The following is a 58326-nucleotide window of genomic DNA, read 5'->3' on the forward strand; positions in this document are numbered from 1 at the left end:
TTGTTTTTTATATAAATATTAAAGCAATTGACTTTTTCTTGTTTTTTAGCGTTTTATTATTTCTATCAAGCCATTTTATAATCTAATTAGAAAAAATTAGGTTTTAAATTACAGTAATAATATAAAATCAAAATATAATGAACCAAAATATAAAACACATAGAAAATATATAATTAACCCCACATTAATAATAATTTTCATTTTGATTCAATAATTTATCTTCTATATTTTTAAGTACTTAAGTTGAAAATAAAAAAGAAACTCATATTAAAACGATTATAAAAGAGAAAGTAATTGATTAACTCTGATTTCAACCATAAAAAAAATATTGATTAATGTCATAGTTTTCTATATAGCGACAGATGTTCTATTACGTTGTTCTATGGCATTAACCTTGCTTGAAATTGATAGATTTAGGCTTGAAAAATTTTGTTAATTTGGGTTGATTTTTGTTTATCAACCCATTTTTTGGATTATTTAATGTCATAAATAGATTTATTTAGATCTCTATGGTGTTTTGGGTCAAAATAGATCTTTTGATCCAAAAACCATCTTTCTTAATTTTTCAAGCATCTTTGTGTGGTGGTTGGATTCTAAAAAAGAAACAAAAGAGTTCTTGTCACAAAAAACAACCTATCATCTGCTATTTTTTTAAAAAATAAGTGGTGAACAAAGTGTCATCCGCTCATTATAAAAAGAAAAAAAATATAAGGCTTACATGAGAGGGCTCAAGCTAGGAGGCCCACAATCCTAGGTCTTTTTTACAAGTTCACATGATTAGCCTTTTTATTTTTATATATTCTCTTTTTAAATTTTTTTAATGAATTTATATTTAAATACACTATAAAAAATTATTATTCAATTTTGTCATCTTTCAAAAATAATATGATAGGTTTTTATGGAAATTTTAACTTCATTTTTTTCAAATAATATGTATCTAATATGAGAAAAAAATCATGAATATTTAATTAACATAAAATTTATGTTTTCTAAGATTTTGAATATATTTTTTATATAACTTTATCACATTTATCAATATATTTTTATTCAACCATATACAAAATATTGTGACTTTGTTTGAGTGTGTTTATTTTAAATTTTCTTTTAAGACCATAATAGATTTTATTTTAGGAAACAATATTTGTAATTTACAAAACATCTCAATATTAGGTTGATTCTCGGTTTCATGAATGTTTATTTTTTTGTATGATTAAATAAAAGATAGATTCAACAAATACAAGACCAGGTTAAGAATCTTCAAGTTTGACATATTAGATTGGATTTAATATCAATGTCAAAGAGTTCCTTTTACTTGAACATTCTTATTTTACTATCCAAAAATTTTAATCCGACCCACAACAAAACACAGGAACTAACCTAGTTTCTATTCTAAATCCAACAGCAAGATAGTGCATCTTTCCCTCCTCTAGTAACCTTTAAACCACTAATCTATTATATCAACCATTTTAACTTACCATAATTGTAACACTCTCAAATTATAATATCATGAAATCTCAAACATTTCTTTACTAATGTCAAGTATTGAATAGTATGTCTAAGATTATGAGATTTGTTTTTTGAAATTTCGGCAGAGTTTCCTTTGTTTTCTGATGTTAGCAAGTTATCGACTAGACTTTATTCAATCACAATACTCAAAACTTCCACTTTGATCCAACCATCCTGAATCATATCCCATCTCATCAAATAATATTTCACATAACTATACTTCATTGTATTTTTTCAATCTTACATCATCAACAAATAACACATTAACTACAAACAATTATAAATTCAAAAGATTCATATTGAACTAATTATTATATTAATATGCATCCATCTATTAAACATGCATCATTATAATTACTAAATATTCTTTTTGAATAGTTTAATAATATTAGTTCTTTACTCATACATTTTAAATGTATAAGTACCAAAAGCAAACATCTTCATGATACATATATTACAATCTACATATAATACAAATTACATATAAAGCAAATATATTACTTCCCATAAAATAAACAGATTAAAACACAAAGCTCATATTTAACGTTCCGTATCACCTCATGACAAATCTGTATACATAACATTGATAAGAAATAAAGAAGATAACACATTAAAGATGATAAAGCTATTATGTTCACAAGTCTTCAAAATATATCAAATTATCTTTCATCACCATCTTACTTTATATCAACATTAATAACCCATTCATAATTTATTAATCCTATACTTATAGGACCTCTGTAACCAACACTCATTACTTAATTTTTAATTTGGTAATTCATAATTTTACCTCAAACTCGGCTAACCCTCTTAAATAGCCAACAATCAAACCGGTAATTCCATACGAATTACCCAACATCCGACTATTTTCTATCAATAGCGAATATAACCGGTAATTCCATACGAATTACCCAACATCCGGCTATTCTCTATAAATAGTCAATATAACCGGTAATTTCATACTAACCGGTAATTCATACTAACCAATCGGTAATTCCATACCAATCGGTAATTCTATAATAATCGGTAATTCTTGCTAACCAGTAATTCCATACTAACTACCCGACATCCCAATTATAATACTAATAGTTTCTTCTTCTACTTATTCCATATCAACATGTTATAAACAACTCATAACTAATAATGAAACTTTGAATTTTAAAAGAAAGTGATGAATCACCTATCATCTGCTGGTGATGGCCTAGCTTCTCCTGCCTGATACCCTGCTCCCGGTACAACTCCTGAATCAATCAGATTGCACTACATTATTAATCCATTATTATTTCTCCTACGTGCCTACATTTGAAGCACGTAATATCTTTTATTTAATTGGGGTTTATACCAAAATTTTTATTCATTTGTCACCTCATTTTCAACATATAGTTTCAATCTATTTTCTTCTTTTAACTCACTTATTCTCCCATGAACTTTTCCTACCATTTATTTATTCCTTCTTTTCACATTCTTATGATGTTTCTTCACTTGTTCATATTTTGAATTCTTCAAATAAAATAAAGAACATAATTTCTCAAACATAAAACAATCAAAATCTCATTCCTATATTTCCTCATCCTTAATTACAAGTTCTTTTCTTCAAAATTATTCAATTTCTTTCTTAATTACTACTTACATTCACTATGTCTATACTATTCTATCTCAATTCCATCATGTTTACTATTTTTCTCAAAATCCTCAAATTCTCATAAGAATCCTAATTAAAAAAAATCAAGATTATGAGAAATTAAATCAAATTTAATTGTCATTGTATGATAACTTACTCAAATAAACCCAATAACACTTCATTCAAGTAAGAATCTAAACTTTTCATGCTTACCGATCTAAATTCTCCCAACTTTTCTTCTCCTCCTAGTGTGGTAAGCCCTCCTTACCTTTTTTATATCTTCCTTCACTTGATTCTTTCTTAATTTAATGTTCCAAGTCTTTCAATCTTACAAGTTTCAAAGCTTTTTCTCACTTTTTCTTGTTTTTCTCTTAATTTCTCACGTTCTTCTCTTATTTTCTTTTTTTTTCTTTTCACATTTGTTACTGCCCAATCGGCAGTTCATAACAAAAAAGGGGCTGCCTTGTTTTATTTTGAATGGCAAGTTACTATTTTACCCTTAATGAGTTTTTTTTGCTTCCATTTGACGGTTCTTATTCTTTGCTAGCACTACCGAGCTCCATTCATCCTAAAATTTTAACCAGATTTTATTCAATATATTTTAAGATTCCTCATAAAATTTCAGCTCAATCTGATAGTCGAATTTAAAATTATATCCAATAATATAAAACTAGTCAAATTGTGATTTTTCGTCAAATTTCTGAATTTCTCTAAAAATTCTGAAATTTTAACCCAAGCTAAGGAATCATATTAAAAGGCTCCACGCAAATTTTTAGAATTTTCTGATAACCCAATCGAGAGTTACAAATTGTTTTCCTTTTGTTTTACTTGAAACTAGTCAATTCAAAATTTTTCACCTAGAGGTTTTACAATAATATTGTCACTCCAACCACTAAGATCACCATTTAAACTTACCAGCACCTAAACCAAAGCACCTAAGAGAATTGTCAATAAATAAAATAAAAAATAAAGATAGATAGTTTTTTCTAGAATAGTGTAGATATGAAAAAAAAATGAGAAGACTAAACTAAAGAGAGAAAAGAAAAGAAACAAAGAAGAAAGATAAAGCAAAGGGTATTAGAAGAGAGTGAAATCTGGGTAGGGGTGTTTAAAATAACCGATTAACCGAGAAAATCGAAGAAAAATTAACCGAAAAAATCGTACCGAAATAAAAAATGATTAAACCGATTGTCAAAACCATACATTTTAACAGGTCCAGTTCAGTTTTGGTTTTGAACCAGAAACAGGCACAAACCGAACCGGACCCACTAAAAGCCAAAAGTGACACAAATCTTTGAGATATAAATAGTTAAACTGTAACCAAGGTTGTCAAAAACTTTTTTTTGACATGACACAGAACATACAATATTAACTCGAATCGTAAAATCGTAAAATCGCAAGTAAAATTTTTTAACTAAATATCGTAAAATCACAGTTGAATAAATGAAGAGCATGCATGTTAAATATACACGTTATATCCTGCAGTTCAATACACTTGAACACAAATTAATCATATATGCTAATTGTGCAAGGAAAAGAAATTTAATAAATGTTGAGGCTGCCAACAACACCACAATGCCACAATGCAAGCAACAACTAAATTTCTCAATTTTAATAAAAACTTTTTGGTTATAAATCTAGGTAATAGTTGACTTGCCTAAATGGGCATGTGAAATTTCCATGGAAACTAGGTTACAGTACAACTCTTTTCACTATAAAAATATAAAAAAACTGAACTAGTGTATAGATTGACAGAAAAGGAAAACACAAACATCATACCACAAGAAGTTGAACCTTAGTTTTAAGTTTTCCAATTATGCAAAACTATGACAAGAAATATAAAAGGTGAACGCAATGGATCAAGTTCTGTATTGGAGGACGAAACAAAGCACGAAGATCCACCAAAAAGGGATTGTAAACTTCCTTCTCGCAGCTCTTTTCTCAGTATAGAAAATGCTGAGTTAGCTCCCCCCTTTCGCAGTCTCCTCTTACGCTGCACGTAATCTCCAGTCAAGGAACTTCAACAGAGAAGTCGATACAAACTAATAGTTCGGACACCGTTTACCGGTAACTAACAAGATAGGAGATTCCCAAGCACCCTTTTGATGTTGAAAGTTTCCCATGAGCCTAGAGATTCACTAGACAAATTTTCAGTTACCAACATTACCTAGGTCACTTTTCCATATAATTAACATTTGAACTACATAAACATGCATGTTTGGTTGTGTGTAAACCAATCCAGATTATGCAAAAAAACTAGAACCAAAATGTTAAATGTTAAGAGTCAAATTTTGAGATAAAATGATGTATTAAAGAAGTTCCCATACTGCCCAATAATGTGAGTAACAATGTTCATCCCCACCTTTTTAGCACAAACTGGACATACCTGAAAACAAACAATTCCAGTATCATTTCAGTAACAGTCTCTAGACAAAAAAAAAACTAGGATAGTGTAATCAATAGTGTTACAAAAAGAAAATGACCAATTTATATGTTTTGTGATAAAATAAAAAATCCTCAAAAACAAGGCGACAAACTCACACAGTTAACCAAATTATCTCATTTAAAATCAAACCCCATAAAACCCTTTACCAAAAGCAATTTAACACTAAAGAACTAAATTTTTTTAATTTACATCCATCAATAGAACTTGATAAGAATATGATACCCCATTGTTGGCTTCAACAGGATGCTCTTTATCGATGTGGCAAAAGAGACCAACAACATCAAAATCCTCGCCGTAAAACGGACATAAATACTTTGCTTTCAAATGCTCTTCTGTTTCAGTCTCATCATACAGATCTAACACCACAAACCAACAAAAAATAAAAATAAAAAGCAGCTTTCAAACACCATCTCTTACTAAACTAAGGACATTGCAAAAGAAATGAAAGATTTTAAACAAACCAGATCCTAGTTCTTTCGTTCTAGTTGTGATGGTTCTTGCTTCTGCGCATTTAGAAAGGGGGGAGAGAGATAGAGATGGTGAATCCTTTATCCTTTCATAAAAACCAGAGTCATTAGGTGGACAACAAAGATCCCCTTAACATGGTGGTGTTGGGTTCAATTCATGCTCCCTCAGTTCTCTCTCCACTCCAAATGATGATCATTTCTTCTTCAGATAATAAGAGCCTAGTTCTTGGAAGATGAAGAACCATAGCCTTTGGTTCCAGCGTTGTAGTACTGGCTTCCTTACTCAACTTGCACAATCCGAATTCGTGTTGGTCACGGGTGTGGTGGGGATTAGGAAAAGGAGGTGCTGAGTCAGCACAGGGCATAGGTTTAAAATTTCACGTTAAATCGTGAAATCGGACCGGTTTTTACATTTTTTACGGGTTGACCCGATTTTATACGAGTTTGACCGGGTTTGACCGCTTTTACCGGTTTTCGAGTTTTAAACCTGATTTTACACATTTTATGCATTTTAACTCGTAAAATCACCGATTTTACGAGTCAAAACTCGTTTTTAACAACCATGACTGTAACCTAACCCTAACAGTTAATATAACCTTCCTGCCTCTCATAAAAGCCGCCGCTTGCCTAAGAAAAATTCCCAATCTTCCTCTCAATTAATTTTCAATCTTCCTTTCCCAGTTTCCCAATCTTCCTTTCCAGTGGATTGTTGAATGAGCTTTCAATGTGAAGGTCACATTTTTCAATGTCACATACACATCCAAAGAAAATTGATGTATAGTGATCTTCCGCGAAAACATAGTAAAGAAAATAGGAGTTAACAATTGTTTCTCTCCCTTGCTTCTATATATTTATAAGCCTCTATAACTTGAAAATTTATAGTAGCCTGTACTTGTTATATGTACTCCATAGGAGAAGAACAAAGCTACCACAAAAACAATATCTTTGCGCATCTTTGTCACTTCTTGTATCTTTTTCTTGTTCTTATCTTTCCTCCCTTTTCATTCTTAACTGTCTTTCTTGTGGTAAGTATTCATGGCTAGTAATGGCTGAGATCGATGGGACTAATGGCAATGGAAACCATGGAGGAGTTGTTTTTGATATTAAAGATAATTATCCTTCATCTAGCTCCATCAAGGAAGTTTTTGTCTTGAACTTCTCTGTGCCTTTCATGCAAAAGGTGCTGTAAAATCTATTTTCTTTCTGTGCCTTTGTTTTCTCTTTGCCATATGAAAAATCTGGATGATGGGATTAGCTTTTCTTGTTGTTTTGCCAAAAAACCGGATTTAACCGATCCGAACCGGTTCGGTTAATATTTTACAAAATTAATTTAATTCAATTCAGTTGGTTTTTGAGTCTAAACCGAACCGAACCGAAACGTGAATATCCCTAACTATGGGTGTGTAAACAACAAAGTTATAGTCTGGTGTTTTGATTTTGACTGTTAATGTAATTCTTATATTTGTTATTATTGATTTTTTATTTTTCCAACAATGTTATTTTTTAAATTAAAGATACCATAATATTATGCTTAATTATTTTGATTTGCTTTATGCAAATAAAAGAGTTAGGAGTGATAGAGAAAGAGAAGTGGATAGATTGAAAACAATATTAAAAAGTAATTTACTATTGAAATTTAGGTTTGTAATGGAAAGGAAAAAATAAATGATAATATAGTCACTTAACTATCATGTATTAGTAACTTGAGTGTTCCAATAAAGAAAAATGAACGAAAACCTTTGCAGAGTTTACAAAAAAAAATCGATTTTAATCCCAAATCTTTTTAAGAACTAATTGTACTGAATAGTTTACTTAAAAACTTATCCCACTTTAAATAATAGTATAAGGGGGTGAATTTTATTATTGACACATTACTAGATAAAGCTATTGGAAAGTTATTCAATTTAGTTATTATTTTGTTTGAGTTTTTCATCTTCCATAGTTATGCTTTTCTAACACTGTAGTTCTCTTTTTTTTTTAAAAGAGCAATGACCAATGTATCCACGTTAAATTGTAGATAAAATTCTAAGTTAATTTTAAAAATAAGTAAATAAGATATCGACATTATAGATGTATTTTCTTATATCATGAAATTTGTTAAATGAGAAATGAAAAGATGATTTCTACATATCATACGATGAATGAAAAAATATATTAACTGATAAACTGGAAAAAATAAAACTATGAACATTAATTAAAGACTAGAGTGGGAAGTTAATTTTTTGATAAGAAGTAGCAAATATATATAAATACAATATTTTACCCCAATTGTCCTCTTTATTATATGCATTTATTTATCATAGAGATTTGCTATGGTTATTAAATACATATGATTTATATTTTGATAAATGTATAATGCATATATAGTTGATCTATTTTAAATTTAAAAGGAAAAAATTAGATAAATGACAATAATTCATTGGTGGTATTATGGAATCATAGAAAGAACCAAAATATTTATTATCATTTAAAAATAGTTAAATTAAACCGTTTGGAAAATAAAAGAGGTGATATTAATTAAAAAAAGGATTATTGGCCTTAGAAGCTAGCCCGTGTGCCTATCCTAAAAAGGTAAAAGCTCAGGCACACCTAGGCCTGAAAGGCTAAGCATGTGCATCTGGCATCCTTTTTTAAAAAATGAGCAAATGATCTCTAGTAATCTTTGGTGACTGAAAAATTAAGATTTAGATTTTTAGACTTCAGAAACTCAATATATGATTTCTTTTCACCTTAAAAACATCATAAAAACCTTAATATACTCATTTTTAACCCCAAAACACCCTATAATAACTCTAAAGATTAAAAATCAAAATTGAATTTAAAATAAATTTACAAGACTCAATCTACTTTTTTCAACATGTTGAAAAAGAAACACCACCTCCTTCATATGAATTCATTAATATACTAAAATGATTAGGTAAAACATTATCTACATTAAGCTTTTTTTCATCCTCAAACCTTTTTTTTTAATTGGCAACCTTATATGCCTATTTTGATGACAAATTTATTAAATGTTGTTGAGGATAGAAAAAAAAATCAACAATAAATGATCAAAATGTAAAATAAGAAGAACATCTATGGTTAATATAAAATCCAGGAGAAAAGTTCATTTTCACCTTTATTCTTTTTTTTTCTTCCTTCACGGCCCTTACAATTTTTTTAATTTCAATTTTGGTCCACTAGTTCATTTTCATAAAATTTCAGTTTCTAGGTAAAGAGAGGAAAGAGAAAGTTGCCTAAAAATAAAAAGAATATAGAAAGTCATTAGTTGTCAGGTAAGATAACTAGGAAGTTTCCAAGGTAGCTATAATTAGCCATTTAGAAAAACATGATAGAATAGTAACAACCAACATAAAAAATATCATTGGTTGCTCAGTGTCATCCTTTCTAGGTGGAAAATAACCATTCCACGACTTAGGATCATGAGTCTGAATATTAGAAGAAAGCTTAATTTTATAGGCATTGTTATTATTAATCTTCTCAAGTATTTGGCATTAAGCAATTTTCTTTTCCTTGAGCTTGTTATAACCAATAAGAAATCTCTCATTTCTTAAATAAACCAAAACAAGATCACATTTATTAAAAAACTTGATGCATCGATGGACATTTTCAGTTCTTGGTACTTATGATTACTCTCTTCCATCTTTCTCCCGACTTCTTCTTGGTTTTATACCAAAGTAAAGATGAAATCTTCAACTTTATTGGACATACGAGAATTTAGAATAGTTGCCAAATTTAAATAATGTTTAGGCATCATCTCATAAATGATTTCAAATAGAATCTTTCCAATAAAATGATTCACCACTGAGTTATAAACAAACTTAGCTTGAGTGAGCACCAAATCCCACTATTTAGGCATTTTAGAAGCAAAACTCCGAAGTAAGTTACCTAGAGTTTGGTTCACCACTTCAATTTGTCCATCCATTTGAAGATTGTTGACACTACTATAAAGCAAACTAGCCATAATTCATTCCTACAAATGCCTCTAAAAATGGGTTAAAACTTGCAATAAGAATCACAAAGTGATCTATTAGAGGCACCAATTAGACCAATTACAAAGTCAAAGACCAATAAGATTAAATAGGCTTTCAATGGGATAATTTAAGATATTTAGGGCAAAACAGGTTTCAATATATCAACTACGGATGAACTTGTTTCAATTAATGTGATCCATATAAAGAAAAAAAGATCATTATTAGGCTTGAACATTCAGTAAAATTAGGTAGCAGTGTAAGGAGAGACAATATCATTGTTTTCTTATGATTTGTTGATTCTCTACAAAATAAAGACATGGGTGGTAGTTTTAGTTCCTATTTTGCAAGGAGATAAAAGAAATAACTTTTTTCTTATTTTTCAAGGTTAATAAAGTGAGTAACTTTGAAGTTTAATTTTAAAGGTTATTCTTAATTACTAAGGATACAAATTTGATAGTATACCCTACATTAAATTCGCATGACAACTACCTTTGGTATTAAAGAGTAAAAAATCTGTAATCAACATACTTTTGCAAGGTTCTTAGTTAGCATCATAATTACTTCCAAAGTTGGCAGCCTAATTAATTCTTCAAGGGTTTGACAACTTATTTATTTTTACAGTAAACTTGTAATAGTCTTGATAATTAATTTAGTTTTGGATTTTGTTACTTAATTTACAAACTTTAAGTTATTTTTAATCAGGTCTTAATGTCATTTTATTAGTTCATTAGGTTTTTGTTATTTTGTGAACTATAAATACCCTTTTAAGGGGGAAGAAAAAGGGGAGACTTAGTTTATTTGAGAATAATATTATGTGCGTGCAAGATTTTTTATACTCTTGGTTTTTTATCGAACTCTTTAAGACTTATCAAAGATTAATTATCTTTGTAGTGTTCATCCTTATAGTTCTAGTTCTTGATTCGTTATAATCAAAAGGTTAGAGCTTTTCATCCAGTAACTTTGGTTTCTTGGTTCAAATAATCATTGGATCAAGTTCTTTTCAATTTGATTTTAGCTTTTTTTAGGTTGTTTCTATCTTGTTTATGGGTTCAAGGGTTCTTACCCTCCGAGTTTGCACCAGTTGATATCAGAGTAAGGCTCTAAAACTAGGTTTTATCTATCTATCTTCAATTTTTCATGTTATTTGTTTGATGTTTTAATTCTTGAATTTGTGGTAGCTTTATATATAAAAAGTTTTCAATCAAATTTCCCTACAACCAAATCAGCACATTAAAAATAAGAAAGAAGAAGAAAAAATCTCAGAATGAAAAACTAAATGGCCTAAAATGCCTTTTTTATATAGAAAAACTAAACGGCCTAGCCACACGGGCTGTGCTAGAATGAAGGCCCAACATTTTTCCTTTTTCACAACTGGATCATCCTAATGGCCATCTTTTTTGGCAAAACAATTGCCAATATATGGGTTAACTAAGTTCTCACTATGTTTTCATGGATAGTACCCATAAGGAAAGGAAAGGGAAATAAAGTTATTTAAAGTTAAATAACTTTAAATGTTTAATTTATTCAATTTCATCCTTTTTTTCAACCGAATTGAGTCCCCTAGTTGATGTGTCTTTTGCAAAAAGATCATTAGTCTTGAATTTCTTCAATTTGGCATTTAATTGACCCTTCAACTTTGATTTTCTTGTGATTTTGTCATTGATTCCACCTAATTGAGTTTGAAAAAGTTTAATTTGGTCATGTAAAATTCCAATCTTTTCAATTAAGCTTCTAAACTTACTTTTTCACTAATTATGTCTTTGATAAAATTATTTTGACCCATTAAAAGTCTAATTACGTTCTTTCACTTAACTAATTCTTTTATGTTGATACAAATTAATTCTTAAATTTAATTAAGCATTTAATTTGGCCCATAATTAAATCAAATTGGCCTATTAAAAGTCTAATTAAGTCATTAGACTTAATTTTTATGCAAATTCATCTGATAATCATTTAATTTAACTTTAAATCTGAATTGTCTTTTAATTGTGGATAAAATAGAGGTGCAATTGGGCTCTTAAAATTGCCCAAAATTGCAGTTCGGTTCCTTTAAGTATTTGAAACCCTTCACAATCTGTTTTTACGAAGTTGCCAGTCATTTTTCATTTTTTTATTGCATTTTTTTATTTTTAAAAGAAAAGGGCAATTTTTGGGGAAAACCCAAAATTGAGTTATGATAGTTCACATATTTTTTGCACATCTTCTTTCTTCTTTGGCAAATAAAATGTTTATACAATGCATTCAAAGTTTTAGCAACCTTAAAGTGACCAATTAAACCATCCCATATTTTTCACGAACAAGTAATTCATGCAAATAAATAACAGGAACACACAATTTATTCTTTTTAAACAAGTAACCATCTATCATTTAAAATTTGAATGTATTACAAACTTCTTTGACCACAAGTAATGCTGTTATGTTTCAAGTGTTCTTACCAAAACATACAGTTTTTTGTCATAAATGGGATAAGTCAAGGTAGCTCCACTTAACTTCTCATCGAAATAAGCTATAGGTCTTCAATCCTACATTAATACAGCTCCTATTCCTATTTCGGATGCATCATATTCAATTTCAAAAGCTTTCATAAAGTCAAGTAAAGATAAAACATGTGCAGAACATAATTTATCTTTAAATAAATTAAATGTTGATTTTTGTTCATTACCCCATTTAAAACTAACTGAATTTTAACAATTTCATTCAATAGAGCAGCTAATGTACTGAAATCCTTCATAAAACTTCTATAAAAGCTAACTAACACATGATAACTCTTTACCTCACTTATCGATTTAGGAGCAGGCCGATCCCGGATGGCTTTAACATTCTCCTCATCCATCCCGATACCCTATGCAGTTACAACATCGCCATGAAACATAATTTTTTCTATGTAAAAGACACACTTCTTAAGATTAACATACAATTTCTCACTACGCAATACATTAAGTACATCACGCAAATGATCAAGATGCTTATTCAAGTTGTTTTTATAGATTAGGATGTCATCAAAATACATAACCATAAATTTACCTATGAATGCACACACTACATGATTCATTAATCACATAAATGTACTATATGTATTTGTATGTCCAAACAACATAACTAACCATTCATACAGACCATGTTTAGTCTTAAATGCAGTTTTCTATTTATCCCTTTCTTTCATCTTAATATGATGGTACCTATTTTTTAAATTAATTTTAGAAAAAATACATTTTCCATGCAACTCATCTAACTTGTTATCAAGCTTAGGAATAAGATGTTAATAACTTACTATTATGTTGTAGATGACGCAACAAGCAACACACTTCCTTCAAGTTCCATTCTTTTTAGACACAAGTAAGACTAGCACAACACAAAGGCTCATACTCACATGAATGTACCCCTTTTACATCAATTCATCAACTTACCTTTGAAGCTCTCTTATCTTTTCGAGATTGCTTCTGTAGGTGATGCGAACCCTAGCGGAATTTAATGGTATTCGCGATCCCAAGATCAATCTAACCCAAGTTTGTTGAGATTTGAATGAGCTTATCACAATGGAAGATTTGCTCCAAGGCAACAAGACTATAAACCAACTTGATCACAATGCCTACACCTAGAGACGAGCAAAGAAAGTATAAATTCAAAACAAAGATTGGTCAGTTCTTTGAAGAGTTGAAAGTTCAATCAAGAACCAAGATTGAGCAATAAAAAATCAGCTACAATGCTGAAAATATCATCAAAAGTCTGACCTAAAATTATTCCTAAAGAGTATTTAAACTCCAAGCCAAAACCCTAGTTTCCCTAATGGGTCTCACATAAACCCAATTTAAATAATAATCAACCCAAGCCAAAACTAGCCAAAACTAAATAAAATAAACAAAATAAACAAGTCTAAAACCCAAAAAAATTGTCTCCTTTCAAAATAAATAAAGTTTGATAGCCCAATTAATTAAATAAGACAAGTTCATTGTTTTTCGCATTATGTCTGGTAGTAGCAAAACCCAACTTAAAACGGATGGTTCTCTCTCTTGTTAATGAATTTGAAGGCATGCCATATACCGTTGGAAAGGTATGGAAGTTTAGTTTCCAGCCCAATTAGAATCACTTCAAAATTCGATTTGTAGCTCTAATTATGACCAAAAGAGCAACAAAAGGTCAAACTATCCGAATCTCGTCTTCTTCTCCCAATCCTTGTGTAATGGTCTTGGTTCTACCAACAAGGGCCTCATGAATATGAATCAGATTAATCAAGGCTTGCTCTTTATTATTACACATCATCTTGAAGTCCACTTTAGCCCATGTATTTTGAAGAAGTCCATTGAAAGCTTCTTTGAACTTCTTAGCCCTAAGCCTAGTAACTAGACCAACTGGAACCTCCAATGGATCCTTTAATGGTTGGATCACATCAGTAGGCTAGTTGATTAGGAATAGCAGCTCCGAGTACAAGGTCTATATGATGTTTTATTCCCCTCTAAGGTGGTAACCTGTTAGGAATGTCTTCGAGAAATATGTCATCAAATTCCTGTAATAGAAAAACAATCATACTAGGAATAATATGATCGAAATTGTTAGAGTTAAAGTAAGCCTCATTATACACAAGCAAAATCATTGGCTTGTTGGTATAAAATATAGATTTGATCTCACCCTCTCTTGTATAAAAATTGGGTTGTGTGTTTCGTTTTTCCATATAATTATCATTAAGTATACTTACTTTCTTCACTCCTCGTGTCTTACCTCCATTCTTGGCTAGATTTGGGTTACTTTGTGAAATGGCTGAATGGTTTGATTAGTTTTAAGAGGTGGCTAAATGTATGTTTGTAAGAGTTGTCGAATGGATTGTAGTGGGATTTTGAGTGATGACTAAATTTGATGGTCTTCTCTCCCCTTATTCCTCACTTTGATTTTATTTATCCATACCCTCTACTCTCTTCTTAACTTTAACTAATCATCATACATCTGTTTAGTTGTAAGAGGTACGAGAGTAATGGTTCTACCTTCTCTTATAAAAGTATGCCTATTTCTAACTTTGTCATATGTTGCCTTTTTGTCAAACTATCATAGTCTTCCCAATAAGATATGACTCGCTTGTAATGGTACTACATCACACAGAACCTTATAAGGTCTAGCAAGACTTAAGTTCAATTTACTAACAAGGGTAATACTAGCTATATTAGTACAACTTCCACTTTCTGTAAATTAAACTACACGCTTTGTTTTGTACATAACAACAAGTATAGAAAATGTTCTCCGTTTGTTGATCACGGTCATCTTATTTGACTTGAACCTAAAGTGTACACCTTATAACCAAAGACTCCTTAATAGATAATGCCAATTCATCCCTAGTACAATCCTCTAACGATGGCATGTCCTTATAATTTGATTTGTCACTCTTGGATTCCACATCACCAATATCTCTTGTCATTATTATTCTCTTATTTGGACGCTCTGAAGCGTAATGTCCAAGTTCCTGACACCTGAAACATTTAACGTCACAAGTATGTTTAGGTTCAGTGTTAGATTTTCCTTTACCCGTAGAGGCTTTAACCTTAACTTTAGGTGGTTCGACTTTATAGGGACAAAAGGTTTTGGTTGAGGTAGCTGACTTTCTCCTTAAATTCAATTTCCATAATGATGAAGAATCAAAATTAAATGCTAGCTAAACATGTCCTTTTCTTCTGAGTTGTCTCTCCACTTTCATTGCCATATGAATCATATCTTTTAACTCTATATAGTGTTGTAACTCCATAACATTAGCTATCTCTCTATTTAGCCCATTAAAAAACCTAGCTCTAGTAGCTTCCCTATCTTCAACCATATTAGCCTTAATCATTGCAATCTCTATCTCTTTGTGGTAATCTTCCACACTTTTTAAACCCTGATGTAAACTCTGTAATTTTTTAAAGAGCTCTATGTAATTGTAACATCCCCTATGTAATTGTAACATCCCTTTATCCGGGATAAAACACCTGTCATATATGAAATGAAAAACAAGGTCATTTTTTATACAGTTTTCATATAACAGTTCATTAAAATTTATATCAAAATTTTAGCAAAGCCTCCTCTATACCAGAAGGTTTTAAGTTATCGACATTTAACCTATTTACACTTCTAAACTCCCATATCTTATAACTCAATTACGACCAATCATTCTAGGTCTCAATCCCACAAACATCATCATAACCATATAAAGGAATAAAAGAGATAAACACGTATACATAGAGCAAGATTACATGAATTTAAGAGTTAAGTTCATCTATTCAAGTTTAAACATTAATTATACAAAATAAGCTATATAAATATTTTAATATTACAAAATACAAGAATATACTGCCTAGAACTAGATACAAAAAGTGAACAAATGCTAGGATCTACTCTAGGTGTTCATGCGATGGTGTTGAAACAAAACACATATTATTGGACAGGAATATCACGGCAAGTATAGTAACATAAAAAACCAACAATTTAAAAAGACAAACATGTATTCATATTCTATTCACTTTTTTTTTCCAATGGAACTCTTTCATATTCGGCTACTAAAAACTGTTTCATCTTCCATTTTCAACTTCCATAAAATCGACCAGAACCATTTTCGCTTGACACACTATCGATACCAATTCCATCGGTATTATCATTGTATTAAAGGTACCGATGCATGACGATCCCCTTACCCGGGATCCTAACATACACTAAATGTATGCTAGCTGATATATGGTGATCCCTTTACCTGGGATCCTAACATACACTAAATGTATGCTAGCCGATACATGGTGATTCCCTTACTTGAGATCCTAACATACACTAAATGTATGCTAGTCTATGCCCCATAGGCATAGTGATACCCTTACCTGGGATTCTAACATATACTAAATGTATGCTAGTCTATGCCCCTTAGGCATCGATGCATAGTGATCCCCTTACCCGAGATCCTAACATGCACTCTATGTATGCTAGTCCATGCCCTATATCACACTTCTCATATTTTCTATGTTAGTGAAACTTCTATCACTTGGTAAATCACATGCAAGACTATTCACTTTGAACATATATACATTCAGGATACTATCTGAAATAACAACATCATTACGCAAACTTTCATTCTTTTATACAATATCCAACATTCATCAATTCACACCAATAACATATTAAATCATGGAATTTAACTAGAAAGCATAGGTGTGGATCACCTGTCTACAGTAGAAGCTCTACTCGTGCTCCCTTGCTGCTGTTGCATCACGTCTATGATCTCTCTTGTAATCACAGGTATATCTCATAAATTATCCTCATTCAAGGATACATTTTATAATAACCACATTAACAGCCAATATAAGTCTTTCTTTCAATTATTTATTTTTTTATATTTTATGTTTTTCTTATTTTATCCATTAATATTGTCATTCTTTGTCCAACCATAGTTATCATTACAGTTTCCATTTTAAACATGGCTTGTTTCTTTTGAAAGTTAAGATGTAATATCACATGTTTCCCTAAAGGAAAAGGACCCAATTTTTACCTTTAACACGTCTAGATAGTCACTTTAGTGACTTTCAGAATCTGCCAACAGAGGTCACATTCCGACCTCTCTTTAGAGTTTTTGCTATATTTGAAGTTGTAGGACTCCGTTTCAAGCAAGGTTGGTCTCGTTGATAAGAAACGGGGCTAAAAGTTCTTTTAAGGGAGTAGAACCCAGTTCTATCCCCAAGACACTCAATATTACTCATCAACGAATCAGACCTATTGCTCTATAGGGTCTGTCATGACTCAATCTCGGTTGATGACTCACAACTGGAGTTCTGTAGCTTCAAATTGAGTAAGACCAATTTCCTTAGTCAACATCCAAATATACAATTTCTATGAAGTAACTTGATCCTAATTCCTTTATCCTTCAATCTGAATTCTTTCTAAAAGTCTGGAGACAAATCTGTCCACATTTGTCAACCTTTTCATTTACCCACAACATTCACAATTCAACTTTCCCTCTTTTATCTCAACCCCTAGCCATATCACATACCATATAAGATTGCTAAAAATACCTTTTAAGAGCCAATTTACTCTATTTATTTCAATCTCCCCTCTTAACGTTAAAACAAAATATTTTTTTATCGATTCTACTAACTTTCTGAATAATATTCTTTCAAACACAATCCTTTTTACTTCAACATGTATTTTTCCTTATTTTGATACAATTAACACACATCATCAAGCTAAATATGTCAAATTAAACATCCTTCCCCTTTAATGCATAATTGGCTGAAAGCATGTCCTTAAAGGGACCAAGAGTTCCCTCATTCCTTTCATACCAATTTCATTCAATTCACACACATATTCACATAAAAAACAACCTATTATAATAAAGTTTAATAGGAAAAACCATAATTTCCCCCTTTCCCTCTTTGCTCTTCATATGGCCGGGCACCCCCAACTCAATCACCCATACATTTTCTTTGATGAATTATCATAATTTTATCCAATCATATATAACACATGAATTAACTTAATTTTAATAATTAATACATTTTCCTTAATTCAAGTCGAAGAACCGTAATTAAAATTCAACCTAAGGCATCAATTCGTAATTGAATTCGAAATGACTTCAAGAACGATATTTAAAACTCCTTACTTGGTAAGAATCAAGGTTTTGATCTTCAACTAGTCAAAAATTTTCGACTTCCCCTTTTATTTCAATGACAACCAGACCTCCCATCTCTCTACCTTTAAAATTTCTTGTTAATCCCTTGGCTATAAGTGTTTATTCTACTTATAAACCCGTAATCTTGGATGGGTTCTTGAAATTTTTTGTTTTTCTCTCTTGATTTGGCAAGAACAATTAAAAAACTCCCTCCATCTCTCTTAATAGTTGTTGCAGATTTTTTATAAACAAGGAAGAGGGGTATTTATACTCTATAATTTCTCTTATTTGCTCTTAGGTCCCATTTCCTTTAAGTGTATTATTCCCCCACATATCTTTTCTTCTTATAATTAAACTATACCTCTTTTAATTTCTTATAATTCTACCCCTCAACTTTTTAGTTTAGTTCATTTTTTTTAATTTAATCCAACCTTTAATATTTCCAGTTACATTTATAATACCTCAAAATTTTTCGTTCGGAAATTCATATCTTAAAGTTTCTGAATTCTCGTTTTATTTAAATTTATATATGAATTTCTTCACTTTTATTTTTCATTTATTTAGTTTGCAATTTATGCAAACATTTATTTTCCCAGGGTTTACAGTAATAAAAGTTAAGAACAAATTCTTTTCTCATTATGAGTTTAATGTCATTCCATGACTCAATATGCCTTTCACCATTCATCCTCGTACTCAAAACAAGTTGATCCTATCATATTAGTACATAATCTATAAACTCAATGACAACGAGTCTTACCTTTTTATGTTTAGTGTAGTAATGGCAATAAAAAATCCAATCAACCTTCTTTTCCCATTATAGATATGTCTCTAGATCATTCTTTCCTTAGAAAGCAGGTATTTTCAACTTAATGGTGCTCAACTCTTCACCTGAATCATTACGATGTCCAAAATCTTGGAAGCTCTCCATTTGGTTGAAAACTCATCCTTAGCTAAAACTCACATTCCTTATTTCTATATTCGACCTAAATCTATTTCATTGGTCTATATATGCAAAGTCATATTCATCATCACCCACATCATAGAAGATTAGACGAATGTGCCCATATATGCTACTTAAAGTAAAGGCAAAGATACAAAAACAATGGGATGCAAGATTTCTGGATGTGGTCCACTACCCTTGATGGGTAGCTAATGTGGTTGTAGTTCCCAACAAGGATGGCAAGATTTTGGTGTGTGTGGATTATAAAGACTTGAACAAAGCAAGACCAAATGATGACTTTTCTCTACCTCACATAAACATCTCGGTTGAAAATGCTATGAAAAGTACCATATATTCATTCATGGATGAGATCTCAGGTTATAATCAAATTAGAATGATAGAAGAAGACAAAGAGAAAACCATCTTTGTCATGTCGTAGGGAACCTTTTGTTATAAAGTGAAGTCATTCAGATTAAAGAATGTTGGTGCCACGTATCAAAGAGCAATGGTCACTTTGTTCCACAATATGATACATTGAGAAGTGGAGGTCTACGTAGATGATTTACTTGCCAATTCAAAAAGAAGAAGAAGATCACATGCAAGTATTGAGGAAATTGTTTGAGAGGTTATAAAAATACCAATTTAAGATTAAATACTGCAAAATGCTCATTTAGGGTAAGAACTAGAAGCTATTGGGTTTTGTAGTAAGCAGTCGAGGAATAAAAGTTGACTCGGATAAAGCAAAGGTTATTTAGGATATGCTGGTGTCTAAAATAGAGAAAGAAGTAAGAAGTTTCCTTGGGCATTTAAACTACATAGCTCGGTTCATATCTCAATTAACGGTAACATGCTAGTGAATTTTTTATTTGTTTAGAAGAAAAAATCTTGGTGTATGGAACAATGATTGTCAAGAAACCTTTAATAAAATAAAAAGGTATTTATAAAACCTGACATTGATAATGCCTTATACACCATGAAGACCCTTGATCCTATATTTAACAGTAACAAAAACAACCATGAGATGCATGTCGAGTCAGCATGATAAGTTAGGGAAGAAGGAACAAGTTATCTACTACTTAAGTAAAAAGTTCAAAGATTGTGAATCCTAATATACAATAATCAAAAGGCTATGTTGTGCTTAGTGTGGAACGTGAAAAGGTTTAGGCAGTATATGCTGTACTACTCAACTTAGTTGATCTTAAAATTGAATTCTTTCAAGTACATTTGTGAAAAACCTTGTAGAGTAAGATAACGAGGTGGAAAGAGTTGTTGGCAGAATATGAAATTGTTTTTATCATAATAAAGGCTATAAAAAGAGTGTGATTGTCAACCATCTTGCAGATCATGTTGTGGAAGATTACAAGCCATTGAATTTTGACCTTCCTGATGAGGATATGCTAATAAATGAAGATAACAATGAGATGAATAACTAGTGGACCTTGTACTTTGATGGGACAGTGAATGTATTAGGCAATAGGGTTGGAGTAGTGATAATTTCCCCAAAAAATAAATAATGTCTTGTTTCAATAAGGTTGCAGTTTAAATGGACAAATAACACAACTTAGTATGAAGCCTACATCATTAGTCTGAAAATTGCTTTAAAACTTAAATTTGAGAAGCTTGAGGTCTATGGGGATTCCCTACTAATCATCTATCAGGTAAAAGGGGAGTGACAAACCAAGAATGAGAAATTGAAGCCATATCAGAATTATCTCTTGAAATTAGCTAGCAAATTCAAAGAAATAAAATTCACTCATATGAGCAGAGATAAGAATTAGTTTACTGATGTCTTAGCAACCCTAACTTCGATGACACAAATAGTTACTAGAGATAGGATCTAACTAATAAACATCGAAGTTAGAAATCTCCAAGCTCGTTGCTGCACAATTAAGGAATCACTAGATGAGAAATCATGGTATAGTGACATCAAGAGGTTTATCCAACACTGGAAATACCCTCAGGAGCTTCCAAGATAGATGAAAAGACTTTGAAGAGAATGGTTATAAAGTTTTACTTGGATGGTGAAATCCTATATAAGAGGTCATTTGACAAGACTCTACTCAGGTGTCTGAATGAGAATAAGGTTGAGCAAACATTAAAAGAAATCCATGAGGAAATTTATGCCACTCATGCCAACAAACATACAACGACAAGGCAAATGCAAAGATTTGGATACTTCTGGTTGATCATGGAAATGGATTGTGTAAACTATTTTAGAAAATGCCACAAGTGTCAAATATATGGTGATAAGATAAATTCACTTCTAGCGTCGCTATTCAATATGACCTCGCCTTAACATTTTGATATATGGGGGTTGGATGTCATAGGACCAATCAATTTGAAGGCTAGCAACGAGTAGAGGTTTATTTTGGTTGTCATCGACTTCTTCATTAAATGGGTAGAGGCCAACTCCTATGGATATATAACATAGAAAATAATTAAGAGGTTCATTGAGAAAGATTTGATCTGTTGTTATGGCTTACTAGTAAGATTGATAACCGAGAACCCTTATAATTTTAATGGAGAGCTGATTGTTGAACTCTTCTCTAAATGGAGGATTAAACACCTCAATTCTTTTTTTTACAAACCAAAAATGAATGGAGCTATCATGACAGGTAACAAGAGTCTTAAAAACATCATCCAGAAGATGGGGTTCACTTACAAGGATTGGAATGAAATGCTTTTGTGCGTATTTTATGCATGCCGCAACATAGTTAGAACTTTTGTGCAACCCTTTATTCTTTGGCATACGGGATGGAAGAAGTTATGCCTTTAAAAGTAGAGATTTTATCATTAAGGGTTTTAAAAGATGCAGAACTAGATGAATCAAAATGGATAAAATTAAGATTTGAGCAGTTAAATTTTATTGATGAAAAAAGATTATTGGCCATTTGTCACCAACAGTTATACCAAAGCAGAATGACTAAGGCATACAAGAAGGTCAGACCAAGAGTATTTAAAGAAGGGGACTTGGTTTTGAAAAAGATCTCGCTAGTATCGAGAGAATATTAGAGTAAATGAGCACCAAACTACAAAGAACCATATATGGTGAAAAAAGGCTTTTACTAGAAGAGCTTTAATTTTAAATAATATGGAACAAAATGATTTGCCTAGACCTGTAAACTCTAATATTGTAAAGAAATACTAAGCTTGATGTACTTTTTCTATCAATCAGTAAAAATTGAAGTTTAGCCAAGAATTCTTTGGCATGTTTTTCTTTTCTTAAAAAACCATGCATGATTTCATCTTTTTACAAAGCTTTTCAGAAAATCAAAGTTTTAGTACAAAAGTAGAAGTCAAATTAGTGTTTGTTTTAATAAATAAATTCTATGAATTCAAGTGATACCATAGAAAGATGACCATACATTTAAGACCCTAAAAAACAAACCAAACACCATGAGAAACTTTAACGTTGAGTTTTAGTTAAATGAATAATGAAAAACCATTTCACATGTTCAAATGAAGGAAAGAAAAGCTTGTTGATCCTAAACGTACGTGTTTGAAAAGGTCATATTTAATAATCCTTTCACAACACTAAAAAAAATATCATTTATGGTCCCTATTGAGCCTAGTAAGTTTTTCTTGAGAATTAACCTTGACTATGATCATACTCCACATTGGGAGCAAGTGCAAGAATTAGAAAAATAATCCAAATATACAAAATGATCCTTAGTGACTGCAGGTGCCCAAAAAGCTGGGGATATGAAAGAATTCAAAGAGTTCAAAAGGTTTGAGCATACTATATAAAATAATGAATATGATGATGGTGCTCAAAACCAAATGAAAAAAACAGACAAGAAGAACAAGCCTGCCACTAGAGGGCACGGCATACCATTTTGCAAGTCAATTCTAAGGTTTAAAAATCCATGGACCAAAAAGAGGTCTGGAAACAAGCATAGTTATCTTTAGTCTTGAAATGCCTTAAACACTTTTTGAGCCCTTTTAAAGGTAGACAATATGGAATGGTAGGCAATGTTTTTTCATGCAAAACAAGCTTTATTATTTATACAAGTAAAATGAACGCTTTAAAAACTTGTTCTTTTCTCTGAAACCCTCAAATTAAAACTTGAACCCTTTTAACCAACAAAACATGAAAAAAAGGTCACTTCACATTTTCATCAAAAAACAAAAGAATTTTTTTTTCAATTTTAACAAAAATAGGTCCATAGGAATTGCTTGCATTCTTTTCAGAACAAATTTGCTTTAAATCGACTCAAAATGGTTTTTATGTTTGGAAATGACTTTGAAATTCTAAAAAATTTCCCATGAAAGCAACCCCTTATAAATAACCAAACCCTCTTCTACATGGCATCAACCTTAAAGAAAACTCAAAATAAACAAAATACTTGGGGGCATGATCAGGCTGGGGGTAATCCTGTAAACCCCAAGTATAAATTTGGCATAAAATTGGAGAATGTTTTAAATTGAGTAAAGACAATAAAATGAATAATGTGTGAATTTTGATAAATGGGACACAAATATATGTGTATATAAAAGATAAAGATATGAAAATTGATTTGAAATCATTTCTTGTGAATGTTAGATTAAGAAATGTAAATCCAGTACAACTCTAGGAGTTCTATAAAATTTCTAAAGGAAATGTATAAGGAAATTAAGCAAATAAAATTAAAAAAATTAAGGATTTGATACTTGTAGTAAGGGATGGATATGGACCTTTGAGATATATAAAAATGATTAGTGAACTAATTTTTAAATATAGATGTGTGAAAATGCTTGAAAAATGAAAAAAAAAGGCTCAAAATGTGAATTAAATTTTAATGGAAGTGATTTATGAGGAAAGAAAGGTATCGGGGTATAAATTAATGACTTTCAATATCGCTTGTTGAAAATCGGTAATAAAAATATACTGGGACGAGGGAAATAATACCCAATAACTATAATAATTACTATTTGAAGGGACATAATGAGAATTTCCTATAAAAGGCTTGGGGGCAACCGATTATAAGGGGATTAAAAGAGAAGATACAAGGAAACTCTAATTTTCCTTGAAAAATCCTTGAGAAACCTAGAGAAAAACAAAGAAAAGAAGAGAGTTAGTGATACTAATGGATTTAGGCAACAAAATCACTTTGATTTAGAGTGTTCTTGAAAGAAACATTTGGGGATAGAGTGAGAGGGAAGGGGCGGCAACAATCAACAAGGAATAAAAGGTGGAAATCCTTGATTTGTTAGCACTTGAACCTAGATTACTCATTGGTAAGGTGTCCCAACATCCATTTAATAAGTTCTTATAATATTTGTTAAGTTTCCATTGATTTTTCATCAAATTGAGGATAAGGTTAATGATGAATTTTAGGGGGAATGAGAAATTGAATTAAATTGATGTTTATGACATGTAATAAGATTGAAATGCGTTGAAATATCAAGTAATTTTGAAAGTGAATTAGTAGTCCTTTGCTAGTGTGTGGGTGACCAATGATGTAATAAGAGGAAAGGTGTTTTATATGAATCCTTAGCTCGATGATATGTGTTTATATGAATTAAAATGATAGGAATGCATGAAGGAATAACAATAAAGGTGTTAAAGAGGGTTGAGAAGAGTGTTGATTGATAAGTTAATGAAACCGGGAGAATTATCTACAATTGTGATAAGTTACAAAATGATGATAAATTGAGGAAACTAGTTCTTAGAATCTGTCTTTGGAAACATTATAATGTATATAACAAGGCAAGGAATTGATTTTGATTGAGGATAAGTTAAATTGGTAATGTGTGAATGTTACAAAATTTATCAACAAAACTAGACAGTTTAATCTCTTGGTCTTTTAGAGGAAATTAGAGCATTAAAATGGGGGAATTTGGACTAGGTCTCTTCATAGAAATTATACCATGGCTGTTAGATATCCAAGAAAGTTAACCTTGATTGAAATCAAAGATAAAATTGCTAGAAAATCAAAGTTTAGGATGAATCAAGGGTTAAATTGAAGAAATTCACAACCAAGAACCCTTTTAATAAAGGCGCTAAAGTTTGACGACTTAATATGGTTGAAAACACGGATGGAATTGAAGAACATGTTTGGGAACGCGGTCCAAACCGTGTTCCCAAAAAAATTAATTTTTTTTGCTAAAATTTAATATGGTTTGTACGTTTTGGATCGTTTTGATGTGCTGATGTCAAAAATAATTTTTTAAAAATAAAAAAATCATTGGCATGCATTTCAACACAAAAAATTATTTAAAAAGCAGCCGCTACCACATTGCCAAGCACTCTCGAAGCAAATTGGAAGTTAAATGATCAATCGGAGATCAATTTGCATGAATCCAAAACCAATTATTAAAATGAGAAGGCACTGACTTCAGGGTTGATATTTGAGTTTGGCAAGGGTAAAATCGTATAAAATTAAAAGTTCAAAGTCAATTACGAATGCAACTAAAAAAATCAAAAGACAGAGGACTAAATTGAATTTTAATCAAATTCCTAATTAAAACCGTAAAGGTGTCAAAATGATGTCATTTTATTTAAACAAAATGGTTCATTTTGCCAAAACAACACTGTTTTGACCAACACAAAAAAAAGATGCCAGACGACTTTTATCTAATCACTATTCATCATCTTCAACCTTTTGTACTCGAAAGGCTACCCAAGTGGCTAGTTTTCAAGGGCATTTAATGTCTCATCTGTACCTCAAACAAGACACCACACTCATCGCTGGCACCGTACTACACCCTGGCATAATTATTGCCAGCTAGTCGCTTTTGTAATTGCCGCAGCGCCGCCTCAAAGAGGCTAACCCGATCAGCCTTTGTAGCTAAATTTCATAGCTTCTGGTGATGACTTTTGCCTAATGGTTGGGATCCTTTCCATTTAAATCAGGGGCCCAAATTTATTCCCAATAAAGACCAGATACCCCTATTTCATCTTGTATAAATAGGAGTGAATTTCGTGCATTAGGCAAAGAGATATGAGGGTGGAAAGTAAGCCAAAAAATTAGCCTATACACCATTTTTTTCAGCCACCTAACCAGCCATATTTCCCCTCCTCTAAAAACCACAGTAAGCCACCATTAGAACCAGCAGTGCCACCAAAAGCAAGATAACATTTCCCCCAAAGACCATAAGAAAAATAAAGAGGGAATATAAGAGAAAACAAAAGAAAAAGAGTAGAGAAAAAAACATAAAAATGAAAGAAGAACATGATTTGTAACCCTTAACTTCAACAACCTTCGCCATATACCACCATTTCTTACAGCAATCCACACAACCCCCTTTCCATCGTGAACTCCAGCAACTTCCTTCCTTCCCAACAGCGACAACACCATGAACCATCTCTTTTAGCAGCAGTGTAAAACTTAAGTAGTGACGATGGTTTGAAGAAGAAGCTCCATTATACACTTCCTCTAGACCTGCATCATCAACGCCACAAGCCTCCACCATTAACCACCACCTTTAGGCTAGGCAAGTCCTTCTCTCATTCCTTCATGTATTCTCCCCTTTTGTTGTATGTAGGATGTGAATTAATTCACGTCCTGCAGTTGATGGCTTTTGCCAGAAAAGGTTAAGATGGGTTTAACCTTAGCCTAGCCCACACAGCCGGGCTGGGTCCAGCCCATATTTTTTAAAAAAAAGAAAAAAAATTTTCCAGCCTTCAGTCGGCTTAACCTAACTGGATTAGGCTTAGGCCTTAGGCTAGGCAAGATAGAAATTTTCCTTCAACTATGGGTGTGTTTGCCTAACACACCCTAATGCATTTTCCTTAGTTTTTAATCTATATTTGTTTTAATGTATATCCAAACAAGCCTAATAAAAATCCAAAAAAAAAATCTAAAAAATTTCAAGGACCATTTTGAAATTATTTGTGGATATATCGCGTGTTTTTCTAATAATTTTGCCTAATAAAGAACCGTAAACTTACACTGTAAGATATGAACCCAGTATTAAAAATATATGATTTTTCTTCGAAGTTTTGAAAAAATCCAAAAAAATTAAAAAATATCCCTCATTAAAAAAATCTTTTGTTTTTATGCATATGGCCAAATCTTAAAGGTTTTTCATGCATATTTTCTAAAAAAAATAAAATCATATTTTTATCATGTTTTAAAAATGCAAAATGGATATCATAACTGGTTTATGATTATCCATTAGGGTTTGATCAAAATACCAAAAATCTCACAACAATTAGTTTGTTATTCGGAGTGTTAGGATTTAGCTCTAGACGTTAATATTTTAGGGTACAAAATTACATTGTAAAGTATATCCTTAGGTATTGAAGATACAAAATAAAAAATAAATACAAGGATAAATCTAGACCTTAGAACGATTAGGATTTAACCCAATAAGGTAGAGACTTACTTATAAAGGAAGATCTGCTTTGAACCTTAGATGAGACCAATGGATAGAAATATGACTTAGAAAAACAATCAATCTACAATGCAACTTACCTTAGGTAGGGTGTACTAAGGATGATACATTTTTCCCTTGCACAACTTGTAACATCCCCCATTTCAAGATAAAAACAGCAATCTCATGTCAACTAAAAAATAGAGTGATTATATATATATATATATGGTTTTTGTATTAAAATCTACCAAAATTTCGATGGAGTCCCCCCTATACCGGAAGGTCCCAAGTTATCGACATGTAACATGTTTACACTTCTAATAACTCGCATCTCATAACTTAATCCCGACTCAATCATCCTGGGTTTCAATTCCACAAATATTCTCACACCTATCAACCATAGTATTTATGATATACATTATATAACAAAACATCATTATGGATGGGTAAAAAAAATATAAATACATAGACATGAAATATGGTTATATGAACTATAGAGTTAAGTTCATTCCATCAAGTTTAAAAATTAATGATACAAATTAAGTTATACAAACATTTTCATGTCTACAAAATATAAGGGTATACTTCCTAGAACCTAAATTACAAGAAGGGAACATAAGTTAGGATCTACTCCTGTCGTGCATGTGATGATCCTGAAACAAAACATATTATTGAAAGATGAATATCACATAAATATAACAACACGAATATCTAATAATTTCAACAAGGTAACATGCATTCATATTTTGTTCACTTCTCCCTTCTGGTTTTCATGAGAATCTCTTCCTTATTCAACTATTAATAATTGTTCCCTCTTCCACTATTAACCTCCATTCTAGATTTTATAAGATTAAACATGATTATTTTTGTTTAACACATTATTGATACCAATTTCACTAGTATCATTATCATCATCCCGTAGGAGTCGATGCAAGGTGATCCCCTTACCCGGGATGGGATCCTAACATACACTAAATATATGCTAGCCAATACATGGTGATCCCCTTACCCGGGATCCTAACATACACTAAATGTATGCTAGCTTATACATGCTTGATCCCTTTATTCGGGATCTTAACATACACTAAATGTATGTTAGTCCAAACATGGCGATCCCCTTACCCAGGATCCTAACATACACTAAATGTATGCTAGTTTACGACTCAAATCACACTTCTCATATTTCCTTTATTAGTGATAATTTCATCACTTGGCAATTCACACAACAACCTTTCCCCTTGAATACACATACATTTAGTAATTCACATTTCACATCAGTAATTTATATTAAATCATGAAATTTAACTAGACGGTATAGGTGCGATTCACCTACCTGCAATAGAAGCTCGACTTGTGCTCCCCTACTGCTTCTGTTGCACGACGCATGTGGTCCCTTCTGTAAATCACAGGTTCATCTCATAAATTTTCCTCACTCAAGGATATGTTTTATAATAACCATATCAACAACCAATAAGTCTTTCTTTCAGTCATTTCTTAATATTTTTTTTTCTCATTTCATCCATTAACATTGTCATTCTTTGTCCAACCACAGTTATCATTCCTTTCTTTATATTTGAACTGTTTCTGTTTAAATCCTGAATTTCCCTGTCTAGACATTGAACTGTTACTGTCTGACCTCTCCTCAGATTTTTAACTATATCTAGAGTTATAGAACTCTGTTTCAAGTGAGATTGGTTTCGTTGAAAAGCTAAGACATGAGCCTACAAGTTCTATGGGGAAGGAGAACCCAGTTTTGCCTCTAAGACAATCAAAATTGCTCATCAACAAACATTTGGACTGTTACTATCCAACTGTTATTGTCTCGTTTTTAAACTGTTACTGTCTGACCTCCCTTTAGATTTTTAGCTATATCTAGAGTTATTGAACTACAATTCAAGCGAGATTAGTCTCATTGGAAAGCTAAGACATGATGAGGCTACAAGTTCTCTGAAGGAAGGAGAACCTAGTTCTGCCTATAAGATAGTTAAAATTGCTCATCAACAAACATTTGGACTATTATTGTCTCGTTTTTGAACTGTTACTGTCTGACCTCTCCTCAGATTTTTAACTATATATGGAGTTATAGAACTCCGATTCAAGCAAGATTAGTCTCGTTGGAAAGCTAAGACATGAGCCTACAAGTTCTCTGAAGGAAGGAGAACCTAAGTCTGCCTCTAAGACAGTTAAAATTGCTCATTAACAAACATTTGGACAGTTACTGTCCAACTGTTACTGTCTCGTTTTTGAATTGTTACTGTCTGACCACTCCTCAGATTTTTACTATATCTGGAGTTATAAAACTCCGATTCAAGTGAGATTAATCTCATTGGAAAGCTAAGACATAAGGCTACAAGTTCTCTTAAGGAAAGAGAACCCAATTCTGCCTCTAAGACAATCAAAATTGCTCATCAACAAACATTTGGACTATTATTGTCCAACTGTTACTGTCTCGTTTTTGAACTATTACTGTTTGACCTCTTCTCAGATTTTTAACTATATCTAGAGTTATAGAACTCAAATATATAATTTAACATCTAGACATCAATTCATAATCGACTTTAAAAGGACTCATTAGACCATGTTTAGAATACCTTACCCGATACGAATCAAGGTTTCGATCCCTCCTTTTCTTTCTAATGACAGCCGGTCCTCCTCTCTTCTCTTCTTGTTCAATTTTTCTTGTTAATCCCTTACCCACCAGTGTTTATTCTACCTGTAACCCTTAATCTTGGATGGGTTCTTGAAATTTTGGTGTTTCTCTCTTGATTTGTAAAAATAGATACAAAACTCCCTCTTTTCTTTCTTCACGATAGCTACAGATTTGTTTTTGGTAAGAAGAGGAGTATTTATGCTCTATAATTATTCTTATTTGCATTTAGGCCCTATTTTTTTAAGTGTATTCATTTTGCCCCCACTTCTTTTTAATTTAGTTTATTTTCTATAATTTATCCAGCCTTGATTTTCTTGGGATTTACACAACTATTCCCTTTACCTAGACTCTCATAGACCATTAGGTCTTTTAGTGACCATAATATTAGAAGGCAACTCTTGAACCTTATGACCATAACCTTATGATTAAACTTGAAACTCCCCCTTTAATTCTAGGAGGCAGCTTTGATACACGATGTAAACACCAAAAAAGAGAGAGAAGTAAAGTCGAAATTACTCCACCATCGTTGCTGATTTTCGAATTGGCAGCGACATAGTTTCTGGTTGCCAATTTCCGAATCGGCAGCGACACAGTTTCTGGCTGCTGATTTCCAAATCGGTAGAGATGAAGTTTTGGCTGCTGATTGGTGAATCGATAGCGACGTAGTTTTTTGCTGTTGATTTCTAAATCAGCAGCGACACGGTTTTGGCTGCCAATTTCTGAATCGGCAGCTAAGCAGTTTTCGCTGCCGATTTCTGAATTGGCAGTCACTCAGTTTAATTAAAAGTTTAGGAAGTTAATCAGGCTCTCTCAAGGAGTTAAGAGGGAGGGGTAAAACCATTTTTGGACAGACCAAAACAGGGACAAGTGCATATCTAAACCAACGCCAAACACCCCATCTCATTTAATGTGAAGTATAAATGCAAGGAGAGAGAAAGAATACGACCCTTCCTCTTCCCAAAGTCTGCTAATAACAGTTGCATGTCCAGTTGCATGCTTCTTTTCTCTCCCTCCTTCCCAATGGACACTAAACCAAAACTAGCAGAGAGTACCTCTGTGAACGTGTGATAGAAAAAGAGAGTTGAGGTCTTGAGGGGAGGTCGAACAACTGCCTAAAGGGAAGGGAAAGGGGCTGGAACGAGTGGGAAGAAATTGATAGAAGAAAGAGAATTGAGAGAGAAAGAAGGAGAAGGAAAACCGGGAGAATGAGAGAAGGAACTCTACCAAACTGTCCATATAACTTAGATCCAAAAGGTATGGGTCATGTAGTCTACTCCTCCTTGTTCTTGAAACTTAGAACCGAAAATGATGAAGGAGTTCCTAAGGAAAAATTGACTTAAGACTTCTAAGCTAGTTGTAAAGGAAACTAAAACCAACTAAGAGGACAAAGAAACAGAGATGAAATAAGGCAAATTTACATAACATCTAATAAAGAAAAGGTATAAAATGGAATGAACAAAACATGGTAGAGGGTTAGCCTTAGCAAAGGGGTTGGCAAAAATACATGTGTGTGTTCTGCTGGGATTTGATGAAAGATTTTATGCTGGAATTGATGGTTTGCAATGTGTGTGTTCTGCTAGCATTTGATTAAAGATTATGTGATGGAATTGATTATTACATGTGTATATTCTGCTGGACTTTTGTGACAAATTATATGATGGGATTGATTGTTGCATGTGTGTGTATGTTCATGCTAAAATCATATGACTTTACTAGAACCTAATGTCAAATTGTGTGTCTGTAGCAAAATTGTAATTTGCTATCGAAATTAAATTGGGTGCAGCGAATTAACATTCGCTGCCGAATTGTGTGTTCTGCAGCGAATTTGGGATTCGCTGCCAAAGTCGAATTGTTTGTAGAGAATTTGTAATTCGCTGCTGAAATTGAGTTGTTTACAGCGAATTAACATTCGCTGCTGAATTGTGTGTCCCGCAGCGAATTTAGGATTCGCTGCCAAAGTTGAATTGTCTGTAGCGAATTTGTAATTCGTTGTCGAAATTGAGTTGTTTACAGCGAATTAACATTCGCTGCCGAATTGTGTGTCCTGTAGCGAATATAGGATTTACTATAGAAGTTGAATTGTCTGCATCGAATTTATAATTCATTGCCAAAAATGAGTTGTTGTAGTGAATTAACATTCACTGCCGAATTGTGTGTTCTACAGGGAATTTGAGGTTTGCTACCGAAGTTGTATTGCCTGTAGTGAATTTGTAATTCCCTGCTGAAATTGAGTTGTTTGCAACGAATTAACATTCATTGCTGAATTATGTGTCCTACAGCGAATTTGGGGTTCACTACCGAAGTTATGTTGCTTGCAGTGAATTTGTAATTCACTCCTGAAATTGAGTTGTTTGCAACGAATTAACATTCATTGTTGAATTGTGTGTCCTACAGCGAATTTGGGGTTCACTACCGAAGTTATGTTGCTTGCAGTGAATTTGTAATTCGCTCCTGAAATTGAGTTGTTTGCAGCAAATTAACATTCGCTGTCGAATTGTGTGTCCTGCAGCGAATTTGGGGTTCACTGTTGAAGTTGAATTGCCTGCAGCGAATTTGTAATTCGCTGTTGAAAGTGAGTTGTTTGCAGCGAATTAACATTCGATGCCGAATTATGTGTTTTGCAACAAATTTGGGGTTCGCTGTCGAAGTTGTATTGCTTGTAGTGAATTTGTAATTCAGTGCCAAAATTGAGTTAGGTGTCGTGAATTAACATTCGTTGTCGAATTGTGTGTTCTACAGCGAATTTGGGATTCGCTGCCGAAGTTGAATTGTCTATAACGAATTTGCAATTAGCTATCAAAATTGAGTTGTTTGCAGCGAATTAACATTCATTGCCGCATTGTGCATCCTGCAGCGAATTTGGGATTCGCTGCTGAAGTTGAATGGTTTGCAACAAATTTGTAATTCTCTATCAAAACTCAGTTATTTGCAGCGAATTAACATTCACTGCAGAATTGTGTGTGCTGCAGCAAATTTGGGGTTCGTTGTCGAAGTTGTATTGCCTGCAACGAATTTGTAATTTGATAATTCGTTGCTGAAATTGAGTTGGGTGCAGCGAATTAACATTCGCTGCCAAATTGTGTTCTACAGTGAATTTGAGATTCATTACCGAAGTTGAATTATGTGTAGAGAATTACAAATTCGTTGCCAAAATTGAGTTATTTGCAACGAATTAACATTCACTACCAAATTGTGTGTCCTGCAGCGAATTTGAGATTCACTGCCAAAGTTGTATTGTGTGCAGCAAATTTGTGACTCATTGCTAGAATTTAGCTGTTTGCAGCGAATTAGCATTCTCTGCCGAAAACGTGTTGGCTGCAGCGAAGTAGGATTCGCTGCCGAAATTGTAACTCCAACAGCGAACTAGTTTTCGCTGCCAAATGGTGCAGCCTGCAGCGAACCAGTTTTCGCTGCCAAATTGTTCGGCCTGCAGCGAGCCAGTTTTCACTACCGATTTCTATAATAGGCCTCTTGGGCAGAAATGAGTCAAATGCTTGTAACAATTTCATTGTATGATGGTGTAAAATGTGAACATATGAACTCTTGAATTAAGTATGGTGATGAATGTGATTCAAAGATACAAATGTATTGATTTATGACCATTGATGTCTTAGGTGGTGCGGTTGGGATCGGACCATCGTCAGGACAAGGAAAACCCGCAGGTGGAGTAGGTAGGTGGTTTCCACCTTTTTCTTGTTTGATGTTTATGTTTTCAAATGATTTACTTATGATGATATTTTATTAAATCCTTGTTGAATGATGAAACGATGATGAAGTGTTTGATTGAATTCTTGATGATTGTCGAAACGACTAAGAATTGTCGATCGAGTTCTTGATGAATGTTGATACAATGAAAAAATTGTTACTGTCTAAAATGACCCATTTGAGGTGGATATATTATTATGTTGTGATGAATATTAAACTGAATATGAGATATTGATTGGGCTATTATGAATTTGATCTGTGAAGAATTGTTGTATGAGTATTACGAAGGATCTATCGTTGTATTTTTATTGAATGTAATTGTGATGAATGTATTACAAAGGATCTACCATTGTATTATATTAAATGAAATTGTCACAAATGGTTGTATGAGTATTACGAAAGATTTACCGTTGTATTGTATTGAATGTTAATAATCACGAATGATTGTATGAGTATTACAAAGGATTTACTGTTGTATTTTTATTTAATATAATTGTGACGAATCGTTTAATGAGAATTATGAAGGATCTACCATTTTATTATATTGAATGTAATTTGTGACGAATGTATTACGAAGGATCTACCGTTGTATTATATTGAATGAAATTGTCATGAATGGATGTACAAGTATTACAAAAGATCTATTGTTGTATTATACTGAATGTTAATTATCACGAATGGTTGTATAAGTATTACAAGGGATTTATTGTTGTATTGTATTGAACATTAACTATCATGAATGATTGGATGAGTAATACGAAGGGTACTATTGTGTTATACTAAATGCTAAACTATTATGGAATGTTTGTTTGTGTATTACAAATGATCTATTATCGTGTTACTGAATGTTAGACTATTACAAAACGCTTGTACGAGCACCACAAAGGCTCTGCTATTACGTTGTAGTGAATGTCAAATTGTTATGAATCATTTGAATGAGCAAATCAAGGGATATTACCATGTTATAGTGATTTCACGAACCATCTCTAGAATGTGTGATTGGTTGACGATTAACTTCGACTAATGGCATCCAAAGCGAATGATCGAGATGAGCAAATGATTAACTATGACTAATGGCATCCAAAGCGAATGACCGAGAAGAGCAAATGATTAACTTTGACTAATGGCATCCAAAGCGGATGACTGGGATGAACAAATGATTAGCTTTGACTAATGGCATACAAATGGATGACCAGGATAAGTGATTGATTAGCTTCGACTAATGTCATCCGAATGGATGACTGGGATAAATGATAACAAATGATTAGCTTCGGCTAATGGCATCCGAATGGATGACTGAGATAAATGATCGATTAGCCCTACTAATGGCATCTAAAGTGGATGACCAGGATGAATAAATGATTAGCTTCGGCTAATGGCATCCAAATGGATGACCGGAAGAAATGATTGATTAGCTCCGGCTAATAGCATCTAAAGTGGATGACTGGGATGAAAAAATGATTAACTTCGGCTAATGGCATCCGAATGGATGACCGGGACAAGTGATTGAATAGTTTCGGCTAATAACATCCTAAGTGGATGACCAGGATGAACAAATGATTAGCTATGACTGATGACACTCTAAGTGGAAGACGAGGATAAGTAAATGACTTGCTTCGGCCAATAGCATCCTAAGTGGATGACTATGATGAAAAAAAGATTGGCTTCGGCAAACGGCATCCTAAGAGGATAGTCAGATTTGAGTGTTATGAGTTAGTTTTAAGAACTGATACGTTCATGTATACTACATTTTGTATACACTAAGTATATGAAAGAACTACGATTGTTATGCTTTAAATGGAGAATAACATTAGTTCAGCTAACGGTATTTGAGATGAATGATAAGGTTTGAGTATTGTAATTAGCCTCGGTAATTGATGAATTATTAACGGTGGTATTTACATAAATAAGGAGAAATGAAGGAATTATGCTCTTTTAGCCCATGAATGAAATGTAACGTTAATATTGCTTTATTATGCTTTCTTAAATTGCCTATAATGCTTGAAATTACCTTGTGTTGTAACAGGGACATCATACCAACATGGTGCGTAAGGAAATTCATTTTGCGGCTCACACATTTTGAAAAAAGCTATATATCCGCATGTTATAGGTGATATGAGTTTTGCATGAACGAACGTGTTAATCACTCAATTAGTCATCCAACCCTTTTTGTAAAGACTAGTAATGAAAAATTGAAATGGAACACGAATGTGAATGTACGAACAAGTTTATATGATTTGTATGAATATACATATGAGGTATTCATCTAATAAGGATGTCGTGTTGTGAAATTACATGAGGTCAAGATATTAAAAGTACTAGTTGTGTAACTTGTTGTCCAACACTCTTGTATGAACTTGTGATGATAACAAGATTAAAACAAGAATGTGAATTTATGAGTATGTCGATATGATGTAATGTAAACATATGAGTATGAAAATATAATATTATGGACACGTGTATTGAGAATTTGTTTTATAAGAATATTGATTTACGTTATCCTACATAGATTGTGCTTTGTTAATGAACATAATGCAATGATAAATATGAAGAATGATATGGTGAAAAACATCATGAAATTGGACGATTAAAAAAAAATTCCAGCGATTTTGGCCTTGAAAAAGCCCGGTCATTACACACAATGTCGTGCACGTCACGATAATAAGTGTTACAATCCTCTTCAAATTCTTTCAAATGCAAGTATGGGTTTATTATATCTAATTCATAAAAGGTTGGTAAAAGTTGAATGATACTTGGTTTAAAACTGAAGTGAGATGAATCAGGAGGGAAAACTATACATGATGATGCACTTATTCTTGTTGGATTTATATGGTCTCTAAAAGTTCTTAGACGATTATTATCATTATAAAATGACTGGTTATCTTTTTCAACCATGTTTTCTAAAAAAGATGAAGATTTCCTAGAAAATCTGCCACTTAATGTGTGTGACCAAACTCTCATGCAAGTGTAGAATAAAAAGAAAAAAAATAAAATTAGATAAAATAAAAGTGAAAAGAAAATAAAATTTATAGTTTGTACAATAAATTACTTCCCTGGAAATGGTGCTAAAAACTTGACACAATCAAATGATTGATGTTTTCTCCCATGTGTAGGAGTGTTAAAGTAATAAATAATATGGCAAGACTAGGGTCGATCTACATGGAGATTACATATACAAAATCGCAAATAATAAAAGAAACAGAGTTGAAGAGAACTTTGAGATGTGATATTAATATAAAGATAAAACAATTGTTGAGGTTAGATGATCCATTAATGATATTTCAAATAAGTATAATCCAAACTCTTTTTATCACTCAACTAAAAACCATACACAAATAAGGTTCCAACCAGATAACTTATCATTAATGACTCATTTTAATGTATTAACATGATCATATTAATTACCTTATTTGAGTAATGTCAATGCTTGTAAATGTTATCAAGTAATCATTGTGCTAACTTATATTAATAACAAATTAAGATCCTTTCATAACATAGGTGTCGATTATCCATATGGTAGGCTATGAAAGAGTCAAGTATTTGTTGTTTCAAGCGTTGTACACCATGAATCTAAACTCATCACTTAACAAGTAAGGTATTAAGAAAGAGTAAGATAACAATTATAAAACATGTTAATAACAAACTTTCTTGAAGAGAAACATTAAAGTCCATGTTGAGTTTGTACTATATTTATTTATTCTTACACCATTAGTGTAATGTTTTCACTTTGACAAAAATAAACCAAACTAAATATAATGAAGAAGAAAAACATAAATAAATAAGATAAGAACATAGCTATTTTCATAACCTAATTTTTGAATTTTCAAAATAATAATAATAATAAAATGAATGAATAAAAATAATTTGAGAATTAGGTCAAGATAACACAAAATGAGAGTTTAAGGAAATGTTCCTTTCCTCCTTTTCCATTACCCGAAGAGATCAAATCCCCTTCTATGCATAAAATTACCCCCTTATACGGGTTATTGCCCCTAAGTGTGCTTTGTTAGTGACTCGAACAAATAATGATTTTGAGTAACCCTTTTTTCTTTTCTCCTTCTTGGTTTTAGTGAAGGAATCTTTATCTAGAATAAATCTTGAAATCTTGATCTTGCATTTAAAAAAAAAAATTGTTTCGATGTAAGTTTAAAACAATTTACTTTTGAAATCTTGCAACTCCCTAGCTATTATTTTTTTTCTTGGAAAGGAGATGATTTGTTCTTGTGTCAACGATATTGCCATTAATGAAGGTACATCACAGGTGACTCTTTTTGCTTTTGTGGGTTCCAAAGCGAAGGGCTCGAGAAAAAGCTCGAGGTTTTGTTTCAAAATAAATTCTTTTTGAACACTCATTTTATCAACATGAATAATAATGAGTAGCTTATTCTCGATATCGTGACTCTTATAAAAAAAATACTCTTTACATTTTGAGAGTATCATTTATTATTCCAGGTTGCTTGCTTGCTTAATTAGAAAGACTTCTACAGACATGTAACGTAGACTGTGGTTCCTGGCTATGAAAGAAAAGGATTCATAAAGCTCAAAAAGTATTTCAAGGTTTCAAAGACCTAGGATCACTATCATTAGTTTGACTTTTTAGGTCTGCTAATCTTTTTCTTTTGCTATTTTTCTTGGATTTGCCATTTCTTATTGTTTTGGCCGGGGTATACTCACTTTGTTTTAGCCATCATTTTTTTCTTTTGATTTGGGTATGCCTCCTAGTATTTGAGTTTCTTGTGCTATTTTGCCCCTTTTTGGTTTTTTTACGGCTTTTTCATCATTATTGATCCTTGAAATTTCACTTGCCTATAGTGTGGAGTGTGATCTTAGTTGAGATTTTTTATGAAAGAAAATTTATTTAGGCTCAATAAGGGACCATAAGGGATATATTCATTTTAGAATGTGAAAGAGGTAACAAAAATGGCGTTTTTTATTTCAAGTCCTAGAGTTAAGATCAATAAACTTTGACCGTGTCTAGTGTGATGGTTTGAACTTTGCAAAGAGATGCATTTCATGAGTCTTTGAATAATGAATCCAGTACATACCATTATACATACATTTAAAATGACTGGTTTAAGAGTCTTGGTGTGAGGATGGCTCTTCATTTTTCTATTAATATACTTTAGTTTAGAATTTAGTCATATCAGCGAAGGAGTTGCTTAATTCATTTGTCATTCTACAAGTAGAATGTCAAAATATTGTTTGAAATAAACATCAAATCATATTTGAAATCAAAAGCAAGTTTAATTTTTTAAAATTCCACTACTGAAAAAGATTTTGGTGAAAGAAATGAATTGAGTCTATAAGATCATGCAAGGCTGTAAAGGTGTATTTGTGAGTTTTTATAGGGAACCTCTTTCAAAATTTATGACAATGTAAAGCAAAGAAAGAGACATAATTGAAAGATAAACTCATTTTTTCATTAAAAATATAGAAAAGAGGCTTAACAACAAAGACCTTATGCCAACATCTTAGGCTATAAGGTAATACAAAAAGGGTTAAATACTTAGCAACCATTGATTAGAATTTTCCAGAATCTCCTAATCGTTCCTCTCCTATGAATTCTTCAACAGGGGCATCTTTCCAATAGTCAGTTAAGGTCATATGTAGACCATTCTTGGTCTAATGACACTGTAGCTTTATCTTCAAGATACTTGATTTCTAGGAATTAGTGTGAAGAAGTTAGCTATAGGAAGGGTAGGTGTTCTTGGTAGTTATTTCTCTTGCCTTTGTAACCATATTCGGTATTGTGAATCTCAGTTTCTTTCTTTTTTCCAGTGAAACCTTTCTCTTTAGTTGGGTCAACATTCTTACCTAACCCGATGGGTTGTTCAATCCTTTCAGCTATAATAACCAGGTCAGTGAAATGTTGTGCAAAACTTCTAACCAAATATTCAAAGTACGGGCTTTAAAGGTGTTGGAAAATAAACTAACCATCTCTTTTCCCAATAAAGGAGGATTAACCTATACAAGTGCCTCACGCCACCTTTAGGCGTATTCTTTTATGGACCCTGTTTTGTCATTCTCCATTGCTTGCAAGTTTGACCTATCATGACCCACATCCATATGAAACTTATATTGCTTAATGAAGGCATCAACTAAGTCCTTCTACTTTTTTACCTTGGTATTGTTCAACCACATATATAAAGTGAAGGCAACATCACTCAAGCTGTTTTGAAATAAATGAATTAGCAGTTTCACACCATAAACCACCCCAGCCATTTTGTTGCAATATGCTTTGAGATGAGTTATAGGGCATTGAGTTCCAATATATTTGACAAATTCTGGCATTCTAAACTTTTTGAGAATAAAATTTTTGGAAATGACCACGTTAGGCACCAAACACATCTCAGCAGCCTTTATAAGATCATATAGGCTAGTTCCCTTAAATGCCCTCATTCTTTGCTCAAGGGTAGCCAACTTTTCTAAGCCATCTTCTTTCACTATCTTGTCCTTTTGAGATTCCTTCACTGTAAAGTTGATGGTAGATGATATTTTTATAGGATATACTAGTTGAGAAAATTGGAAATACATAGCATGTTGAAATTCAGATGGCACCTCATTTGCCCTCAGATTCTGTGGATTGAAGGGAGTTATAGGCATCTGTGAAGGCTGAGCTGTGAATATTGTTTCTCTGGATTTAAACCCAAGGCATATTCGAGTAGGGCTAGTAAGCCTTGTGACTTCTTCTCTAAGACTTTCCAACTCTTTTTTAGTATTGAGTTTTCAACTAGACTCTTTCTTCATTTTCCATTTGTCTTTTTCACAGTCGAGTGTAATAAGTGCGTTTCAATAGGGAACCTATATTTCAACTTGCTAAATGAAAATTATGCAATCACGCATAAGTGATGATGTTATCAATAAGGAAGTGCAGATTCAATGTAGACTCGCCCTTCACAGGGCTACAATGGTTGTTATTCATGGATTTAAGGAACCTGATGTCATCATTATGCCAATAAGGTGATTTTTATCTAGTATTGCTTAAGTTTGAGCTTTTGATAAACCTTTTAGTTTTCAATTCAACTAATTTCCTTTTAGTCTACTATAACAACTCAAACTCTTGTATTCAATGTGATGACCATCTGCCACCTAATAATCTTGGAAATCAATATGCCACATGTTGAGCTTGCCATAGTGAGATTACATAGGGTACAACCTAATAGGTAGATTCTAATCATTAGGTGCATCAAGGGGTAAGTTGCTATCTAATCTTAAAGGGTCTTTCGCATGCTCAATGATTGTCCTTGAAAGGTTGATATGAAGTTTACAAGTAGTATAAAGATAGAGGCCCTGAGTAATATTAAATTAGCATACCAACCACTATCGAGTAAATAATTAAGCGAGAGTTGGATGGTTTCACGAGTCTTACCCAGGTTAAAGCCATTGGGATACCGTTACTTCCTTACCTGTCCTAATTTTTAAGGTGTGTGCTTTTAAAGTGATGCATAACAATAAGGATGCATGCTAAAGTGGTAAAAACGATAACCATATAAACACAATAAAACAAACACTAGCAATTGACAAACAAAAAGGCAAAGCTTAGTCCAAATCTTCCCTAAAGGAATCACCATTCTGTCACACCCGTACATCGTAACAACCTTTAAAAATTTTAAATGAATTGAAAGAATAGATATTTGACATCTTGTTCTTTAGAGAAAAAAAGGTCTAGTTTAAGGAGTTGCCACCTAGTATTATGGTTAGTAGAAACCCTAATTAGTCAACAAAGATTCTATAGTATAAGACTGGTTACGGAAAAAGATATTATCACCCATTAAATGTCTTACCTGAGGCAGGCTACATAGCTAGATTTGTTTTAAATTGCTAAGAGTTTGCTTTTGTTCCATTCTTATGGTCTTTGCTTAAATGAATTACACAACTATTGAAAAGGAATTACTTGCAGTAGTATTTGCATGTGAAAAATTCAGATCTTATCTTGTTGGCTCACCTGTTATTTTATTTAGTGATTATGCATCATTGAAATATTTTCTTTCTAAGAAGGATTCTAAGGCTAGATTGGTACAATGGATTTTTTTATTTCAAGAATTCAATATCACAATCAAGAACAAGAAAGGCACCGAAAAATATTGTTGCAGATCATTTATCAAGATTGACAATAGATTCCACATCTGACATTACACAAATCAATGATTATTTTCTTGGTGAATCTTTACTTTTTATTTCTACAAGGTCTTGGTTTGGTAATATTGTCAATTTTTTTGTAATAGGAGATTTGCCAACTCATTAGAGTACCTAAGACAAAAGAAAGTTTTTAAACAAAGTGAAGAATTTTTATTGGGATGACCCTTACTTATTCAAATATTATCCTAATCAAATATTTCAAAGATGATTTCCAACAATGAGGTAAGTAGTGTAATTAAAATTTATCATTCTGAGGCATAATGAGGGTCATTTCTCATTAAAGAAGACAACTATAAAAATCTTACAATGTAGATTTTATTGGCCCACCATGTTCAAGGACATGTATTGATTCTGCAAAACTTATGAAAATTGTCAAAAGTTAGGATATATTTCAAAACGTCACATGATGCCTTTGAATCCTATTTGTTATTGAAATCTTTGACTATTGGGGTATAGATTTCATATGTTCATTTCCTACATCATTTGGTTTTGTGTACATATTAGTCGCAGTAGATTATGTTTCAAAATGGATAGAGGCAATTCCAAGTCGAAACAATGATCATAAAATTATGCTCAAGTTTTTGAAAGAAAATATTTTGAGTCAATTTGGAATCCATCAAGCAATGATAAGTGATAGTGGAACACATTTCTGCAACAATCTATTTGATTCTTTAATGAAGAAATATGGAATCACACACAAAGTTGCCACCCCTTATCTCCCTCAGACAAGTGGACAAGTAAAACTTGCTAATAGGGAGATCAAACAAATCAATTCAAACCTTGATGATGCTAACCAGATGCGATAGTTACAAATAAATGAGCTTGAGGAAGTAAGAAATGTTGCATATGAGAATTCATAAAGCAATAATTAAAGAGTTTCATGACAAGAGAATCTTGAGAAAAAAATTTGATGTTGGTCAAAAAGTTTTGTTTTATAATTCTTGACTCCACTTATTTCTTGGAAAGCCAAGATCAAGATGGATTGGTCCATTTATTGTGAAATATGTGTATCCTTATGGAGTCTTTGGTATTGAGAATCCAAAGAATGACAATGTCTTTAAGGTAAATGAACATCGGTTGAAAACTTATTTTAATAATTTTCCTTGAAAATAACTCCATTGGTTTGAGTGATCTTGTTTATAAAGGTTAATTATTTTATTTTTCTAACATTGTTTTTATGTTTCTTTTTAGTGTGACTTTTGTTGATACCCTGTGACTACTAAGTTGGTTCTTTTAGTTTCCAATGATAACTGATATCTGTTTATATATTTGTTCAATTCTTTGTACCTTCTCTTTTCTTTACATCTCTGCTCCACTTCTTGTTTGAAAAATGAACACAACTTTTAAAAATTGAAAAGGTATTTTCCCATTTTTCCTCAAAATGCGATTACAAAAATTTATCGTGCTAGGTGTGAAAGATTGAGGTTGTTAATGAATCATGGAATTCCTGAAGATATTCGCTGGATAATTGAAGCAAAGGTCCGATTATCAAGTGAGCCTTCCAATTCTTTTATTTCATAGATGCCTGGGAGAGGTAAAAGCACTTTTGTGAAGAAACATCATGAACAACTGAAAGTCTGTCACAGATGTGCCAAATGGACATGTAATTCACGATGTCGTTCTTTAGGAATGATATCTATAAACCATGAAGATAAAATACAATGCATTAAGGTTGGCATGAGTAATGAGTCTTTAGATAATCTTCTATTAACTCTTGAGATGCATCTTAGTAGAGATGTGCATCGTGCAATTCATGATTGATGGCCCCATTTTCATAAAGAACATGACCAACATAGTCTTGGGAATCTGACTAAAAAAAAACCTTGTTTGTTAGTTTTTAAGAAAACTGAATGGGAAGCTTATCCCCAACCCATAGAGGCCGTTTAAGCCATTCTTGGATATAAAACCAAAGAAAGATGTGAGCCACAATCACAACTACTTGTACATACACATGTTCTAAAAAAGAAAGAGTGACTCCAGTTGGCCTACATATAGGTGGTATGATTGCATTTTCAATTTCTCATCTATAAAATCTTCTCTTCCTTCATTTCATTTCTACTCAACCCATACATTCAACAAATATAGAAGTGTGTAGAAATGGTAGGTTCCTCAGATCATTAAATAAAAAATATTTGTGTTTTTGGTGGATCTAGTCATGGGAAAAAAAAAAGAGTTTTTAGAATCAGCAAATCATCTTGGTCAGGTACTAGCTGAGAGAAAGATTCATTAGTGTATGGGGAAGGCAGCCTTGGGTTAATGGAGAGTGTGTCAACAACTGTATTTTTAGGAGGCAGTCCAGTTTTTGGTATCATTCCAAAAGCTTTAGTCAAAGTGGATATCATCGGAAAAACAATTGGAGAGGAACTACAGTCTCCACAATGTCTAAATGAATGAATGCAATGTTTGATCATGTTAACGCCTTCATTGCCTTATTAGGTGGTCTGGGCACAATAGAAAAGATATTTCATATTTCCTCTTGGACCCAACTGCACATTCACCATAAACCTATAGGTTTGCTAAATGTTAATTGTTTTTATGATAATTTGTTGTCTTTACTTGATCATGTTGTGGAACAGAAATTTCTAACATCTTCGGCATAACAAATCATAACATTTGCTGCTACTGTTGAACAACTGATTGATCAACTACAATCTTTCATTCTTGTAATTGATTTCTTCATTAGTCGAATAGACTGTTCAAACATGAAAATCGGTAAAAAGCTTATATTGGATTTGAGTCTTAGTTTGTAAAAGCTTGTGTCTTTTGGTTTTATTAATATTATAATATTTTTTTTGTTTTGTTATTTCTTATATTTGTTTAAGTGTGTTTCAAGTCTGTCAATAGTCGTTGCTTTAGGTGATGTCTTCTATACTATATCTTTTTACCTTAGAACATTGAGGATAATGTATCATTTTGGTTGGGGGGAGAGGGTAGTAGTCGTAAGTTAAAAAAAACATACTTTTGTTGTTATTAAAACCATTTGACAAAACTGTTATTGTTAGGATAGCAGAGTAAGGATGAATTTTATTGACTCTTGAGACGCATCTTAGTAAACATTCAAGAACAAGGTTTTATCACACACTTCTTATGAAATATTCAGGTTTACAAACTCTCGCATTGTTATTACTTGATTCTGCTAATATACTTATTTAACAAGTATTTATAAACCATCATTTTCACACACACATTTTAACACATGCTTGTGGGTTGCACATTGGATCATTACATTAATTATGTTCTTTTGTTAAAGGTAACAACTAAGGGAAATGAATAATATATAATTTGAATAATGATAATGATAATGATAATGATAATGATAATAAAAACATAGATAAGTTTGGTTTCATAGCCTTCCTAACCTAAGCATTTAAGAAGCCCGAATGGATGTTTTAACACCTAATACTCCTAAAGTTAACTTACTTGGGAGCTATTGACCCGGTGCTTGTTACATGGGTTAAGGAGAAAGCTTAAGGGAATCAAACATTGCACTATCTATATTTTAGTATCTGCAACCCAAATTACTAAGCTTGTAGGGGTGTCTCAACACTTAATGCCCTAAGACCAATTGTTCTGGGTGTTGTTAGCTCAAAGCTCGTTACAAGGGTTAAGGATGCGTGTTTCAAGTTATAAAAAAAAGATTTAAAATATATAATAATAATAATAGTCCAAACCCGAGGAAATTAACCTTTAGAAAAACATTAGACAAGTTTTGTTTTCTTCCGAGCAAAGCTCTATAACTGTGTGTTGATAGATTGAGCACAAAATAAAGGTTTATTAATATCTTGATTAAGAAGTATATAATAGATATATAAATCTAATGAGAGTTTGTTTATTTGAATAAATCAATGGAAGTTAAATGATGGATGCCTTGCTTTTGGATCTTGGAAATTGTTTTTATATTTTAACGCTTTAATTACTAGGGACCAGTAATAAGCTGGGTGGATGGTGTGATTAATACTTAAAAGTGCATTTCATCAAGGTTTTATATCATCATATTGCACTTAAAGTATCATTAGATTCCCTAACTTGAGAATGTTTTATAATAACAAGTCTGATAATATAAGATATCTTTCATTTATGGTAAATGCTCATTTTAAATGCAGGCATATCTCACAATTCAAATGATTGATATATGTATTTAACTATTAAAATTGAGAAGACAAAGAAAGGGCTAAGATTAAAGAAGAAATGTTGGTTCAATTCAAATTGAAACACTATTTGGTTATTGGGTCATAACTAGAGCTATAGACCTTGAATTTAGGTCTGTTTTATCTTGATGGATAACTAAGATATAGGTCTAAAACATTCATGAAAAGTCCAAGATTCACAACTGCCGTTTTCAAACTCAAATTTTGGCAACTAAAGAGAAATTTGAATTTATCCTGTAGTCTAGACATTGTTCAGTGTTCAACCTATGTCTTGAGTTCTAGAAGTCCAAATGAGCTCATTCTGTAATTAGTACTTAAAAGTGCATTTCATTAAGGTTTTATATCATCATATTGCACTTAACGTATCATTAAATTCCCTAACTTGAGCATGTTTTATAATAACAAGTCTGATAATATAAGATATCTTTAATTTATGGTAAATGCTCATTTTAAATATAGGCATATCTCACAATTAAAAGAATTGATTGATATGTTTAACTATTAAAATTGAGAAGACAAAGAAAGGGCTAAGATTAGAGAAGAAATGCTGGTTCAATTTAAACTAGAACACTATTTGGTTATTGGGTCACAACTAGGGTTGTAGAACTTGGATTTAGGTCTGATTTATCTTAATGGAAATCTAAGACATAGGCCTAAAACATTCATGAAGAGTTTAAGATTCAAAACTACCGTTTTTAAGCTCAAATCTTAGCAACTAAAGAGAAATCTAAATCTATCATGTAGCCTAGACACTATTAGGTGTTTAGCCCATATCTCGAGTTCTAGAAATCTAATGAGCTCATTCTTTTTGTGTTGGAAAGCTGAGATGAATTCCCATAACTTTCATAAAGATCACTTGTTTAAATTTTGATGTTAGCAATGACGTTTCGTCCAGACAACAAGTCAATAACTATTCACCAAGTTAATAGTTGGCCACTAAATCAATAATTAATTATCAAATAAATAGTTCTTTTTAGCCTATAAAAGGAGGCATTTTCCATACATTGAGGCATCTTGGTTTTCAGATCAAGATCTTGTTCTTGCTCTCTTTCTTTGTATTTTGTAATGTTTAAGTTTTATATTTTATGTTATATTTTCACTAATCTCTTGTTTATATTTTTCATTTCCTTTACTATACTTAATTAATTTATATCATTATTTTGTTTATTTATGTTTTCTTTTTTCATTATGTTTAGCTAAGTCTATTTTGTCAAGGTTTGACCCTTTCATAGCCTACTGTATGGTATAACCGACACATGAACTATGAAAGGAACTTAATTTGTTGTTGACATAAGTTATCACCATGAATACTTGATAACATTTACAAGTATTGACGTTACTCAAATAAGATAATTAATATGATCATGTTAATAATTTATAATGAGCCATTAATAATAAATCATTTGATTGGAACCTTCTCTGTGTGTGGTTTCTAGTTGAGTAATAAAAGGAGTTTATATTATACTTATTTGAAATACCATTAGTAGATCCTCTAACATTGACAATTGTTTTATCTTTATTTAATCCTTACATCAATATCACATTTCAAAAGTTCTCTTCAACTCCTTTCTTTTATTATTTGTAATTTTATATAGTTAACCTCCCCGTGGTTCAACCCCAGTTTTGTCGGTTTATTTATTACTTTGACACTCCTACACTTGGGATAAGACATCAATCTTTTGATCATGTCAGTCTTCCTATAATATTCCTAACTTTGGTGTTAGTGAATATTCGCTTATGAATATTTTCATCTGACATTGGAAAATATTATGTAACCCAAAACATATGGTATTCCTGACTCTACCACCAGTGAATGAACCTGCAAAATTTAGATTAAAAGAAAAGTAAACTATTTTTTTATTTTTATTTTTTTTGAAAGAAAAAAAGACATGTATCGTATACTAGATTCGCATTTCACAGTAAAAATTCACAAATCAAATGTGCAGTGAAATCATCGAGGGGGAAAAATGCGTGGGACTCACAAATAAATTCAAAAGGGTCCATAATATTTTTTGAAGTTTTTGATATCCAAAATGACTTTTTTGTCTAGATATCAAAACAAAAAAAGAGTGAAATAAAAGGGGCAAGATATAAAGGTATATTTTACCAAACACACCTTGATCCAAAATAAATTGGGTTGGTTGGGCCTGGGGCCTAGGCCCAACCCAATCTTAGGTGTTTTCTATATTTTTTGGTTGGATCTAGCATAGCTGGATGGGTAGGGTTAAATCCAATCGGCATAACCTGGTCAGTGGCATAAGCTAGTTACCGAGTCGGCTTTTACCCCAACGTGCGTGAATTGTTCACGCATGCTTGCTACAGTCATAGGGTAATTAAAATGCAAGGTTAATTGTCATGCATGGGAAAGAAATCTACATGTGCTGGAGATGAAGCTAATTATGATGGTGCTCTCTGAACAATGCCCCTTGTTCTTCCTTTCATTTTCTTTCTCTCTGATTCTTTCTTTTCTTTTGCTTTCTTTTTTTGTTATGGTCTTTTAATTTTCTCTCTAGCTCTCTATGTCCTTTCTCTCTCTATTGTTTCGATCCTTTATTTTTTTTTCTTCGTTTTTCATTTTGTTTGTTTGCGTGTCTTTTCGCTTATGTTTCTTTTCTGATCTGTTGTTCAGGGGGGCTGATATAACTGGAGATGAAGTTGGTGCTCGTGCGTTGGCTAGTTAATGCTTCCATCTCTTTTTTTTTTTCCTTCATTTATTCTCTGATCTTTCTTCATTGGGTCTTATTTTTTTTGTCTTTTTGTTCCCCTGTGTTTGCTCGTTCTCCTTTTCGCCTCTTATCCCCCCTGTTGTCTTTTATCCTTAACTTTGTGGCCTTTCTCTGGCATTTATAAAGCCAAAGAATGCCATACATTCGTGCCTTAAGATAATAAGGCAACCTTGCAAGACCGTTGGTAACGGTATTTGGAGATGCATTTGGAGGCTAGGGGGTAGCTGGTAGAGACGTGGTCCATGATTTGCTATAGTTTCTGTTGAATCGGTGGAATGAAGGTGATGAACAGTTTCTCGAAACGACGCTTTTTTTTAAATTGATATGGCTAATTTCAATTTGCTCCTTGAAGTTCTCACATTTAGCAATTGAGCCCTTATTCATGGAATTTGTTTTTAATTTTACCCTTGGATCAATTACAATTGGACCCCTAGATTTTGATATCATTTACAAAACAGCCCTTGGTTTCCAATTTAATCAATTCAGTCCTTAATTAACACTTCAACTTTTAATTTTTTTCAAAATCACCCATGGAAAAATCAATTAAACCCCCTATAGTATCATCGCATATTTGCTTTGGTCCTTGGATTTTAATTTATTGCAATTTTGACCCAAATCATCCCCAAACTTTGGTATTTTTTCAATTAAGCCCTTGATTTCATTAATTAAACTAATTCCAAGTTTAATTCAGTCCCTAAACTTCTCAATTCGTCTAATGTTTTTTACCAAATTGACTCCCAAATTTATAATTACATCCTTATTAGCCCTTAAACTTTCAATTTGTGTTGTCTTGACCCAATTCTCAAATAATTTTTTATTCATTCATTATTTATTTATTTATTTTTAAAAAAATCAAAAAATGGGTTATAACAATATGTATATATGTAGAAATGAGATTTAAAGGAATCTTACTTAATTTGTATAAAAAATCATTACATGAAATATAAGTTGTATGGTTTGATCCAAAAATGTGGATTTGTTTATAGGATCATAGATGTCAATACAAAAGGTTACAAAGAATAGCAAAAGAAAAGTATTATATGCCTTTTGCAGAGAAACTCGTCTATGTAGTTTTGCCTCTAAAGTCTGGGAAGGGGCTTTTTATAAAGAGGAGGTTGATACTGGCGTTTTGAAAGTTTCATAAAACAAATTATTTGCTCTTTTGAAAACTTGGAAAAGTTATCTGCTGCACTGAAAGTTGTTTGTCATTCTTTCCAACTAGAGGATAAGCTTTTTGAAAAGTTGAATTAAAATCTTGTTGATTTAACTACTTGTGTCAATAGAAAGATATGGGCCTGCAAGTTTTAAGAATAGGCCAGAATATTTCTAGGTCTAGAAAAATACTTTTTTTATATATATAATGAGTGCTTATGATTTTTGCATAGGAGGAAGAATTTCATAACAATCATCTACATTATCATCAACTAGGCCGACAATGGAACCTGATGATGAAGATGGAGAGGAACATCATCTTTGATGCTTTATAGGATTCATGATTTTAAAAACTCTTCTTCAGAATTTGTTGAGGCAAGAAGAGCAGAAGAATGAAATCTTCGGGCTAAAATTTTTTATTGAGGACTTGGGTCTATAATTTAGGCCTTCTGGTTTTGCTGATGCATTCCATTATAACAGGTTTTGAACTTTTCCTTTCTACTGTAAAGGAGTCTCATCATTTTGTTTTGTATTTTCTAATGAGGATATGATACTCATGTTGGGTATTATAGTCAAAATACCATTACCAAACCTAAGGGACAACGAACTTGGAACAAAATATGAGTATTAGTGGGAATTTCTTTCTTATTTTCTGAAGGTTTAAAATTATGTTTGAAGTAAATGTAGCCTTTTTCAACTAAAGGTATGGTTTTATTATTTCATAAATACAACCAAAGTAATCCTACTATTGAAAAAACTAGTTTGGTAAATTTGAAGTCTTGATAGAATTATTAAAATAGAATAGCCAGGAGTTGTTATCTTTATTATTTTGAAGGAAAAGGGCATTCAACCATTCTTGTTGATAATCCCAATATAAATAAGAACGAGCCATGGAATCACCAAGTTTAACATGGTAGCTGATAAGAAATTGGATTGTTTAGCGAAGGGATTATTTCCAATCAGAATGATAAATGATATTTTGGATAATGCATATGGAGTAGGTATATTGAGAATGGTTTTGTTATAATTTGAAATGTTTGAATTTTGCAAATTATGTTATTTCAAGTATTGTCATGTAATAAGATTGAGATTTGGATAAGTCCTAGGGTTTGAAATACCAATTTAGAGGGAAGATTTTTATGGTTGCAATAGAAGGATGAAATAGAAAAATCCATTTTCTATAATTAAAACATTTTGATAATCTGGTTTTTCAATATAATTAGATTTTCTTTTAAAACCTTTTGAGATAGTTCAAATGAAAGATTTGAATTAAAAGGAAAAAATGATTTGTTAGAGGAAGAGCCTGCTTCGGTTTTGAAAATTAGTTTGGAGGATTTACTTGGGAAGATTTCTCTTTCTGGGAGGACTTATGGTTAATAGATTGCAAAGCTAGTAGTTTTAGTGAATTGGATAAGGATTTTACCCAAATTTGTATTTGTGAAAAATGTTCTGCTTCTTCATTTTTTATTATTGCTTCATACAATGATTTGATTGGTTTTGTAGAGAAAATTGTTGATGCATATAGTTTTGTAGTGTTTTGAGATTTTTGAGACTCAAATTTTGTTTGTGGATCTTTGCCTTTGTCTCTGGATTTGGATTTGAGAGGCATCAAAACCTATTTTAGAGGAATTCTCTGGTTAGGAAAATCAGTAATAGAATTTAATCTCTTTCTATATATTTTATGTCAAAATAAAAAAAGACACTTAATATAGCTTGCTATCGAGCAAAAATATGTTTTGAAGCAATATTTTAAATTTTTTTTGTAAAACTTTTTCAACAGATTTGCAATCAATATGTAAAAAGAATTTTTTATTTAATAAATCACTTTGAAATTTCATAATGTACAACACAATAGAAAGAATTTCATTTTTAATAGTAGAGTAATTCTTTTGATAATCATTCCAATATGCAGATGTAAATTGAAGAATTTGTTCTTTGTTTTTTTGAACTTGTTTAAGGTTACCCCCCATACCCCAACTCAGAAGCATATGTCTCAACTATTTTAGGAGTTAAAGGATTGCTAATATATAGGCAAGGAATCTATTGGACTTGTTTTTTAATTTGTTGAACGATTATAGTATGTTTTTTAGACCAATAAATTAGGTACTTTATTAGTCTACCATGTAAGGGTTTTCTATTCTGCTCACATTGGGATAGAAGTCTAGAACATAATTAAGACTTTCTAAAAATCTTTGTAATTGAGTTTTATTTAGAATTTTATTAGGAAATTTACTACCAAAAGTAAGAGATCTATCTATAGGAGTAATAGTTTCTCGAGAGATATAGTGACCAAGAAAACGAACACGAGTTTGAAAAAAGAGAAATGTATGTTTTTGAAACAACTAAATCTTCTTTACGATATAAAAGAATATGTGTAAATATTTGAAATGTTGTTCTATACAATTTGAGAAGATATGAATATCATCAATGTATACTATGCAGAATTTGAAATTGTATTGAAAATATCATTCGTGATTCTTTCAAATTTAGAAGGAGCATTTTTTAATGTGAATGGCATGACATTCCACTTGTATTGACTAAATCGAACTGTAAATGCGGTTTTGTGACAATCTTTTGGATGAATTTGAATTTGCGACAATCTTGACTTCATATCAAACTTTGAAAATATGAATGTAGAATGTAATTTTTGTAGCAAATCGTTTTTGTTTGTAATTTGATATCTAATCCATTTCAAAGCTTTGTTCAAAGGTTTATAATTTATGGGAAGTCTTGGTGTGCCTTTTTCAATCTTAGAATTTTTATTAACATAAAAAGCTGCACACGACCAAGGTGATCTAGACTTTTGTATAAGACATTTAGACTCTAAATCTTTGATCTCAAGATGACAATGTTGTTCTAATTCAGCATTCATTGGAATAGGTCTTACTTTTGTTCGAATTTGTTTTTCATTAAAACTATCATCATAAGGAAGATCAAGAACATATGTTTTCTCTTCCAAAAAGCATTTGGTATATCAGAATAAATTTCTTTTTCTATCTTGCTTTGAAATTTTTAAATTCTTTTTTTTTTAAATAGGATTTTGTAATTGCTACTCTTTTTTTTTGTAAAAAGACATCTTTTCTAAGTTGTATGAGATGAGTTTATTTTCCTTGGATTAATGCATTGATAAAATGAGTATAAATTGAACATGCTTTGATTAGATTTAAATTCCTAGTCTTTGGCTTTTCTAGGAAAGGAAAAACATGCTTCAAACTATTGATTTATAAAAGAATATTTTCATGATTAATTTTTTAAGAAGTACTCATGTCAATAGAAAGAGTACCAAGAATAATAGTATGATTAATATCATTAGTAATGACAAAGAATTTTTTAAGAAAAAGCCTATTATTAAAAATTGATGCTTGAATTTTATATTCAATAATAGTATAATCTGAAAGTTTTTCAATAGTGCTTTGTAAAAACTATTTTGAAACTATTCCTTCTTGAATACAATTCAAATCTATACTTATATCAAACAAGGCAATAATGTCTATTTTAAAAAATTAATGTAATTTTTTTGATATGTTTTTTTGAAGTAATTTTAGTTAAAACATGGAGAAAATCTTCAAGAACATGCTTAATATTTGACAATGTAAGATTCTTTAGGGTTTGGTCTTCTATTTCTAGTTCAAAATCAGACTGGTTTTTTAATTTTGCGAGAAGGTATTGTAAAATAACAGTCTTTTTGTTGGGCTTGTTTGAGGTTTTATAGTTCAATCTTAAGGATTTTGATTTCAGATTGTAGATTTGTCACAGTAACAACATGTTTAGATTTCATCTTTTTGTTGAGAATTTTGGTAAGGTCATAGGTATTTACACTGATCAATCACAATAGTTATGGTCTTTAAATAGGTTGTGGTGTTTCTAAATTGTTAAAGGAACTTAAGAGTTTGTCTATGTAGGTTTTTTTGTAGCTAAGGATCACCAAGTTTTTTTTTATAGCTTAGAGAATAAACTCTTGATTTGGGGTTAGAACATTGAGTTGTTTTGAAGTGGTGTGGTTTGATGTATCTGAGTCGGAATTGGATGTTGCTAACTCATCTATTTGGAAAAGTTCTTCAGAAGGATCTGATATATTAGATTCAATATCAGATGCCTCAATCAAAAGACTTTGGATATGGTGAATGACTTCCTCTTCTAATTGTAGTTCATATAATTTTGTATTGCTCCAATAGAATTTAGAGGTATAGCCTTTCTGGCCATATTTGTAACATGTAATGTTTTTTTGGGTCAAAATTTAGCTTGGGTCTTGATTTTGACTAGAAAGGTTTTGTGGGCATTTTAATGTTCCTTTTATAGTAAGGCTCAATTTTGGTATAGAAATGTTTTCTATATTTATGAGCTATTATTTTATAAAGTGGCTTATTTGGCTTTGAGGTGGTAGCTTTAGAGCATGAACCATTACATATTAGCTTTGGTGTGCACAAATCCAACTGTTGACAACAACTACTTAGTTATTGTCAAGTTCTTCTTAATTCCCACTTGAGATGTCTTTGAAGTTTAAGGTCTTGACAAATCTTAAGACCTTCTTTTTGGGTAAAATTGACGAGCTCACTATATGTTAACTGGTTATAAGGGACTATTTTGGAGATAAAAAGTATCTTTAATTTTATTTCTGACTCTTTCTCCTAGAATGTTTGGTAATTCAATAATAAATTTTTCTTTTCAGAAAAGTTGGTTTGAATCTTCTCGGAGCATGACACAAGTAAGGAAAGTGTTTTTATACCATTGGAAGTCACTGAGTTTTTACATCTAAGGTTGGACAGGAGTTCAATATTTTTGTCTTTGGGATGACAAATATCTCCTATAAAATATAGAGAAATGGTTAAAAAAAGATTGGAATTACATCTTGGATGGTGTTTCTATTAGAGTCAAGAATGGGTATCTGGTCTTCAATCATTTGGATGGAGTTAAGGATCTCAAGGTATTGGGTTTCAATAAGATGGTAATCCCACCATTCTTTTAACAGGCCAGAAAATCGAGTTATAAAGAGTTTAGCTATAACTTTGTATGAGGTTCTAGTTTGGGTTTTGTAGGCATCGGCAACCATGGTCATTTGGTGCAAGGTGTTTAAGATATTGTATTTGGACATTCCATCTATGTTTCATTCATAGAGGGAAGAGGCTTTGAATTTGTGTTGGTTGATAATAGTTGGTTCATTATGGATTGCTATATTAGGGGCAATGATTGTTTTGGAGTAGGATTCCACCAAATGAGTTTATTGATTTCAGGAGTTTCTTCTTAAACAGCTTCTTCATCACAAGTTTGGGTTTGATAATTTTGGATAGTGTTTATGTGGCTTGTAGAGGTGCGAGGATTATTGCTGACTTATAGGGTGTCAGGAGCAATCAAGGTCGAGGATGAGGTTTTAAAGTGATATTTAATGGCTTAAAGAAAGTCATTTATGTTATTTTGGAACTGAGTTTGGTTAGCGCATATGATTTGGTATGGCTTGAATACTAGGTTTTTAGCTTTTGGTCCATGGTTTTTGTAACTTTAACTAGAGAAGCAATATTCCTTTGGATTTGTTTCTATATTTTGATCAATTGTTTTCTTATGGCATTGAGGTTGGTATTGATAAAGTTGTTATGCTAGAAAATATGTTTGGTATTGTGGTGATATCATCACTTGGGTTTTTATAAGGGGTTGCATCTATAGTCTAACTATTATGAGGGTTTTTGAGGTTTCTTAAAGGTGAATATTCATACTTAATGGAGGTACCACTGATAAGTTCCATATAGAAGTTTTACTTCTAGATGTTATGAGACATGCATGTTTTGTAAATGGATATGGAATATAATGTTCGGCTACATAAAATGATTTGAAGTTGTCGAAAACAAAATTTATACTTTATGTAATGTAATGAAATTATAAAAACAATTTTGTATTTCATGTCTTTCTTCCATGAAGGTTTTGAAAAACTAAGATCTCTTCTCAGAGTTATGGTTTCTATAAAAATCATTAATAAAATATTTTTTTATTTACAACAAAACCTACTTCAAGAACATTCAGCTCATTTTGGATGTTTTTAATTACATATGAGGATGTTAGAGAGGTTGATGAAGAAGGTTGGTTAGAGTTTAAATGTAATGGTTAAGGTATGTTTATGGAATAATCAACATCTTGAAAACTAATGTTAGGAATATCAGAGGTCGATTTTCTAGATGACTTTGTGTGGTAAGGCATATTTGTAATTAAGAGAATTGACACGACCAAAAGATTGATGTCTTCTCCCAAGTGTAAGAGTGTCGAAATAATAAATAACTCGACAAGACTGTGGTCGAACCACAGGGAAGTTAACTATATAAATTATAAACAACAACAACAACAACAACAACAATAACAATAGTTGTAATAGTAATAGTAATAACAACAACAACAACAAGTTGATGAGAACTTTGAGATGGAAGATTAATGTGAGGATTAAACAATGATAAAAGCAATTGTCAAGGTTATAGGATTCACTAATGGTATTTCAAACAATTATAGTATAAACTCTTATTATTCAACTGAAAACCACACACAAAAGAGGTTCCAATCAGATTATAAATTGTTAACATGATTACATTAGTTATCTCATTTGAATAATGCTAATACTTGTAAATGTTGTCAACCATTCATGATTATAACTTATGTTAACAACAAATCAAGTTCCTTTCATAGCACAAGTGTCGGTTATACCATATGGTTTGGGCTATGAAAGTGCCAAGTATTTGTTGTACCAAGAGTTATACAACATAAATCTAGATTAACCATTTAACAAGCAAAGTATTAAAAGTGAACAAGATAACAAATATAAAACACGTTAGTAATAAACATTAAAGTCCATGTTGAGTTTACACTATATTTATTCTTACACCATTAATGTAACCTTTTCACCTTGACATAATAAACTTAGCTAAACATAATGAAGAAGAGACACATAAATAAACAAGATAAGAACATAAATAAGATATAAGTTAACTAAGTAAAGGAAAGGAAGTGAAAAGCATAAACAAAATATTAATATAAACAAAACTTAAGCATTACAAAAATATAAAGAGAGAGCAAGAACATGATCTTGATCTGCAAACCAAGATGCTTAAATACATGGTAAATGCCTCCTTTTATAGGCCAAAATTTAGAACTATTGATTTGTTGACTAATTGTTGAGTGGGTGGCCACATCTTGACTTGGTGACAATCCATATCTTCTTGTCTGCAAAAAAATGTCATTGATAATGTCATAATTTGAACAGACTTAAATCATGAAAGTTCTAGGAAATTATCTCAGCTTTCCAGGAAAAAAAAGTTGAGGTCATTTGGACTTCTAGAACTCGAGATATGGGCGAACATTGAATAGTATTTGGGTTGCAGGACAGATTCAGACTTCTCTATTGTTGCTATAATTTGGACTTGAAAATGACCTTTTTAAATCTTGGACTCCTATGAAAGTTTTAGACCTATGTCTCAGCTTTCCATCCATATAAGGCAGACCTAAATCCAAGATTTACAGCTCCAAATATGACCCGATGACCGAACAGTGTTCCAGTTTGGACTGAACCAGCATCTCTTTTCTAAATTTGGCCCTCTCTTTGTCCTTTTAATTTCCGTACTTAAACTCATCAATCAATCCTTTCATTTATGTGATAGGCCTGCATTTAAGATAAACATTTACCATAAATTAAAGGTATCTTATGGTATCAAACTTGTTATTATAAAACATGCTTTAGTTAAGGAGTTATTGATACTTCAAGTGCAAAATGATGATATAAAACATTGATAAAAATACACTTTTAAGTACTAATCGAGAATCTAAAAAATTCTTCTATGATTTATTGTACTTGATATAGAAGATTCATCTGAGAATCTAAAACTGGTTGATCATCTATGGAAAGATAGTTTAACTTTACCATCATTATACTAGGTTATTTGTTTGAATTGGAAATTTGGTTATGGTAGTTGGCA

The 58326-nt window shown here is 31.8% G+C and overlaps 1 protein-coding gene across 1 annotated transcript; it reads right to left on the bottom strand.

The window, feature by feature from the left end:
* Positions 1 to 4928: 4928 nt before the first annotated feature.
* Positions 4929 to 12847, bottom strand: LOC133669928 (protein DEHYDRATION-INDUCED 19 homolog 4-like). Its single transcript, XM_062090259.1, has 4 exons — positions 12788 to 12847; positions 5796 to 5969; positions 5436 to 5513; positions 4929 to 5126 (listed from the first exon to the last, which is right to left on the bottom strand). Exons 1-4 carry the CDS (start codon positions 12845 to 12847, stop codon positions 4929 to 4931), a joined length of 510 nt encoding a protein of 169 aa, XP_061946243.1.
* Positions 12848 to 58326: the final 45479 nt, after the last annotated feature.

This window comes from Populus nigra, chromosome 12 (genome assembly GCF_951802175.1).
Source record: "Populus nigra chromosome 12, ddPopNigr1.1, whole genome shotgun sequence".
Lineage (NCBI taxonomy): Eukaryota > Viridiplantae > Streptophyta > Magnoliopsida > Malpighiales > Salicaceae > Populus > Populus nigra.

What these genes read in the sequence shown, in the direction of transcription:
- LOC133669928 (XM_062090259.1), bottom strand. Translation starts at nt 12,847, where the DNA reads ATGGATGAGGAGAATGTTAAAGCCATCCGGGATCGGCCTGCTCCTAAA. An exon ending in CTGTTGAAGCCAACAATGGG is followed by an intron (nt 5,514 to 5,795) that starts GTATCATATTCT and finishes GTTTGTTTTCAG; the next exon opens with GTATGTCCAGTTTGTGCTAA. An exon ending in AGTATGGGAACTTCTTTAAT is followed by an intron (nt 5,127 to 5,435) that starts ACATCATTTTAT and finishes ACTGGAGATTAC; the next exon opens with GTGCAGCGTAAGAGGAGACT.